We start from the raw sequence: 72,089 nt of genomic DNA on the forward strand, positions 1-72,089 counted from the left end.
GTATGTTTATCCTAAGCCAATACTACTCTGTCCAGACTACTGCAGCTTTGTAGTAAATTTTGAAATTCGGAAGTGGAAATACTCCAAATGTTTTATTCCTTTTCAAGACTTTTTTTTTTTTTTTTTACTATTTCAGTTTCTTGTATTTCTGTATGAATTTTGGATCAGCTTGTTAATTTCCGCAGCAAAGCAGCTAGATTTTGACAGGGATTTTGCTGAATCTGTAGATCAATTTGAAGATCGTTGCCTTATTGACAATATTAAGTTTTCCAATCCATGCACACGAAATGTCTTTTCATTTATTTAGGTCTTCCTTAATTTCTTTCAGTGGTGTTTTATAGTTTACAGTGTAGTGTTTCTTTTTGTTAAATTTAGCCCTAAGTATTTTTTTTATGCTAATACAAATGGAATTATTTAATCTTCCAGATGAGTCATTGAAAGTGTATAGAAATACATGGATTTTTGTATTCTACCTGATATTCTGAAACATTAAATTCATTTATTAGTTATAATATTGTAAAAAATCAGATTTTTATATACAAAATCATCACATTTTCAAAGAGAGATGGTTTTCCTTATTCCTTTCCAATCAGGATTCCTTCTCCCCCTTTTTCCTGAATAGGAGCTCTAAAAAATGTTTAATATAAGTGGCAAGAATGGATGCTTCATCTTGTGCTTGATCCCAGAAAAAAGCACTCAACTTTTTACCATTAACTATGATATTAGCTATGGCTTTGTCACTGATGATCATGTCAGGTTGAGGATGTTCTCTTTTATTCTTGAATTATTGAGTGTTTTTATCATGGAAGCATGCTAGACTTTGTCACATGATTTTTTGGAATCTATTGAGAAGTTCATGTGTTTTTTTCTTCTTTTATTTTATTAATGTGATGTATTACATTAATTGATTTCCATATGTTATATTATCCTTGGATTTCTAGGATAAATCTCACTTGATCATGATGTATAGTGCTTGTTATATAATGATGAATTTGATTTGATCATATTTATTTAGTTAAGGGTTTTGTACCTATATTCATAAGGAATGTTGTTCTATAATTTTTTTGTGATGTCTTTGTCTGGTTTTGGTGTCACAGTAAAACAATCATAGAATTATTGTGGTAGTGTTTCCTCTCAATCAGTTTTTTAGAATTTGTAAAAGCATGGTGTTCATTTTTCTTTAAATGCCTAATATAATTCAAGAGTGGAGTCATCTGGGCCTACGCTTTTCTTCATGGGAAGTTTTTCAATTAATAATTCAGTCTCTTGTTGTAGGTCTACCCAGTTTTCTTATTTTTTGTTGAGTCACTTTCCATAGTGTTTCTAGGAATTTGTTCATTTCATGTAGGTTATCTAACTTATTGACAAAATGATTATTCACCATATTGACTCAAAATCCTTTTTATATCTGTAAGATTGGTATTGATTTCTCCTTTTTCATTCCTGATTTTAATAATTTGATGCTTCTCTTTTATTTACTAGGTTAATCTGGACAACAGTTGGTCACTTAAAAAATATTGTTAATAAAAATAACTTTTGGTGTTGTTGAATTTCTTTACTTTTTAAATGTTCTATTTTATTTATTACTGCATAAATCAAAATTTTCTCTGCTTTCCTCTTGCTTTATTTATTTTTTTTAGTTTATTAAAGTGATAGTTTATATTGTTGGGTTGAGATCTTTCTTCTGTTTTAATAACAGACGACAGACATTTGCAGCTGTAAAATATAAGTGAATTTCCAAAATTTACTCCTTATATTGATTTATAATTTTTTTGTGTGATGAGATAACATGTTTTATATTATTTCAACCCTTCTACATTTTTTGGAAACCTCTGATATGGCCTAACATGATTTATCCCAGAAAATGCTCCATGTGCACTTGAATATCAAATGTATTCTACATAATTCCAAAACCTGTGTTGTTCAGAATGTTTGTCAGTGGTTCTCTATAAGGCACTACCACCCCTCAGACAGTACTTTGCAAATGTTTTGGTGAGCAGTTTTTCTTATCACGGGGGGCACTATTGATATTCAGAGCAGAAAATCACAGCACAGATGTCCTGTGCCATTGGAGTCACCAATACACCACACCCCTAGTAATTTGTAATTACAGACTCACTCATGATAATGCCAGTTGCAAGCATATGACTATTTTACTATGTTTTCTAGGGCAGTATCCTGGCCTAAACTACCACAACAAAATGCCATAGACTTGGTGGCTTAAACAAAGACATTTATTTTCTCATCATTCTGGAGGCTAGAAGTCCAAGATCTTGATCTTGGTGCCAGTATGGCCATTTTCTGGTGAGAACTCCCTTCCTGCCTTGTAGATGGCTGCCTTCTCACTGTGTCCTCATATGGCAGGGAGAGAGAGAGAGAGAGAGAGAGAGAGAGAGAGAGAGAGAGAGATCTCCTTCCTCTTCTTAGAAATTCATCAGTCCTATCAGATTAGGACACCACCTATATGATCTCATTAACCTCAGTTACCTCCTAAATGCCTATCTTCAAAAAAATAGCCACATTGAGGATTTGGGCTTCAACATTTTTGTTTGGGGAAGTGGTGTTTGGAGGACACAATGCAGTCCATAGCAGGTAGTCATAGATAAACATTTAAATATTAAAATACATATTTTATAATACAGTTATTTTATATTTCTTTTGCATTATAATTAGGGGCATCATTTTTTTAAAACTGGCAGCTCGACCAAAATTTAATGAGTCTAAACTTTGTACAGGTTTTAGTTTTAAGTAGCAGTGTTTCATATAAATATTCAGTAAATTTTACTTACGGTCTTAATTACTAAATAGTGTATCTCTAAGTTATTATTCCAGTTCCCTTTTGTTATAAATTTGTACTATTGACTGAATAATGGTAGATACTTAGCTGACTGATAGCACTACAAGTAGATTTAGGCAAATTAAGCATAAGGACTACTTTTCAAAGTTTCTTAAATAGTAATTTTGTGACTTGAAGAAGTTAAGTGTCTTGTTTAAGATACAAAAATAAGTCTGTTTGAGAACCGTAGTCACAACACAGTAAGTTACTTAATATAAGTGCTGGACTACATCTGACCTAAACTCCTCTCACCCAGTTATAAAATTCTTTGTTTCCAGATAGTTAGCAGGATGTTTTCCCTCACCTATACCAATCTTCAGTCTTAGCGTTATTGATGAACCGTTGTTATATAGTAAAACCTATGTTATGTTAAAACCTATGATTCACAGTCCAGTGCAGAAGCATTATCAAAGACTATTTGTTGAATATTTTCTATCACAAGCAGACCAATATTTCCCTGATAATTTTAATATCTGATTCAGGATATGATTTCTTTGTTGCTTTCCTCCTTAAAACATGTAGATTATTTTTTTCCGTTCTCTCAAAGTACAAGTGTTTTAATTAAAGTTTTCTGCCTTTGGCATTTGGAAATCCCACATATTTTAATATAAAATACATATTGCATTTATCGTTACTTTCTCCTTTATTTAAAAAACTGAAACTTTTGTCACTTGAGGCAAAAAACATTATGGAAAGTAACCATGCATTGGACTCCATACACAGTCAATCAAAATTGAGAGAGCATCATATTCTTCTTTATGAATATTCATGGGAATAAATATTAAAGTAAGATTGATTTGGGGTTTTCAATGTGAATTTTGAACGAATGTATATAAGGTCAAAACTCTATGAGGCAGTCACTTTGTGTTACACATACCTTCAATATGAAATAAAATATAGTATTATTTCTACAATGGATATACACTGAAGATGGTCTGCACATCATGTGTCACTCTTGACACTATTAAATATCCTTAACACACATTTTTGATTCTACATTACCTGAAACCTTTAGAAGGTGGAAAGCGAGAGGTATTTGAAAATGCTATGGAGGGAGAAATTTGAAATTGTGTAAATGATATCTAAGCCAAAAAAAAATTTGCCAAAATAATATAAGAAAGAAAAAAATCCAGTTTGAACATGAAGTGCAGATAGTGGTTCAGAACAAATATATTTTATTAATAAATATTATTTTATAGAGAGCAAAATGTAAGAGTGGTCACATAAATATGAATAAGTATGGTTAGACTGTTATCTCTATATAGCAGGAAACTAATTTTTATGTATCTGTGGCTTAGAAAGATTTAATTAGAAACTGATTTAAATTTAGTTATAAATTTCAATTTCTAACTAAATTCCTTACTCAATTGTTATTGAATACATCTTAAAAATCCACTTCTCTTTTCCCTGTGATTTATTTGTGTGGCACATGGCTAGCTGATATTCTTTAAAAGCTGATTAGAATCAAAACCCTGCAAAATATGCTCTTCAAATAAACTTTAATCAGTGAAATGAATAAATTTATCAATTATACACATACCTGAAGAGATAAAGAAACTCTCCTGTAAGGCAAAAAACAATAGTAAGCAGTTGACTAAGACAAAAGACTAGAATGTCTCATCTAAAATTTTCTAAGAAGATAAGAAAATAGGTATTACAGTTAAAATAATCATGTGTCTTCACTGGCTTACTTATGTTTGTTTTCAAAATGTATTGTTAACTCTTACTTCTTAGTCTGAGGAAGACTAAACAATTCTGAACAATCAATCCTCTGGAGGCTTAGATTTCATAGCATGAGAATGAATGTCCTATCTGTTGCATTACACCCTCTAAATAAAACCCTGATTACCTATGCAACAAGGACCACAGAGGGCACAGAATAACATTATGAAATCAGTTATGCAATATGAATTTAGAACAGAAGCAGCTCTGCCCAAATAACCCAGGAGGAAGGAAAGGACGTTCCCACAAGGGCAGGGACACACAATCACTGCAAAGCAACCAGGAACTCCAGGGCTCTCTATATTGGCCATTGTTATTTTAATGAGCTGGCTGTAATTTTTAAAAGCATTTGCTTTTGTAAGCAGATTCATAAGCTCTATTTTAATGGGGCCATTTATTAATTTGCCCAAAGATCTTTTCTTATGACAAATGACTAACAAATTTAACTGAATGCATTTTTAAGTAACAGAGTCTGAAATTATCCATTATTGTTTTAGTTTCCCAAACACTCCCATTGTGTATTGTGCCAAAATTTTCCCAATTAATAATCTTTTCTTATCTTTAGATTGTTAGAACTCTAAATCAAATAAGGTTTTCTATCACTATTGTTTCATTTACTGAAAACATAGTAGAGAGAGAGATATATATATAATATAAATATAAATATACACATTTATATCTATATTGCTTTCAATTTTGTTTTCTTTAGATCTGTGCTCTAATCTTATTCTCTCTGAAAGGCTTTGCCTGATCACCTCATTTAAAATGCCCCAGTCTTGGGGTGCCTGGGTGGCTTAGTTGGTTGATCACCTGACTTTGGCTCAGCTCATGATCTCATGGTCAGTGGATTCAAGCCCCGTGGTGGGTTCAGTGCTGACAGCTCAGAGCCTGGAGCCTGCTTTGGATTCTGTGTCTCCCTCTCTCTGCCCCTCCCTCACTTGTTCATTCTCTCTCTCTCTCCCCCCCCCACCCCCAAATATAAACATTAAAAATATTAAAAAAAAATAAAATGCCCTAGTCTCCAAGGCTATTTCTCTCTCCCTTACCTACTTCATTTTTCTTTGAGCAATTATTACCTTATTTGTTTTTTTTGGTCTTTTGTTTTTCAGTAGATATTAAACTTCTTAAGGACAGGGACTTTGTTCAATGTTGTCACCTTGGAGCTTAGAACGAAGTTTGGTATATTGTAGGTGCTCAGTAAGTATTTGTTGAGGGAATGAATAAAAAGATGAAAGCTGAACACACTGAATTCATTTCAATTCACCTTTAAAATGTTGGTCATATTTTATGACCTAACAATCAACTTTAGTGCAAGTCCATCTAGAGACCTATCCCCATGGCTGCTCTCTATAATCATTCAACACTGTTCTAGTTTGGACCTTTATTTTATCATATTTCAGACCCAGCAATAACTTCTTCCTGGTTCTTTTTTGGCTTTGGTCTGTTTCAATTTTGTTCTATCTCCTTGATGCTACTGGTCATCTTTTAAAAATGAAAAATAGACCATGTCACCATTCCAGCCTCAGTGTCCTCAAAAAGACACATGAGACTTTGAAAAGGGTGTGAATTCCTGCTATGATTTGGGGAAGATTAAATATTATCCCTTAAAATATAAAGCATGTATATGCCTTGTCTCAGCAATATAATTTCTAAAGATCACTTTTATTAAAGTAAGAGTGCCAGTGCTGTTACTTCTAGAGATACATAGGAATCACAGCTTGCTTATAATTGCAACAAATTGGAAACAAAATCTAAAGCTGAATGTCCATCAAAAGGCATGGTGAATCTGTGTTATGGATCATTATGCTTGTATCACAAAGAATGAGGTAGCTATTTAAGTGCTAAAAGGAAAGAATATCCATGCATACATAGTTAACTGGGAGGAAAAGTCAAGTTGCAGAATAATGTCTTTGGTATAATCTTATTTTGTTTAGAGGACAGAGAAAGAGAGAGAGAATGAAAAAGAGAGATGGAGACAGAGATAGAAACAGGGAGAAAGAATGTTATAAAGGTAAATTTGAGCTTCCTAAACATGACTTCCTAATTAAAGTAATAACAATATTAAAATATTTGTATTTTGCCAATATCTCTTAAGTTGAACCCATAACTTCTTGCTCTATTGTACTATATGTGCTTTTAAAATGTAAGAAATATAGAATCTTATGCACAGGGGCACTTGTACCCCAATGTTTATAGCAGCACTCTCAACAATAGCCAAATTATGGAAAGAGCCTAAATGTCCATCAACTGATGAATGGATAAAGAAATTGTGGTTTATATACACAATGGAGTACTACGTGGCAATGAGAAAGAATGAAATATGGTCCTTTGTAGCAACATGGATGGAACTGGAGAGTGTGATGCTAAGTGAAATAAGCCATACAGAGAAAGACAGATACCATATGGTTTCATTCTTATGTGGATCCTGAGAAACTTAACAGAAACCCATGGCGGAGGGGAAGGAAAAAAAAAAAAAAAGAGGTTAGAGTGGAAGAGAGCCAAAGCATAAGAGACTCTTAAAAACTGAGAACAAACTGAGGGTTGATGGGGGGTGGAAGGGAGGGGAGGGTGGGTGATGAGTATTGAGGAGGGCACCTTTTGGGATGAGCACTGGGTGTTGTATGGAAACCAATTTGACAATAAACTTCATATATTGAAAAAAAAAAAGAAATATAGAATCTTAGATGTAGAAAGGTCTTCAAGGTATAAGAATTTTTTCTTTGTATTGGTGAGAAAACTAAAGTTATAGAGAAATTAAGTTACTTAAGAAAGGTCACTTAATATGTTAAAAGTGGAATTAGGGATAAATTTACACCTCTTGACACTTAGACTGGTAATTTTTCCAGTGAGATTTATTGCCTCTCAAGGAGAATATTTCTGTATTGCTTGAGCTTGATTTTGCTTAATTATTATTGATTATCATGTCAGTTATATGCAGAACCAGAGAATACTCTGTCAAGAATAAAAATGTTACAAAAAACCAAAGTTATTAGATGTGTATTGATTTAATTGATTTAATATGAAGAAGGAACTACAGTTTTTTTCATAAAAGTGTGATTAAAAATTATAATTAGGTAGATAAGATAATAAATATTAATAAATGTTAACATATTAATCACACAGAAATATTTCAAAGTTATATAAGTTCACAGTGTAAAGACAAAAATGTGCCTAAGCTGATATTGCAAATTAAAGTGGGTATTGTTATGACTGCCATGGCAGGTAATTCAATATGCCAGCTGATCAATTATCACATGGTAATATAGCTGAGATTTCATATTCATTTATATTGCATACTGTCTAGACAAAGGCTCAACTTATAGTGTCATAAATAACTTTTATTTTGTTTTTGCATTTGGGGCATATGTGGATCTGGACAAAACACAAGCCAGATGAAATGCTTAAGTAGTTATATTTTACCTTGGACTATTCTCTGCCATGCATTAATGGCTGTATTTAGAATAGTTTCTGATTTATTTAGAGCTTTGCAACTGCATTTTTTATCAGGTAAAATATATGACTTCTCACATACCAGGAAGTCCTGGTGACAGAATATTGAAAAATAAAGCCATCACGATTGCCCTGCTAGAAAAAAGAAGGGTAAATAACAAGCCAAACTTTTGTGTCGAATCCTGATATAGACCACCATTGCTCAACATGTCTTCTCTAGAACACTAATTGTTCAGAATCTGTACAGGTGTTAATTTCAAAATTAAGATGGGGAAGGGAGATTTTAGTCAAATATGTTTACAACAGCCAGATTTCTCATAGCATTTAAAATTCATATTTTAACAGAATAGTTTACACAGTTGTTGCTAATATTATGCCATCTTTAGGTTGTTCTTTGTTTATCAGAGAATCCCATAAGACTAGCGTGTTCTGCAGGAAGAGCACAGGGAAAGGCCAGTCTAGATACATTAATTTGATCTACTGCATACAATGTAGAGGTTTGGGCAACAGGCGATGGTGGAAAACTATAACCAAGGGAAGGATTGGAAGAAGTAAAGGCCATAGACTTAGTACTCTACTTAAGTAAGTCCTTGGGGACTGCCCAAGTAAGGTCAACTCCACACAGAAATTTCATGGATACCAACATATAATTAGATCATAATATAGCAAGGAATATCACATACAGTACCTTCTGTGATGAACTCACACTTGGCTTTAAGATTACATCTGAAGCAGGCTGTTGTTTCTTTTATAATCATGAAGGGAAGAAAAAGAGATAAATGTAGAATAATTAAACTAAGAGTTGAATAGAACTCCTATCATTAAATGAGTGGATATTAGTAAAGTACTTTGAAAAGTGTCCGGCACATAGGAAGTGCTATATAAATGGTTGTTAAATAAGATAAATAACATGCTGGAAGGAGAAGAAAGAGATCAAAATAGCTTTGAATCGTGTATACACAGAGATGTGTTGCTGAATCCAGGTTGTGTGTATTAGTATCAAACTATTTAAATATGGCTTTTATTTGAAGTTTTAAATAGTTTATTATTGACTTTTCCACTATGATTTACTTTCTCTTTCAATTGATAATATTATATTCAAAAAGTCATCTAGACCTTCTCTCTTTTGAATAAACAATGGAGCTTAAATTGATACCTATTAACTCACATAATGTTTTAGGCACATTTGTTGCTTAGTGATAGGGTAGCTAGTTTATATTTCATAAAGGCTTATTATTACTATTGTTGATTTATTAAATAAGTGTACAGGTATATCTTTGTGTAAATGTTTAGTAGCTATCTATATAGTATCTGTTTTTGTCTCGCTCTGAATTCATCAGCCTGACCACAAACACAGAAATTTTTTTTTTCTTCTTAAGGTTAGTGAAGTAAACTCTGCAGCATATAAAGAAAAAAATGTCCATAACTTTCTAAACTACAGATAAAATGTTTCCTGGTACCAAATTTCTTATTAGTTTGCATATTTTTATACAGCATTTCTACAACTTAAGCATTGGCCAGCTATTCAATAATGCATTAATTTAGATTCTAAGTTTCCTTTTATCTATTCACTTTGTCGTGTGTATATAAAATTATTCCAAAGGAATAAACATTTTTACTGAGTCCTAAAAGTATGAACTAGTTATTTCTTGTACTATTATCTTATGTTTCCTCTTACAGTCACAGATACTGGCATGAAATATTAAATACGTCTATTCTCAGTTCAAAGAAACCTATTCTAATTAAAAATAAAAAGAATAATTATTAATCATTAGCATTTTTAAAATTCACAATTTTATGGGTGCTATGTAAACATTTTCAACTATGGAAAAAAAATGATACTTTATTCCTTCTTGCAAAGATATCTAACTTTCTTGGAGTGGGACGTTTCCCATTAATAGTACCTTTTGAAGGTCTAAAGATAATTTGCTCCCAAAGTACAAGATCATTTACATGAGAGAATCTTTTATTAGAAATATAAGGCCAGCATTGTTTTCTAAAGAAAAGGTCATTTTTCACACTTGAATTATAAAGTAACTCAGCTCTACTAATAAACCTATGACTATAAACAGTGTCCAATTAATTCACAATTGAAAATAGAATAATTTTCCTCTGCATCTCCAACTCGTGAAACCTGATTCCTCTCTGAAATCAGCATATGCCCCTCCATACCTATAACCTGCATGCAAGGGCCAGGCGGACATCTTTTGCTCCCTTGGGTAGTAAGACTCTCTGCTTAATTAATGTCTCCACCCCTACTCCCCCCGCAGTCCCCCAGCAACTGGGCTTTTGGTTTTAGACCTATTTCTCTATCTTACTCTCCCTTCTCCAGCTTCTTGTATGTGTATGTAGTATACACAAACATTAGATTTATTATGTGTTTATTCTTCCAAACTTATTACAATATATCTTAAAAGTTCTGTTTGTAATTACTTCTCCATAGTATTTTGACATGGACATTTTCAGTGATTATACTAAATTGAAGAAGGCTTTTAAAAAATGAGTTCAGGGGCGCCTGGGTGGCTCAGTCGGTTAAGCAGCCGATTTCGGCTCAGGTCATGATCTCACGGTCTGTGAGTTCGAGCCCCGCGTCAGGCTCTGTGCTGACAGCTCAGAGCCTGGAGCCTGTTTCAGATTCTGTGTCTCCCTCTCTCTGACCTTCCCCTGTTCATGTTCTGTCTCTCCCTGTCTCAAAAATAAATAAAAAAACCAAGTTAAATAAATAAATAAATACGAAATGAGTTCAGGAAGGATGTTATTCTCAAGAGAATCAAAGACTAATACTCAGAATATGAAGAATTTTTCCCCTAAAAATATATTGTCATTACCTACTGTTTTTTGCCAACCTGCCAGCTTGTTAAGAAGGAGAAAATAAACCTGGATTATGTAACTTAACAGTGAGAAGCTGTTTTTTGTTTTGATGCAGGTAGGGGGCTAGATATTATATGAGGCTGGATCCTGGTTCTTTTTAGGTGTTCTGTAAGTTAGAGTTTTATTAGGAAAACAGATAGCACTCTAACATATTTCAGGCAGGAAGGGACTTAAAATAGGGAATTTGAGACACAAAACTGTCAGAAGTTTCAGGGAGCTAGATCGGAAAAGCCAATAGTGATGTTTAGGAAATAATAAATTACTACCACAGCAATCAAACAACAAAAATAAATAAAAAGCAACCAGATTAGTAAGGAAGAAGTAAAGCTTTCACTATTTGCAAATACCATGGTACTATATATAGAAAAACCCTAAAGACACTGCCAAAAAACTACTAGAACTGCAATATGGATTTGGTAAAGTCACAGCTTACTAAATCAATGTACAGAAATAATGAATTACAAAGACATCAAGGAAATACCCCAATGATTTCAGTTGTCTTTAGCCCTGAAAGGAGTGATTTGCAGGTGGATGCAGAGAGGACCTGGCAAACCCCTTTCTTGTTTAACTGCCAAGTTCCTAGGCCTCCCCAAATCTCGCTGGAAATATAATAGTCCTGTTTCTCTTCCTCCTTCCGAATCTTGCATAGGGAAACTAAACCAGAATCCTTCTATTGAGTGAGTCTGGAAAACATGGTTTCCAGTCTTCCAGCCCCTGCAGTAAGGGACAAGCTGAGAAAGGAAGGGATAGTGCTTATTACCAACATATAATATGTATTAAAATTGATAGAACTGTATTGATGGCTACCGAAGTTGAAAAGACTAATTGTAAATCACTGAAATTAACCTACAGAAGTCACTCTGCAATGCATTAGTGTATATCAATGGTTGAAGAAGGGGGGCTGATTCTAATCTATGGCAGTATTTTCCTAATATAGATGATACTGTCAGAGTTTTATTATAAATATGACTATAAAGTTTCATTCTATCAGATATTTATATAGACAATAGAAATGTTCATTTCAAATAATTAGCCTGAAAAGTGACTTTCTTCTGTATCAGTGAAAACTCTTCCATGTTCTTAAAGCATTATTTTGTTTCTGAATATGTTTTGTTGTTTCTTAGCATGTTTTCCGCAGTTATTACTTTCTGGGAATGGATTAAATCATCAGACTAATAGTGTCAAAGGTCAATAGTGTCAAAGGTCAACAGTGTATAAATAGCTCGAGTATGAGAATATTGAAACATGACAAAGGTTCAACACGTGTTTAAGTATCAGTGGCCAGGAAAACACAGGCTTTTCTATTAGAATTTCCAAGAGTAAGATGGCTGTGTGACTTACTTCCAAGTGACTTAAGCCTAGTGGGGAGGTTTACAGATTAGTGAAAGAACCAGTGGACAAATAATGGTACTGACTATTAATATGGACATACCAGAGACCTTATTAAGAATAGTGTACAGAAAAAGCGTTTGTGAAAGTCAAGTGTTGAATATTTACTTCTGTGAATTAAGGATTAGTAATCCACGCCTTGCTCACGTAGCATTTATTGCATTCATGTGGCGAACCTGATAGAACTATCTGAATTTCTAAAAGTGCCCTACTTACAACAAGAAGTAGTTGTTTAGGAAATGGAAGAATATGGTTCAGCTATCTTCTCAATGATAATACAACCTACACATGAAATTGTTAAATGGGACTGGATATTATTAAACAGGAAAATCTTGATCATTGGCAGCTTGGGAGCTGGTAATGGTGTCACATAAGAACTGCCCTTATATCCATAACTCCATTAATGAGAGGCCTATTTTTAGCTTGGAATCCAATTAGGTAGCACTGTTAGCTAAGAGGAGAAGTGGAATATAACCCTTCTCAGGGCCATAGCCTAAACACCTGCATTTTTTGTGACGAAGGGCATGCGTTGGCAGAGCAGACAGGTCTTCGCAATCTGTGGAGATATTGGCAGGGCAAATCTCTATGGGAATCAGTTCCTAATGGCTTGGTATAAGTGAGAAGGCTCTGAGCAATCCATTAGCAAAATGTGAGACTAATCTACAAGTAATGGCTCCCAAACAAGTGAGTCAATCCCAGAGGAGATGATATAGGACATACTGACAATCAGCAAAACTTGAGCAATACAATAACAGAACAGGCAAAAAACACATTTGTCTTGGCCAACTTGTTTAGAGATTCTTATTGATGCTGTAGAAAAGAGTAAATGAACACTTATATTGGAACGCAGTGAACATCCTTTGTAGTTTGGGGCATACAGTCATGTTTAAGTTCATGGCTAGTAAAATATCATTACAGAATGTTGATTCAGTCGTCTTCACCTAACAAAGACCAGATTGCAGCCCAGTTATTGAGACACATGTCCAAAGTAGACTCTACCTCAGTTCTATTATCTTATGATTCTAGCCAGCAAAAACAATGAAACAGAGAATACCATAACAAAAGTATTCATTTACATTTGAGTGTGCTATATATATCATCCTTAGTAATATGTGTCCCAGCTTAATGGGGACAAAATCAAGAGTTTGCCGTAGGAGTTAAATTACTGATAAGTTTGTAGAAGGTTTTTGTTGTTAGAACAGAACTTCATCTTCCAAAGCTGAAAAAAGAGTGTTTGTAGTATTGTAATAAAGAATTTTGGATTTCCTTATTTGTTAAATTATTTTCTCATAAGGGAATCAACATTTTTGGAAAACACAATAATTTTTCATGGGAGGGCTCATGCTAAATAGAGATCTTCTGATTAATATTATTTTCAAATCTCCCATTTAACTGAATAAAAAAACCTATTCAGAATGAAATAGAATTTATTTTATGTGATTTCTCAGAGTGAAGCAATTTATATGTGATAATAGTATATAGATCATCTGAAAAAATTTGTCAAAAAGTCAAAGTTTATTATCTCTGATTTCTTCTGAACCTTCCTTTTGAGTTATGAGTTTTATAGGATGTAACAATAATTTAGATTATAATATAGAATATATAAGTAGATATTGTTTGCTTTTCTATAATATTACAAATAAATATTTAAAGTACAATATTCTATATTATAGTGGTTAAAAGAGCACCACATTTTCCAGGATAAGGAAAAGACATAAATAAATATATTTTACAATTGATTCTTGCAACTTGAAAACAGAGAACCCCTTCGTTTGGGAATATGGAGTAGTATAAATATTCAACCCTAATAAAAACTCTGTTCGAAGTATATTTGCTCAGAGATCAGATGGGGGATCATTTGGAGGAGTCTTTCTTACTGTGTGATAAGATCACCATTTCCCAAGTCAATTCCAGAGAATATTACTCTATCTATCATCTATCTATCTGTCTGTCTGTCTATCTATCTATCTATCTATCTATCTATCTATCTATCTATCTGTCTATCATCTATCATCACCAACTATTGTGTTTTTTAATGTGTTGGCCTTTAATAGGCTAGTCTGCATTATGAATCTCAGAGAACAGAATACTCTAGGCACAACTTTTTAATTTTTTTTTTTTTTTTACTTTTTGACCTCAGAGACCCCTTTTCTTGTTTTTTTCATTATAGATTTTCATTGGACTTATGCCTATCAAAACTATAAGTACTGAACTTAATCTAGGCCCTTGACAGAGATGATTGCTCCCCTTTGTACCACTTAGAACATTGCTTACATTTTCTATTGATAAAAACTAAAGATTCTACTTGGTTTAGTGGCATCAAGAAAGTACAGCCACAATTGGTAAGATGGATTTTCAACTGCAGCAAGATAAAAAAAAATAATGGGGGAGAATAATGACAGATTATATAATTTGTTCAGTTGTCTTTTGAATATATTTGGGTGGCCCAGCAACCTTCCCCACCTCCCCTAATTTGGCATAAATTATGTAATTGCTTCTTTAGAACTTTGTCAAATGCTAAGAGATAAAGCCAGATAGTCTAATGATACTGCCTTATACTTTATTACCCACTTTGGTTCAACTGCCATAAAAACACAGCCTTGATGAAATACCTTGGAAAACAGGAGACACATATAAATAATTTTTTTTCTCAAAGCTCTCAAATGCATATGAATTCTCCAAAACTGGTAAGTACTCTAAACACTGATGATTCTGATAGTGTCTTTTTAAATTTTATAACTTTCACTCTTGCAAAATAGGTCCTTCATAAAAATGATACACCTTATAGAATAAATCTTGTGGCCTTCTATACAGAGAGAAACGTTACTAAATATTTCAATAATATTACATGATAATGGGTTTCCTGACAGGTTGAATAAGGTCATTTTTAGGAAGCAAAACCCACAAGAAAAAAAAAGAATAAAATGATTCCTTGTTTTAAATTTGCTCTGTTCATTCAAGGGAAAAACATTTTGCCAAACAGACCATATATTTTTTTTCAAAAGTAGTACTTTCTTCATGCCACTGAACCTCCTCTATCCAGACAAGGTCAATTCAACCTCAGAAATGATGTTCTAGCTTTGACTGTGGCAAACTGTTGTCATCTAGATGTGGGAACAAGAAAAGAAATTCAGCCCATTATTTTGTTCAATTTCATGTTCTCACTGAGGCATAGAAAATAATGGCAGAGGAAGAATATAAGATTCTAGTTCCTAAATCTTGGCTATCCTTATTTTGCTTTCTTTATCTTTTTATTTTATTTTTTTTTAACTTTTTAAAATGTTTATTTATTTTTGAGACAGAGTGTGAGTGGCAGAGGGGGCAGAGAGAGAAGGAGACACAGAATCTGAAACAGGCTCCAGGCTCTGAGCTGTTAGCACAGAGCCCCATGCCGGGCTTGAGCTCATGAGCCGTGAGAACATGACCTGAGCCACCCAGGCACCCCTTTTTACTTTAAATCTGACTGGATTGAAGAAGTAATACTTATTCACAAAGCAAATCAAGGATTCAGCATTAATATCATTGGGAACACTCTGAATAATTTTCTATGGAAAGCAAACTGACTAGAACTCATTGCCACCAAATGCTCCAGGAAGCCAAAAGTTGTTAACAACCTCACGCAAGTCAACACTTAATTAAGCCAATACTTAACCTTTCTGGGGTGGTGTATGTTAGAGCCCATTCACATGAATTGTTTCCAAATCTAATGATTCATCAAATAAGAGGAAGAAACTATAAGTCCTCATGAGGTGATTAGAGAGCTAATATATACAAATGTTATAGTAACAGTATTTTGATGTCAAATCCAAAAATGAAACTTCATCATCAAATATAAAAATATTCTGCTGTTAAATGACTTAAAATGAACTTCTGTTTTGAGCTTTGAACATTTTGTAGGGGAAACTTTGTCAGGATGTTTGTTCTTACTGATATTTAAAGACAGTTTTAAGGGGAAAGATTTGATTGCTTCTGTTTGTTTGTTTCTCTGAAGGCTCTAAAATAGCACCCTCCCCTCTCTACTCTCAACAGCTCTTCTGGGATATCCTGCTGCTAGGAGGTCTTCACAGGCAGGTGCTGTTGTCATTTTCCCCAGATGCTGTGACTTCAGCCGTCTGATTTAAGTGATTTCTGCCTAATGAGTCACGCTTGTTTTTAATGCAGAGAAAAATATGTGGAGGAGTACAGGAATCACACTTTACACTGAGGATTTCACAGGCACTATATAACTGTAATATGTATCCACCCACTGTGCTTTTAGGACTATAGAGTATACCATATAATTAAGCCTGTGCCATTATAGTGGATTATACTTTACTAGCTCATTTAAGAGTAAAGAAAAAAAAAGGAGGAAAAACTTAGAACACATCACTGCCAGACAGTCATTTACCTTTTATAAACAATATATATTTACTATATATTATTAATGTGATATTTTCTTTAAAAATACACCCAAAATATACATTAAAAAGATAAAATATAAATTAAGTGACATTTTAAAAGAATTCTTAACTGCAATTATTGATCTAAAATATATGGTGACAATAGTATGATTATAATTGCTTTATGCTTTTGAAATTTTGATTTAATACTTTGTGGCAAGGTGGATTGGTAATTGTGATTCTAAGTTCTGTGCATTTCTGCACTTTATTTTTGTAGCTAACATATCTATAAAACTAACTTCTAAAAGATACATAGATCTGAAAGGCTGTAAACCTTGGATAAGATTTATTAAAGCAGGGCATCCATTTTTTCAATTATAAAAACTGTAACTTGGGGCGCCTGGGTGACTCAGTCGGTTAAGCGGCCGACTTCGGCTCAGGTCATGATCTCGCGGTCCGTGAGTTCAAGCCCCGCGTCGGGCTCTGTGCTGACAGCCCAGAGCCTGGAGCCTGTTTCAGATTCTGTGTCTCCCTCTCTCTGACCCTCCCCCATTCATGCTCTGTCTCTCTCTGTCTCAAAAATAAAACAAATGTTAAAAAAAAATTTTTTTTTTAAATAAAAACTGTAACTTTTAAAAATAATTGATTTTAACTTTTCAACTTTCCTCCTCTCAGTTTTTCTTACAAGTTCATTGTAATGCTAATGATTTTTTAATATATCTAAAGGAAGCTTTCAAAACTCCCCATTTTGATAGCTTAAAATTTCCATTTTTAGGTCCTTTAAGAATAGATTTGAGCAATTTGGAAATGGCTCACGTTCATTATTAAAACCCAAAATTATTTAAAATATTTTAAAGATAAACTCTTTAAAATATACCAAAAGTTTTCTTTTTCTTGTTCTTGTTTTTTGAACAATTTATCATTGAGAGATTGAATTTTTTATTATAATTCATTTTAAAGATCAAAAGAAATCACACCAAAAAGCTACAAATGGTATAATCTCAATTTTATGACATTCTAGAAATGGCAAGCTATAGGGTAGACTACAGATCAGAGATTGCAGGAGTTGGTGTGGGGAGAGTATTGATTATAAGAGTCACACATGGAAAATTTAGAGTGATGGGATTATGTTGTATAATATTTTAATTGGGATATGTGACCCTGCATTTGTTAAAACCAGAGTGTACTTACCTATAGGAAAATTTAAAAAATCAACCGTGATGTCAAGAATCTCATGATAGATGGCTTACTGCGAGAAATGTGTCACATGTGGATGACATTACCTTATTGAAAAGGCAGATGAACAGAGCTAACCTAAGAAACCTGGAAAGCCATTGCTTTGACTGACTGCTATAAGGCTAACGACAAAAAGAACTGTAGATAAACACTGTATATTATTTGGTAAATTCATTCTCCACTGAGATATGTGTTAACAGTTCTAAAACTACCTTACATGTATACTGAAGTTAAATAAATAAGTAAATAAAATGCAGACAATGGTAATCAAGTTTCTCACAGCCAGAAAAAGAAGTTATAAATAAATAAGTGAGGACTAGAACAAACTCTGTGGTGCTCGATTAGAGTTAGAAATAATGTGAACTCGTGTTTATTTAATACAGGTATATAGATTATAAGCACAGAAATTAATATGTATGTATGTATACATTGGATAGCATATGCATATATTTACTGGCTCTCTCCAAAGAAGTCCTAGAAGCAGTAGCAATGAACACACCTAATTCCTGGACTTACTTTGTAGATATCATTCTCCAATAATAGGAACCAGTTCTCCCTGAAGAAATAGCTGATTCTAGGGCTTGGGGCATAAAAGCACCAGATGAGTCTGATTGTGCATCTAAATGACACAGGAGACAATCTGTAAAAACTCCCAATGGCCAAAAGTGGACAAATTTGACCAATAAACTAAATCATGACAACATTGAATTCAAACCCAAAGTGTAAAATAAACATCAATAAGTCAACACAGATATAAATGATTGAATAAATAAATAAGTTGAGGAGAAGACAAAGTTTTCTTTGAGAAGAATTCCAAATAATAAATGTAGAAGGAATGAGGGAAGTAGTAATTCACCCTTAGAATATCACAGTAATAATTGCTGCTTGCAAAATCTATGGATGAATGTTCAAAATAGTGGGCAAAATGTTAAGGAGAATAAGAATGTTTGCATGACTCTCCCAAGTATTTATTATCTCCCCTCACAAATATTTATTAATTAGCATAGTAGTTTATATTCGTTGATACTCCTCCCTCTAGGAAGTGGAGCTTAATTCCCCATCCTTGAGTGATAGGCTGGACCCAGTGACTCACTTATAATGAATACAGTTAAGAAAATGAAGAAATAGTAACTTTGTAATGGAGAAATCTGGCAGACAGCACCTTAACCAAGTGATCAAGGTTAACATTACTGGTAATAAGTCATATTGATATCAGGTACTCTCTGATATAATTCAGTGAGAAGGGTGCTTCATGAAAATCCATAACTGCAGTCTAATCATGAGAAAATATTGGAGGGACATTTTAGAAATCACATGATGAGTGCTCCTCAAATGTGTCAAAGTCATGAATAAAGAAAAACTGAGGGGCGCCTGGGTGGCTCAGTTGGTTAAGCGTCTGACTTCAGCTCCGGTCATGATCTTGTGATTCGTGAGTTTGAGCCCCATATCAATCTGTGCTGACAGCTTAGAGCCTGGAGCCTACTTTGGATTCTTGTCGCTCTCCCCTGCTCACTCTCTCTCTCTCTCTCTCTCTCTCTCTCTCTCAAATATAAATAAACATTAAAAAAAGAAAGAAAGAAAGAAAAACTAAGAAACTGTCCCAGATTAGAGAGTTAGACTAAGGAGACTAAAGGCAACTTGATATCCTGGGTTCCATTCTGCAGTAGAAAAAGGGCAGTAGTGGAAGAAACTTGTGAAATCTAAACAAAGTCTGTATTTTAGTTATCAGTGTTGTGCTGATGTTAATTTATTCATTTTGATAAATATACTATGATTGTGTAAAAGATATAGGGCAATGCTCCAGATGATCTTTACAACTTTTCTGTGAATCTAAAATTATATTCAAAACAAAAGCTTTAAAATTACATCACCTAAATGTCAGCTGTTATTTTTATTGTTAATTTTATTTGACAGTTATATCTGTAAATAATAAAGCTAAAGTTATCCCCCATTTGGTTGAATATTTAAAACTTTTTTTAATGTTTATTTATTTTTACAGAGAGAGAGACAGAGCATGAGTGGGGAAGGGGCAGAGACAGAGAGAGGGAGACACAGAATTGGAAGCAGGCTCCAGGCTCCCAGCTGTCAGCACAGAGCCCGACGTGGGGCTCGAACTCACAGACTGCAAGATCATGACCTGAGCCGAAGTCGGACGCTCAACTGACTGAGCCACCCAGGCTCCCCCGATTGGTTGAATATTTTAATAACATCTTTCTTTAAATTGAAATACTTTGTGAAATACTAAAAGGTGCAAAGAGAAAAGTAAAAATTATTTTATTTGCACAATCTGGGCATATCCACTTAAGTTTGTGTTCTAAGGGCACCTGGGTGGCTCAGTTGGTTAAGCATCCGACTTCAGCTCAGATCATGATCTTGTTGTTTGTGAGTTTAAGCCCCATGTTGGGATCTGGGCTGACAGCTCAGAGCCTGGAGCCTACTTCAGATTCTTTGTCTCCCTCTCTCTGCTTCTGCCCCACTCATGCTCTCTCTCACTCTCTCTCTCTCTCTCTCTCTCTTAAAAATAAACGTTAAAAAAATTAAGTTCGTGTTCTATTCCCTGTCAGCATTTTCTGATATAATACTTATGCATATGTGTATTAAATATGGTCAAGAGAGTTTCTCACCAGGTCCTGTAATAAGGGTGTCTGCAAGAAGAGTGTTCATGGATACCTGCAGTAAAAGGGTCTTTCTTAGAGGGGATAGCAATACTGATCAATACTTAGCATGTAATATGTGCCATGTGGTCTTTCAAATACTTTGCATATATAATTTCATTTAATAATCACAACAGTTTCATAAAGAAAATATTTTAATTATGAACCCAACCTTGTAGAGGAAGAAATACCTTCACTACTAGTATAGGGGAGGCCATGGCTTGATCACGGGAGTCTGCTTAGATAGAGCCCATGCTATTAACTGTTATCCTATTCTGCCCCTGTAAGTTGCTTTTACAAGACATCCCAGGCACAAGCCTGAAAACTTTAAATCATGGCTTGAATTTTATAGGCTTGAACTTTATGTGAAATAATGCTACAAATTCCTAAGAGTTCTGGCTGGCATTTTACAACTTCTTAGTCTGTTCTGTTCAGCTCAATGCCAAGGAAATGTTCCCTGCATTTCACCTGGAAAAGTGATGAACTTGGTTCTACCCACCTTATCCTGTGGGTGCAATCCTCAGAGTCACAACTTAATGTCTGAGGCATTCCTCATGTTGAGTGAGCCTCTGGGTTCAGATGTTTGCCCATCTCCCTACTCCCACTCCTGACAGTGAATATTTGTAAAATTTTGAAACAATGAATGGTAATACTTACCATAGACTATTTGAGTCTTTTTCTCTGAGGAATAAAAGAATCCAAGAATATAATCTTAAAAGTTTCACAAAGAAGTTTATTTTGATGCCTTGGAAAGGTAACTGAGAAACTGAGTGATACCAGCAACAATGGACATGTATTTTGAAACAGAGTGGTGCCAACCCATGACCAATTCACTAGTTCCTTTTCATTTTTTTTTCAAAAGATCTGAACTACCAAAAACTGAAAGTACTATTTGAAAATTTGTGATGTCACTTTGGTCTCTCCTTTGCACTTAACGAGTCCCCTTTAATATTACTTACAGGGCTGGTTACGAACTCCTTTAGTTTTTGTTTGTCTGGGAAACTCTTTATCTCTCCTTCTATTGTAAATGATAGCCTTGCTGGATAGAGTATCCTTGTCTGAAGGTTTTTCCCATCAGAACTTTGAATATATCATGCCCCTCCCTTCTGGCTTGCCAAGTTTCTATTGAGAAATGTCTAGCTAGCCTTATGGGTTTTCCCTTGTATGTTAAGGACTACTTTTGCTTTGCTGTTTTTAAGATTTTTTCTTTATCACTATAGTTTGTAAATTGAATTAAAATATGTCTTGGTATTGCCTGCTTTTGTTGATTGTGATGGGAGTTCTCAATGCCTCCTGGATCTGGATGTCTGTTTCCTTCCCCAGATTAGGGAATTTTGTACTATTATTTCTTGAAATAAAGACAAGAAATGATCAGAGAAAATCTCCAGAAACAGCAACAAAACAAGGAATAAAATAGCAATAAACATATATCAATCAATAATTACTTTGAATGTAAATGGACTATATGCTCCAATCAAAAGACATTGGCTATCAGAATGGATAAAAAAACAAGACCCATCTATATGCTGCCTACAAGAGACTCATTTTAGACCTAAAGACACCTGTAATTGAAAGAGAGGAGGTGGGGAAACATTTATCACACAAATGGATGGCAAAGAAAGTCTGAGTAGCCATACTTATATTGAACAAACTATACCTTTTTATTCTTGTTTTGTTCTTATTCTGCTTTGGTATCAGAGTAGTACTGGCCTCATGAGATGATTTTAAATGTGTTCCCTCTGTTCAATTTGTAAGGTTTTGATAAAGGTTGTCATTAATTATTTTTTTAATGATTTGTAGAATTCAAAGTCCAAGGTCTTGGACTTTTCTGTGCTGGGAGATGTTTGGTTGCTAATTCAACTTTCATTCTTGTTATTTGGTGTAAGGAGTTTTCCTGTTTCTTGGAATGAGGATTCATGATTGTAGATTACTACTAAATTTCAGCTAAGTTTCTTATTTTTTTAGTTCCTTGAAGTATAATGTTGTTTATTTGAACTTTTTTTTCTTAATACAGCATTTATAGCATAAATTTTACTCTAACTTCTGCTTTTGCTGCATCTCATAGGTTTCGGAATATTGTGTTTTCTTTTTCTTTTGTTTTGAGACATATTTTGATTTGCCCTTGATTTCTTTTTTTTTTTTTAATTTTTTTTCAACGTTTTTTATTTATTTTTGGGACAGAGAGAGACAGAGCATGAATGGGGGAGGGGCAGAGAGAGAGGGAGACACAGAATCGGAAACAGGCTCCAGGCTCCGAGCCATCAGTCCAGAGCCTGACGCGGGGCTCGAACTCACGGACCGTGAGATCGTGACCTGGCTGAAGTCGGACGCTTAACCGACTGCGCCACCCAGGCGCCCCTGCCCTTGATTTCTTATTTGGTCCATTGTTTGTGCAGTAATTCGTTGTTTAATATTTACATATTAAATATTTGATATTTACGTTGTGGATTTTTTAGCTTTGTTTTATTGTGGATCTTTAAATTTGTACCATCGTGTTTGGAAAATACACTTGGTATGATTTCAGTCTTCTTAAATTTGTAATATTTGTTATGTCTCTTTTTATGTGAATTTTTTTCTTTTTATGTAATTTAACTAGGAGATCTCTCTGTATGTGCTTGAAGAAAATGCATATTCTATTTTTCTTGGATGGAATGTTTTATATATATATATCTTTCAGAACCATGTATTTGGAAGTATGCTTCAAGTAAAACATGTTCTTGTTGAAAAGAAGAATAACTTTAACTGAGAGTACTCCTTTAAAATAAAGCATATCAGAGGGAGGTTGGTGGGGGGATGAGTGAAATGGGTGAAGGGGATTTGTCATGATGAGCACTAAGTAATGATATATAGAATTGTTGAATCACTATATTGTACACCTAAAAATAATATAACATTGTACGTTTACTGGGATTAAAATAAAAAAAAGCAATACAAATTTCAAATAAATAAATAAAATTTGTGATGTGAGGCAGTGGCTGCAGAAATGAAGAGGTTGATTTGTAGTCCATTCAAAAACTCTTCTGAGCTGAAAATATCAGAGAGTAGGAACAGAGGGTGCAATAATTTACATATTTATAGGCAGAATTGGCAGTTATTGACCAGAACTTTTCTGAGTGGGTTATTCTTGATGAATAGTATCATGTGTTAAATTGAGTTTGAGTATTCATGGATGACTGAGCTGAATTTATTTTCAAGCTTGGAAGCATTCTAATTGTCTGTATAACCGAGTAGTGTAATTGAAACTGTATGTTAAAAATAACCAACTTGAACACATTTAGTGTTTTTTGCTCCAGTAGCATATGTATGTTCATTAGAGAGGTAACATCTATGTTTTTAGGCACAAATAATTCAGTCATTTTATCAGTTCCAAACAGTGCAATGTCTATTACAAAACTTGAAGTATTAGGATTTGTATGACTCGATCTTTTTTCACATGCAAATTCTTGGGTTTTGCCTGCAAACCCCACCCCTTATTATCTTCATGAGAAATAGAAATTCTTCTGATCCATGAGCACTATCCTTAATATAAAGTTTTCCTTAATATAACTCATTTTTCCTCTGAGTATCTTCAAGACTTATTGCGGCTCCACTCATATTACACATGCTATATACGGCTTATATCACAGCTGTATAAATAGTCATGTTCTACTGTTTGCACTTTTCAGATGAAGTGCACTTTTAGCAACACAATACTGATTAGAATTGTTAGAGCATATTAATTAGAATTAAAATCATAATTGTTTTTAACATTATGGGAAAAATGTTTTAAGTATCTTTGCATTCTGCAGCTATCCCAGGGCTCTGACCATATGAAGTGCTCACTGAGAATCTGTTGAATAAGCCAATTAATGAACTTGTACCCCTCTACTAATAAACTTGATCCTAAGAGAATAGAAGAGTAATGTACTTTTCTGACCTGACAGAACTGAGAGGCTTTCTTTAGGATGTTAAACCAAACCACTTATTTACTTAGCCTGCAAATTCAATGTAAAATGCAAACAGATGGAAAGGAGAGTTTGTATAGATGAATATTAAATTTATTAAATAGGTCTTCAGTAACTTATCACTTAATGAATGCTGAATAGCAGGATTGTGCCTCTTCCCGTGGCAGTCACAAAATTTAATTGTACAAATAACTCATGCTGTATGTGCTGTGTTATCTTTATTCACATTCTGTACATCAAGGGAAACATCCAACTTGGTTACTTGAAAGACAGAATACTGAAATAATATCAGAGCATAATTTTAATAGCTTTTGAAGTTCATTTTAGCGAAATTCTGGACAGCATGCTGCTCCAGTACTAAAAATGTATGCCAATAACACCTTTCTTCTTATTATTATTTTTTTTTCCATTTTTGGAAAATGACAGCATCACCTTGGGAGAGGTCAGAAAAACTGTTCACTATGCTTGTCATTCATTGGCTTTAGGTAGTTGAAGGTTAAGATGATCAGACATACAAAATTACATGGAGGAACTGTACAAGTTTCATTGCCACAAACACACTTTTCATTCTAAGAGTTTCTTGTATTTTAAAATGTGCTAGTGCACAACCAGTTGATTTATTCGTGTGTTATGGGGTATTCAAAACAACTAGAAATATAAGAAGCTTGTGGAAGGTAAGAAAAGACATGGTGCAAGGAAAAAGATTGAGCAGAGAAACTGTGATACAGACAGAGTACAAATATCAGCTAGACAGATGCTCAGCTTTCAAATTTGAAGACAACTGAAGGGCATTTCTATAGAATGGCACCCTTTTTGGTACACAGTGGCCCACTGTAAAGTAAAAATAAGAATGCCCAATTTAAAACTTTTATTAAGGCTTACTCCTCAGCATTTTTCCTAAAAACATGGCAGTTTTAACATTAATACACTCCTCTGGGGCTGATTCAAAGGTCCACATTGATTCTTTTCCAAAGATATAATCAGCTCTCATTTTCTTTGTGTCAAGGCCTACTATATTAATAGTTCATGCTCCCTTAATTTGTACTATCCAGGGCTTTGGATCAACTAATTAGTTTTCTTAAATCTAGACACAATTTACATTGTAGTTCTGAGTTGTGACAAATGATCTCTTCCAACATACACATGATTTAAGAACAAGGACTGAAACATTCCTATGTTTTACATTCTAAAACAAAAATAAAACTGGGGCATCAGGATGACTCAGTTGGTTAAGCATCCAACTCTTGATCTTGGCTCAGGTCGTGATCTCACAGTTCATGGGATCTAACCCCGCATCTGGCTTTGCTCTGACAGTGCAGAGCCTGCTTGGGATTCTCTCCCTCTCTCTCTCTCTCTCTCTCTCTCTGCCCTTACCTTGCTCTCTCTCCCTCTCACTCTCTCTCAAACAAATAAACATATCAAAAAATGAAATAAGGGGCGCCTGGGTGGCGCAGTCGGTTGGGCGTCCGACTTCAGCCAGGTCACGATCTCGCGGTCCGTGAGTTCGAGCCCCGCGTCGGGCTCTGGGCTGATGGCTCAGAGCCTGGAGCCTGTTTCCGATTCTGTGTCTCCCTCTCTCTGCCCCTCCCCCGTTCATGCTCTGTCTCTCTCTGTCCCAAAAATAAATAAACGTTGAAAAAAAAAAAAAAATTTTAAAAAATGAAATAAAATAAAAGTGTAGTTTATGGATAAGAATAGGTAAAAACTGAGTCTATTTGTGAAGCAGGGCTACAGATGTGATTCTCAGGGTCACACACGTAGCTCAAAAGCCATTCCAAAATTATTTGTGCCGTCTGCATGTGGTGGCAGAGCACAGAGAATGGAGCTAGATACAAGCAGGTATTTTGAGAATTCTGTTTTCACCAAAGCACTGCTGTGTCAGAAGAGGGCCCATAGGAACTTACTTCCTTTCTGTGCCTACGGAATATGTTGAAAAAAAAATAAACCGGGCTTGTTGCTCATCACCCTCTTCTTCAAGGAGATTTTGAACATGAAAGCTTGTGACCTTCTAAATTCCAAACATAGAAAGATTTATTGTATTTCATAGCAGGAAGATCTTTAAATGTTGTGACTCATTCAGAAAGACTTTTTCATTATGGAAAACAAATTTAAAGTCCTTGTGTAGTTGCTCTCTGGAGCAGTGTTATAACTTTTATAACTCTACTTTCTACTAAACTCAACAAGGGAGGATTCTCCTAGGGAATGGCACAGAGACATATCTCATGGCCTCATTTAGGAGGGTTTTGTTGTACCCGTGCCTAGAAATGAGAAGTGTTTGGAAGTGTTGAAAACGTACATTAGGATATTCAGCCGAAGAAGATACCACCATCAGCTGTTTACAAATCCAGTATTCCAGTATGGGTTCGTCATTCGTAAGCGGAACTGTCGATTGCTTCCGTTCTGCATAGAGTCAGCAAAGTTATTTGCTAAAGGTTGCAGAGCAAGTTTATAGCAAACGAAGATAATTCCATCTTTAGAATCATCAGCCATTTTCAGTGTTCCATAACAACTTCACCAATGTTGTGAAGCCACAACAGTTTAAAACCGCGGGCTCTCTGTGAAACTCTAATGAAAGAAAATAGTTGATAGCTTCTGGTAATATATTTCTTCGATTGTTTTCTCATTGCATCTATTGCCTGCATGATGTGCAGTAATACTGGTAGTAGTAGCAGCAGCCACAGCAGCAGCAGCAGCAGCAGCAGCAGGAGGAGGAGGAGAAGGAGGAGGAGGAGGAGGAGGAGTAACAGCAAGAGGAGCAGTAGCTCTAGTAATAAGAGCAGCAACAGAATAGCTATGGTAGTGGCAGCTACAATAGCATAGCTATAGTAGTAGTAGCCACAGCAGTAGTTACACAAGTAGTAATAGCAGTACCAGCAACAGCTTTAGTAAAATAGCAACAACACAAAGAGTAGCTATTGTAGCAAGTAGCAGCATCATAGCTAAGTAGCAGGAGCAGCAGCAGTAGCCATAGGAGGAGGAGGAGGAGTAGCTTTACTAGCAGCAGCAAAAGTAGGACCTGCGTTTTTTTTTAAGATTAAAAAGAATTTTTTAATGCTTATTTGTTTTTGAGAGAGAAGACAGAACATAGTGGGGAGAGGCAGAGAGTGAGAAGGAGACAGAGAATCTGAAGCAGGCTCCACGCTCTGAGCTGTCAGCACAGAGCCCAGCATGGGACTTGAACCCACAAGCCATGAGATCATGACCTGCGCTGAAACAGGACGCTTAACCAACTGAGCCACCCAGGCACCCCATGGACCCAGATTTAAAGGAGGAAAAAGAGTATGACCATGTACCAGGTACTCGGCTAATGTACAGGCATATATCAGAGACTATTGCAATAAACTGAATATCGCAATTAAGTGAGTCAAATGAATTTTCTGGTTTCCCAGTGCATATAATGATTATGTCTACACTATGCTATAGTCTATTAAATGTGCAATAGCATTATGTCTGATATATAATGTAGAACTGAAGAATACTTTATTGATTGAAGAATACTTTATTGCTCAAAAAAGCTAACCATCATCTGAGCTTTCGGTGAGTCATAATCACTGACCATAGATCATCATAACAAATATAATAACAATGTAAAGGTTTGAAATATTGTTAAGAATTACTAAATGTGATACAGATATACTAAGTAAGCAAAAACTGTTGGTAGAATGGCACCAATAGACGTGCTTTGATACAGGGTTGCCATAAACCTTCCATCTGTAAAATATGCAGTATCTTTGAAACCCAATAAAATGAGGTGTGCCTGTACTGAGCACTTTATGTGCATTAGCTCATTTAAATCCCAGTGTATGTTTATTGTTAGGCCTAGGAAGACATTTTAAGGTGTTAAGAGACTTGAATTTGAGAACCTCCAAAATACAGTGTTTATCTTACTTGCCATAGTTCTGAACCAGCTGTGAAATAAGACATATGGGGGCCAAAATATTTTCTTTATTATTGATAAAGGTCACATCGGAGAATGTTTCTTCTATGTCTGAGCAAGTAAGTTTCCCAATGGTGATCCCCTAAATTAGACACATTGATCTACCCTGGGGGAACACGAGAGTGTGTGCTTCTTAAGACATCTCACTCCCAGGGGAAGAAAACACAAGAGGGCTGAGCTCTGCAGGCAGAGCTTCTCCTTGCACTCATCAGTCAGGTCGGTAATTTCACTCTCTTGAGGCAGAGAGAATGTGGAACTGGAGCTAGGTCGGGAATGAAACACTAATGAGCATTAGGAGTGGGGAAGAAATGTCTTCTGTGTCCCCAAAGTTTTCAGATTTGTTGTTGCTTCCTGGCCTGCTAGCTCGACCCACCAGACTTAACCATTAAGTCAATGTTCAAGATGTGCTAAAAAGCTCCCTCAAAGCACAAGGCTAACAATCTATCAAGGAGTCCTGTTCTTCCTCCATAAGGTTATTCCCTCAATGAACGTCTCTAAGATTTGGAATATGCCCTTGAGACCACTGCTGACAGTAGAGAGCTTTTGCCACTAGAAGTCTTTTGCTCAGTAAGTTTGGGCCCATTCTCAGATCAGGCACTACAACACATAATATATTTTTAAAAACAAGCTTATTTCATTGTATTGTATTACCATAACATTATATTCCTCCAGGGAGGTAGGATTTACATTAGATTTTCCATTAGCCCCTGAATCCTGGTCTGTTTCCATCCATCATACCAGGTATTTCTAGAACAACTCTCCCTGTAGTTACTGGACAACTATTAACCTGGTAATGAAAAGAAAAACTATCTTTTGAGGATAAGCGAGAGCCTTCTCTGAAGTGGCTAATGGCATCTTGGGAAAAAGAAATGGGTAAGAAGTATCTGAAACTGGCTGTTGGCAGTAGCAGATGTTTTCTTATGGGAGAGTGCTTAGTGTGACATCAGTTCTGAATTCTAATGAACTGTCCTTAAGGGACAAGATCAGTTTTGTCATTAAAGTGTTAAAGGGCTTGACTACTATCACACTTTATCTGTTCTTTTATTTTGGAAAGTGGTAATTTGGGTTTTTTTCAAGACCACATTTTGTTTATGTGCCTTGTTCAAGATGTAGCAAGTAACATGTCATGCAAATCAGATTTAATTAATCTCTACTTGGCTTCCTTAATTAAAATAAAGAGAAGATGAATTCTCTTACATTGCCTATAAATACATCTTTCATAAACAGAGCATTTATAAAAGTGCTGAGTATGTGAAGTACATTCAAAATTGAAATCAGAAGATATTCATTCAATGACTCATCTAGCGACAATATCTTCAATGTCTAGTAATAACAAACCATTCCTATGAGATAACTTTATAATGAGTTTAATTTCCCCAGAAAGATATACAAAAAATGATTTTTGAGGGTGAAGGGGAAATCTTCTTTTAATACCTACTCTTTCAATTCCTTTTTTACTTATTCTAATGAAATCATTTGTAGTTTTACTGATGGGTCATTTCATACTCAGTAATCAAGGAAATAGTTCCAAAATGTTAACTTTAAATTCCTCTTATTTCCTTATTTTGGGACAGAATATGAATCATCAAGATTTGACCTTTTCCTTAACACCAAAAGTTTCTGAGGAAGGTAGAAAAATTAATTTGTTGAAATAGCACTGACCAGTTTTTAACTATGTACGTGGATATACTAAAGAACCTAACTTATTATTCCAAGATAGTAGAGCTAGTTATAATATATGATCTAAATTATATTTCAGGCAAATAATTTAAACAAAGCTAGGAAAGATAATGTGTAGACAAGGAAGAATTAGGAATTAAAGAGTCTAATATTTAAGGATTGAATGCATACATGTTGGAATGTTTCTGTAAATACATATATGGGTCATTTACATCACACTTACATCATTAAGTGAGTTAAAGCAGGGGCGCCTGGGTGGCTCAGTCAGTTAAGCGCCAGACTTCAGCCCAGGTCATGATCTCACGGTTTGTGGGTTCAAGCCCTACATCGAGCTCTGTGCTGACATCTTGGAGCCTGGAGCCTGCTTCAGATTCTGTGCCTCTCTCTCTCTCTCTGCCCCTCCCCTGTTTGCACTCTCTCTCTCTCTCTCTCTCTCGCTCTCTCTCAAAAATAAATAAACATTAAGTGAGTTGAAATAACAACAACTACAGCAACGACAACAAAAGAAAGACCTTGAGTGATGAGGTAAAGATACCGAGTTTATTTCTGGACACAATTTGAAATGCTGCTTGGACATCATTATGGAAATTACCAGTGAGCATTTGAAAGTCTGGATCCTATGCGCAGGATAGGACCAGACCACAAACATAGATTTGAGATACATTCATTTTGTCTGATATTTGAAGAGTAACTAGTGGAGTCACTATACTCATTGATGGAATATCACCCACAGAGAAAATAAGATGAAAGGCATGGAAATTGGTAAAAAAATGATAAAAAAAAGTTTTTAGAAGCAGTAGTCTTCAAAGAATTCTGAATAGAGAAGATCAGAGTAATAGTGGGGAGAACTATCAACCAATAGTTTCCATGTAATACTAGATATATTCCTATTAATGTTAACACTACATTCTATAAAGGTTTTTTCTTCTTTTATTAGTTTTAATTTTCCAGTTTTATTGAGGTATAATTGACAAATACAAACTATATATATTTAAGGTGCACAGTGTGATAATTTGATATGTATATATACATACACACACTTTATGGAATAATTACCACAATCAAGCTGATTAACACATCCATCCTTTTCACATGGTTACCAACTTTTTATATGTGCAACAAATATACTTGAGATCTCTTTTAGCAGATTTCAAGTATACAATACATTCTTATCAACTATAGTAACCGTGCTGTACATTACGTAAAGTTTTATATTACTACTGTGAAACAAAGGGGAAGAAGAAACCATGATGGATCTATTTTGTTAGGTATTGATGGTGACCTGGGCTACAGATGATATCTCAGAAGTGAAGGTTTCAACATAGTGTCCTCATAAGAGCTCATACATTCTTTCTTCTCTTTTTCAGGTTACATTTGGAAGGCTCTGATTATTATCATCCAGCAGGATGACTCAAACAGCTATCTATGTGTCAATGTGCTCTATATTTTGGTAGTTTTGTATCTTGTCTATAGATATGAATTATTTGATTCACAAGAGTCATATGATTTACTCTGTTTATTTTCAGTTTCCTATACACTTTTAACCATAAATCGATCTCTGAAGTCCCAACTGACAATCAAGTCAGTATTGGACAAATCTGGGACTATGAATTGACAATGAATTGAGAATATGTCATTTTCATCAGGCAAGGTAGGACCTCAGTTTCAATTCATAGTAGAAGCATGAATTGACATATTTCTGACTTCCTACATCAAACATATTTACCTACCTCTAGACAAAAATTAGCCAAGATGACTGCCTAACTCCTGTGAATATATGTAACCTGTATTTGAAGTTAAATTCCATGATACTACTAATAAATCAACTTTTTCCAATTGCACATGGTTAAGGACACAGATCAAGTCATTTTGTAGAATTTAAAATTTTGGAGAAGGAAGTTGTATGTTGAATGTGTGCGTACATGCTCGCTCGCATGTAGGTGAATATGTGCTTGCACGTGAGAATACATCTAATTTAATCACTTTTAATGTAGCCAAGATTACTAGCAACCTTATTACTAGGAAGAGGTAAAAAAAAAAAAATACCTCATATGACAGATTTGGAAACTGTGGGCTGAAAAGCTGAAGTAAGCTCTGATTACAGAGGAAGCTCCTTGTCTAATCTGACTTTGTATTGCACTTAGCATGGTGCCTGGCCATCAGCAAGTTTGCTGTGACTAAATGAGGGACTTATAAAGATTCACTCTAACTTGCTTAGTTACAAAATGAGAATTGGATTCAATTTACCTAATGCCATTTTTTTAGCATGCAGTAAAGAAAATAAAAGCAAGCTTGTTTTCCTTGAAGTGTATAAATTCTAGTTCCCGCATTTGCATGAATGATTTTATTCTACATGGATCATCACAGCTTAAACCATAAAGATCAGTGAGAACACTGTATTTTTGGTATGTAGTATGAAATTTAAGTGAGTCTATTAAATCGTGAATTTCTCCTACACATACATTAGAATAAGATGCATGTACATTTAAATGAATAAGTTGAAAATCGAAAGATTAATAAGTTCCAGTATGACAAAGAAACAGCTATTTAATTAATTATTGTAGTCATACATAATACCAACTCACATTTTAAGACATGAACTCTAAATTTTATGCTGTTATAAAAAAATTTGTTGTGGCATATAATTATTGTTCTGACATCTATTGGTTGGACATATTTTAATAGTGAGTTCTGTCAATTATCTGAATTTAAAAGTGACCTCAGACCTTTGACCTTTGAATCAGAGAGACTCAAAGAATTATCTTCTGGGTCTTGTTTGGTTTTAAATGCTCCCAAGAACAGGCTTTCACACACCAAGGTTTCTGGAATTCAATACAACAATGCATTTTTATTCTGCTAATAAAAATGCCAAAAACTTTCTTCAGTGTCATTTAAAAAATATTAATAATTCAATTATCATCTAATACATTCCTGTGAGAAAAGATGAGGGAATTATTTAAATATAAAATTTCATCTCAAGAGCTAGATATTTTATATATGTAATCAGTCCAACACAGCTGCATCACAAATTTTCATCTTTGCTTCAAACTTAGCTTTGAGAACTTTTTAAAATTGTTTTAAGAGGTATAAAATACCATAAGGTCAACACTTTGAACTAGCTGAGAAAATACAAAAGGGTGATCATTTCAGTCACAAAATCCAATTGTATGATACTAGCTTGTTGAAGAAAATGGCTGGATACCTGATTTCCTAGACTCATGCATTTTCACAAACATTTTAGTTTTTCATTAAAAATGGATTTGACTAAAATTTTCCATTTTTTGTGAAACAAAAAAGCCTATTATTCCTTGGTCAATTGTAACAACAAAAATTGTTCAGCTCCCAACTTTACTCTGAGGACAGAAGGTACTTTTATCCTTTCTCTGTTAGCAGTATACTTTGGTATTTTGACAATGGGAAGAATAGGAATTGCATTTTATTGTGACTAACATCAGTTCAGAAATTTTGTTCTTTTGGCATAATATATATATTTTCTCCTTAGAATATAAAAACCTCTCCATGATGTAAGTACATTGCTGGGACTTATTTGGAATTCTGAAGCAATGCCTAAGAGTCAACAGTGGAATCCTAGTTTACATGATATTCAGCTGAAAGAAATTCTCAAAGTACAGAGACATCGCCAGAATTATTCAGTGGTAAATTTTCTAGTACTAACCAATAATTATAGCATACTTCATTTGTGTAACTCAAATAATTCTTAGGGGTTCTCCTTTATTTTGAAACTCTTACCATATTTTTCTGCTTCTCAGACTCTCAAAAGTGTATGGAACTATGACAGATATATGCCTGAAACAATAAAAGGAAGTTGGTTAGTCTTCTGGGATCTCCTATTTGAATCATTTACTTGCAGGGAAAACCAGTTTTGTATTAAAACAAAGTGGCAATTTTAGATAAAAGAATCAAAAGATCATATTTTATTTTAAAGATAATAAAGGAATCTCCCAAAGAAATCACACTACTGCTTGCTTGTGCAAACTCATTTCCACTAATCCCCTAACAGGCACCCATGCTCCAGTCCTCCAAAAGGATGTCTCATGATCTAAATGTGCCTTCTTTCTTGTGAATCCAAGTCTTTACCCTGTATATCCTCAACATTGAATATCATTCCACATCTTTTCCTGGCCAATTTGTAGTCTTAAAAGACTATTAGCTTCGTCACTTCTCAAACCTTCTTCCTTGACCTGCTCAGATGCAGCCATAACTGCGTCTGGGTTACCATAGCATTTTGTACATATTTCCTTTCACAACTTTTCTTATGTGTATTGTTTAGTTATCTGCCATTCTTACTATGCTGTGTGCTCCTTGAAGACAAAGGTAGTATATTTAATTTTTGTATGTCTAGTTTTTTGAAAGAATTAATATCTTCTATCTACACCCCAATAAGGTATTCCATACCCAATAAGTCCCCAGCATATACTATCTAGCTGATGTCTGATTTATTCAAATCACTCCATTATAAAATACTGTACATATTAAATATTAAGATATGTATAATTTATGTCGCATGTATTTTCAAAAATTATGAGGCACCTTTCTAACATACCTAAGGAAATATATATCACAAACCCAAGATGAGGGAACCAAATTGAGTTTTATGAATCTCATTTAGTTGCTCTTTACTTTATCATCCTTGAATATGTGAAATTATAAACTGGACATTAAACCTTAATGTAAAAATTTTTTAAGCTATCCTTTATCTTACGTGAGATGGAAGATGAGACAGAGTGTGTTATCAATGTTTTGGAATTTAGTATCACAATGCCATATACCAAATGTATGGGGGCCAATTGAATAACATTATGACAACATTCTGTGAAATAATTCTTGTCAAAAGTATTTCCAGAGGTAATTCTTGATTTAGTTATTTTGCCTGATGGCTGTGTCAAGTTCTGTGTAAATGAACTTTGGTTCCCCTATGGAGGGAGGAAATTAACAAGTAAATCAGGTGTGAAGAATTCCTAAGAGGGGAGTCTTTAATGCTGCAAAATCTTTTAAAGTGACCCATTCCATATAAGAATATGTCTTAAACACTGATTTATAATGAAAAGTTCAACATATATTATGCTTGATCACTAAGAATCCTATGATAATTTCAGAGAGGAAAATTTGAAGTTAAGATATTTTGTAACACATGAAGATTATTAACAGTAAGATAGTGGTAGAACGTATGAGAAGAGAGAATATGATTTTTATGTTTTTTTTTCTGTAGCTTAGGACAATCTCTTTATTTACTTATTCATACCAGTGGAAATCTCTCCAGCCATTTCAGATAGATCAAACATAATTAAATTTGTTAAATATACATATGTAAAAGTTTGATATTACCCAATTTGTAAAACAGCTAATGTATCCATGGTGTTATCTGCAGCCTTATCTGGGTAATATTTCCTAGATTAATAATGTAAAACTTCTATTATTCCAACCACATTAACATTTTCCTTTTGTGTAGCCTCTATCAATATGTATCTATACCACACACTTTAGTACTTGGACCATAATTTCTTTTATTTCTCTCTCTCATCTACCCATACAACAACAGAAACCAAGATATAACAAAGGACATTCCTCACTCCTTCAACTGGGTCCAATGCCATAATCATACTCCTTGCCTCTTCTGCCAGCCATTTGAGATTCCATAATTGTTACTAGTTCAGGCATCACTTTTGGTGGGCTAGACTTCTTACTTAATGTGGAAATCACTGAGGGGTTTGAACACCTGATTACCATGTCCTTGTCAAGTGGTAATTGCTAACATTGTCTATTGATGGCTATTACAAGGCATGAAAGCACCAAGAGCTGCCCTGGTAACTTTCCTGTGTTCTAAACATACTCTTCCTTACCACCATTATATAGAGACTATTCTACTTCTGAAAAATAGGATCAATTACTACTGCCAGTATCATAATTTCCTTTTTAACTCAAGATCCAGCAGAAAGAACTATGAATGACTAGATGGCCATGGCATTGGGTTAGGTGGAAATCTTACTGTATCATCTGATAGAAGTTTCCCCAACTAAAAACCAGAATATTTAATCTGGCAGATCCCTAAAGTTGAACAAATAGGAATTAGAAGTTCCCTAAGTGGGCAACTGGGAGTAAGGATGAGAGAGTACGATGATGCAATTTATGTCTGACCTATAATCTCACCCTGAATACCCCAGTGCTTAGCCTGACTTCCAGCTTGTTTCTTTTACCTGAATTCCAGGATATTAATTAAAGCCTCTAGGAGAAGTCCTTGATAAGTTACTGACTGGAATTATCTGTGAAAATTCAACATCTCTTGACCCCTGAGGTTTAAGTGAGCTCATAGTTTTTCTATGAGATACAAGCCTAAGGTTCATAGTAAAAACCCCTCAATAGAGCAGCACTTATTGGCTCACTTCCTTCTCTATCACACTTCCTTACATGCTTACTACTGAGCCTTTTGCCTCTCCAATAAATTACTTGCATGGGATCCTTGCCTTGGTTTTAGTATCCGGAGGAATCCACATTAATTCAAAGAGGCCACTCGTATTTCTAGTCCTTGATCATTGGATCCAACTATTAGCTATTAGGGTCATGGCACTGCATAATTGTTACTACTTCAAAACATATATCATATCTTGAAAAAGTGTTCTGACTATAGTGTCACTTTTCTCAAACTGTTACTTATAGTTACAACTTTAAAAAGCCATTCAGCTTCCTATCATGCCAGTTGTTTTTGGAGGGTGCAGTATACTCAGAGAACCAATAGATTCTTTGGTTGCACATTGTTGCATGTCTTTCACTATAATGTAGGCCCTTTGGTCAAAGCAATGTTACATAGGATCCCATAATGGCAAGTTAAACACTCTGTGAGCACTTATGTAGTAATGCTGGCTGAGAGACTGTGAATAGGGATGGCAAACTCATATATGGAAGATTCTAATCTTGCTAAATATGAATGCTGCCTTCCTCCCCAGTTAGATGGAGAATTTCAATAAAAGCAATGTGTCACCCAGGGGCTGAATTTGCTCTTTGAGGAATGGTACCTTACCAAGACTTTGTATCGGTCTCTGTTGCTACTGAGAGGTCACAATTTAAAAGCAGTAGTAGCTAAATCAGCCTTGGTGAGAGGTAGCCCATACAGTTGGCCCACACATAGTCTTAACCCCTTCTACCATGGCTATTCCATTCCTGGATCCTTCGTGTAAGCACTGGAGTGGCCAAGTATGGAGGCTACGTAGCATCACCTTTTCCACCTAATTACTGAGAGCTTCTCCCAAGACTCTGGTGGTCATAGGAATCATCCAGGCAGAATCGTAGGTGCTAGCAGTTGAAAGTTGTTGAGTCACCACACATAGATATGTTGAGGGCCAAACAGATGTAGGTAGAATGACAACTGTGTCTGCCACAATAATGGACACCATTAAATACATTTTTCATTTAATTGCTCTCATAACCTTGGTGAAAGTTAACTATTAGTTTCTCTTTAATCTAATTGTGCCTTTAAATCAATTGGTTTATAAAGTCTAAACAACTTCAGTACTTTTGTTCCAATTATTATGCTCCTTTCACTAAACTCCAGCAACATTTAGAGTTCTCCAGTAGCAGATTTCCTCAAAGAATTCCTATCTTTGCTTTCAGAACAGTGAATAGAGGACGCCTGGGTGGCTCAGTCGGTTAAGCGTCCGACTACGGCTCAGGTCATGATCTCAGTTTGTGGGTTCAAGCCCCATGTCAGACTCTGTGCATAGCTCAGAGCCTGGAGCCTGCTTCAGATTCTGTGTCTCCCTCTCTCTCTCTGCTTCTCCCCTGCGCACACTCTGTCTCTCTCTCTCAAAAATGAATAAACTAAAAAAAAATTAGAATAGTGAATAGAATATTGATCATATCTGGCCTTTGTCCTTCCCAGAAAATGTAATTTAGATAGTATGATGACATTAAGAAATGTTATAGGTAATGTCAGAGCTTCCAATAAATCTCCAGAAAACAGCTGAAGCCATAATGTTTCCTGTTCAAGCTAAAGCAAATTACTTTCTGGTGAGAAATCAGGAAAAAAAAAGTTATTCTTTCAAAGTAAAAACCACTATCAAGAAGTTAGAAAGCTGTAGGCATAATGCTTGCCCAGATACATATTACAAAATGGTAATTTAGTGTCAGCTTGCTATATGGAATGCATAGTGAGCACAACTGTTTTGGTTGACATTCCCAATCCTTCTTTCAATGACTATTTGAGACTGAGGCCATGGGGATGGGAAAAAATATCAACCTATCCAAAAGCACAGAGAACATGGAAGCCTGAAATCAGATTCAAAAACAAACATACAGAACCTCATGCTGTGAAGAAACATACTGTCCCTACTGTTTGGTTGTTTCTATTGATTTGTTGGGTTAGAAGCAGGATACACATCCCAGAAAGAAGAAATTCTCAGCTTGGTACTTCATTACCAGAAATGTTGTCTCTGCCTGAAGGTCTGTGTAACCCACATAACTCAACCTGTGTGTGGTGGCAATTAAGAGAAATAGTCCCAGAAAAAAAATCTCTTTAATTCTTGGTTTGTTTTTCATTAAATAAAAGTATCTTAAAATTTTTATTTACTGTCTCAACACTCTCAACATCTTTCCTTCAAACTCTCTCTTTTTGTCATTTTCAGCTTCTTAACACAAATTCCAAGACATCACCCATCTGTCCTTTTGGATACTTGGTACCTGCCTGCCCTTTCTCACTCTATATTCTTTGTGCTCTTATTTTCTTTGTGAATAATTTCTCTTGTTTCAAATTTTTTTCCATTTTATTACACATTAATAATTGTACTCATGTCCTCATGAGACATTAATATTTGTCCTAGATCATTGTCCAAATGGATGGGGACTTCTTTGCTAACCGTTTGTATCTAATGTGGTTAGAAATAGCAAATGCTACTTATATCAAAATTACATACGTATATATGGAGGAGGAGTCAACATGGTAGAAAAGTAGAGCGACCTGAGGTTCTCTTGTTCTTCAAACACAACAGTATTGAGGTCAAAAGACTTGGAATTCCAGGAATCCAGGCTACAGAGTGAAAGAAACATTTCCAGGAGCCCACTGGGACAGCTTGGCAGACAGACAGTTACTTCGATGAACAAATCAAAAGCACACCTGGTGAAAGGTCCAAACCACCACTACAAGTAGGGAGATAAAGCAACCAGAGTCACAATGACAGAGAGCATGCAACACATTCCCTGAAGGGCCAGGGTCTGGATGGTGTATGACTGTCCTTTTTAATATACTAGTACTTGCAAGGTGCAGGACACATAGCAAGCTATTAAAGCACTTAAAAGGCACAAAACTAGACAAAATGATGAAATGGATGAATTCTCCTCAAAAGATATTCCATGAAGAAATGACAGCCAGAGAATTGCTCAAAACAGATATAAGCAATGTATCTGATCAGGAATTTAGAATAATAGTCATAAGACTAATAGCGGGGCTTGAAAAAAGCATAGAAGACAGCTGAGAACCTATTGCTGCAGAGATCAAGGACCTAAGAAATAGTCACGATGAATTAAATGCCATAAATGAGATACAAAACAAACTAGGTGTAATGACAGTAAGGATGGAGGAAGCAGAGGGGAGAGTAAGTAAAATAGAAGATAAAATTATGGAAAATGATGAAGCTGAAAAAAAAAAAGAGAGGAAAATACTAGACTATCAGAGACCTAAGTGATTCAATGAAATGTAATAATGTCCATATTATAGGAGTTCCAGAAAAGAAGAGAGAGAGAAAGGGGCAGAAGGTTTACTTGAACAAATTATAGTTGAGAACTTGCCTAATCTGAGGAAGGAAGCAGACATCCAAGTCCAGGAGGCATAGAGAACTCCCTTCAGAATCAACAAGAATAGGTCATTGCCATGGCACATCATAGTGAAAATGGCAAAATAAAAAGATAAAGAGAGAATTCTGAATGCAGCTAGGGACAAAAGGGCCTTAACCTACAAGGGTAGATACATAACCATGGTAGCAGACCTATCCACTGAAACTTGGAAGGACAGAAGGGAGTGGCAGGAAATATTCAATGTACTGAATAGGAAAAATATGCAGCCAAGGATACTTTATCCAGCAAGATTGTCATTCAGAATATGAGACATAAAGGCTTTCCAAGACAAACAAACACTGAAGGAGTTCATGACTACTAAACCAGACCTTCAGGAGATGCTAAGGGGGACTCTGTGAATGGAATGCTGCAAAGACTACCAAGGACAAGAGACATCATCACAAGCATAAAACATAGAGATAACACAATAACACTAAATCCATATCTTTCAGTAATTACTCTGAATGTAAATGCACTAAATTCCCCATTCAAAAGACATAGACTATCAGAATGGATAAAAAAACAAGATCCATATATAGGCTGTCTACAAGAGACTCATTTTAGACCTGAGGATACCTGCAGGTTGAAAGTGAGGGAATGGAGAACCGTCTATCATGCTATTGAAAGTCAAAAGAAAGCTGGAGTAAACTAGTTTACTAGTTTAAACTAGTTTAAACAAACTAGTTTTTAAACTAAAAACTGTAACAAGAAATGAAGAGGGGCATTATATCATGATTAAGGGGTCTATCCCTCAAGAAGAGCTAACAATTACAAATCTCTATGTCCCCAATTTGGTACAACCAAATATATAAATCAATTAATCACAAACATAAGCAATTCTTATTGATAATAATACAATAATTGTAGGTGACTTTAATCTTCCACTTACAAAAATGGACAGATCATCTAGGCAGAAAATCAATACAGAAACAATGGCCTTGAATGATACGCTGGACCATATGGACTTGACAGATATATTCAGAACTTTTCATCCAAAAGCAGCAGAATACACATTCTTCTCTAGCATAAATAGAAACTTCTCCAAAATAGATCACATACTGGGTCAAAAACAACCTTCAATAAATATAAAAGGATTGAGATAATAACATGTGTATTTTCAGATCACAATGCTATGAAACTGGAAATCAACCACAAGAAAAATTTTAGAAAACTTCCAAATGCATGTAGGTTAAAGAACATCCTGCTAAAGAATGAATGGGTCAACCAGGCAATTAAAGAAGATACTAAAAAATATATGGAAGCAAATGAAAATGAAAACACGACAGTCCAAACCCTTTGGGGTGCAGCAAAAGCAGTCTTAAGAGGAAAATACATTGTAATTCAGGGCTATCTCAAGAAACAGGAAAAAAATCCCAAATACAGAATGTAACCTCACATGTAATGTAACTAGAAGCAGAAGAGCAAAGAAACCCCAAAGCCAGCAGAAGAGAAATAATAAAGATTAGAGCAGAAATAAACAACGTATAATCCAAAAAACAGTAGAACAGATCAGTGAATCTAAGAGCTGGTTTTTTGAAAGAATAAACAAAATTGATAACCCCCTAGCCAGACTTCTCAAACAGAAAAGAGAGAGAACCCAAATAGATAAAATCACGAATGAAAGCGGAGAGACCACAGGGCACCTGGGTGGCTCAGTTGGTTAAGTGTCCAACCTTGGTTCAGGTCATGATCTCATGGTTTATGAGTTCAAGCCCCACATCAGGCTCTCTGCTGACAGTGCAAAGCCTGGGTCCTGCTTTGGCTTTTGTGTCTCCCTCTCTCTCTGCCCTCTCTCCTTTGCTTGCACTCTGTCTCTGTCTCTCTCTCTCTCAAAAATAAATAAACATTTAAAAATTTTTTAAAAAAGGAAAGAGGAGAGATCACAACCAACACCACATAAATACAAACAATTATTAGAGAATACTATGAAAAATTATATGCCAGAAAATTGAACAATCTGAAAGAAATGGAAAGATTCCTAAGCAACCACACACTACCAAAACTCAAATGGGAAGAAATAGAAAATTTGAACAGATCCATAACTAGTGAAGAAGGTGAAACAATTATCAAAAATCTCCCAACAAATAAGAGTCCTGGGCCAGATGTCTTTCCAGGGGAATTTTTACCAGACATTTAAAGCAGATTTAATACCTATTCTTCTCAGACTGTTCCAACACTAGAAATGGAAGGAAATCTTCCAGACTCACTCTATGAAGCCAGCATTACCCTGATTCCCAAACCAGACAGAGACTCCACTAAAAAGGAGAATTACAGGCCAATGTCCTTGATGAACATGTGGCAAAAATTCTCAACAAGACACTAGCAAATCAAATTCAATATTATATTAAAAGAATTATTCGCCATGATCAAGTGGGATTCATTCCTCGGCTGCAGGGCTGGTTCAATATTCGCAAATCAATGAACATCACATTGATACACCACAGTAATAGAAGAAAAGATAAGAACCATATGATTCTGTCAATAGACGCAGAAAAAAACATTTGACAAAATGCAACATACTTTCTTAATAAAAACTCTCAAGTAAGTCGGGATAGAAGGAACATAGTTTAACATCATAAAAGCCATATATGAAAGGCCCACAGCTAATATCATCCTCAATGGGGAAAAACTGAGAGCTTTCCCCCTGAGATCAGGAACACAACAGGGATGTCTACTCTCACCACTGTTGTTTAGCGTAGTGTTGGAATTCTTAGCTTCAGCAATCAGACATCAGAATGAAATAAAAGACATCCAAATTGGCAAAGAAGTCAAAGGTTTACTTTTGGCAGATGACATGATATTCTACATGGAAAACCCAAAAGACTCCACCAAAAAGCTGCTAGAACTGATGCATGAATTCAGCAAAGTTGCAGGATACAAAAATCAATGTATAGAAATCAGTTGCATTTCTGAATAATAATGAAATTGATGAAGCAATAGAAACAGATATAATGAAGCAACAGAAGATTGATTAAGGAATCGATCCCATTTATAATTGCACCAAGAACGATAAAATACCTAGGAATAAATCTAACCAAAGAGGTAAAAGATCTTTATGCTGAAAACTGTAGAAAACTTATGAAAGAAATTGAAGAAGACACCAAAAAAAGGAAAAACATTCCATGCTCATGGATTGAAAGAACAAATATTGTTAAAATGTCAATACTGACCAAAGCAATCTACACATTCAATGCAATTTGAATCAAAATTGCAGTAGCATTCTTCTCAGAGCTAAAACAAACAATCCTAAAATTTGTATGGAACCACAAAAGACCCCAAATAGCCAAAATAATGTTGAAAAAGAAAACCAAAGCTAAAGGCATCACAGTCCCAGACTTCAGCCTGTACTACAAAGCTGTAATCATCAAGTCAGTACAGTATTGGCACAAAAACAGACATACAGACCAATGGAATAGAATAGAGAACCCAGAATTGGACCCATAAATATATGGCCAGCTAATCTTTGACAAAGCAGGAAAGAGTATCCAATGGAATAAAGACAGTCTCTTTACCAAATGGTGCTGGGAGAACTGGACCACAACATACAGAAGAATGAAACCAGACCACTTTCTTACACTATACACAAAAATAAATTTAAAATGGATGAAAGACCTAAATGTGGACAGGAAACCATCAAAAGCCTAGAGGAGAAAATAGGTAACAACCTCTTTGACCTCAGCCACAGCAACTTCTTACTCAATAGGTCTCCAAAGGCAAGGGAAATAAAAGCAAAAATGAACTACTGGGACCTCATCATGATAAAAACCTTCTGCAAAGCAAAGGAAACAACCAACAAAACTAAAAGGCAACTTACAGAATGGGAGAAGATATTTGCAAATGACATATTACATAAAGGGTTAGTATCCAAAATCTATAAAGAACTTACCAAACTCAACACCTGAAAAACAAATAATCCAGTGAAGAAATGGGTAGAAGACATAGACACTTTCCAAAGACATCCAGATTGCCAAAAGATATATGAAAAGATGCTCAACATCACTCAACATCAGGGAACTACAAATCAAAACCACATTGAGATACCATCTCACACCAGTCAGAGTGGCTAAAATTAACAACTCAGGAAACAACAGATGTTGGTGAGGATGTAGAGAAATGGGAACTGTCTTGTAGTATTTGTGGGAATGCAAACTGGTGCAGCCACTCTGGAAAACAGTATGGAGTTTCCTCAAAAAATTAAAAATAGAATTACCCTACAGACCCAGCAATAGCACTCCTAGGAATTTATCCTAAGGATGCAGGAATGCTGATTCATAGGGGCACATGTACCCCAATGTTTATAGCAGCTCTTTCAACAATAGCCAAATTATGGAAAGAGCCTAAGTGTCCATCAACTGATGAATGGATAAAGAAGATATGGTATATACATACAATGGAATACTCCTTGGAAATGAGAAAGAATGAAATCTTGACATTTGCAACAACATGGATGGAACTGGAGGGTATTATGCTAAGTGAAATAAGTCAGTCAGAGAAAGACAGATATCATATGTTTTCACTCATATGTGGAATCTGAGAAACTTAACAGAAGGCCATAGGGGAAGGGAAGGAGTAAACAATAGTTTCAAACAGAGAGGGAGGCAAACCATAAGAGACTTTTAAATACAGAGAACAAACTGACAGTTGAAGGAGGAGGTGGGGGGTGGGGAATGACTGATGAGCATGGAGGAGGGCACTTGGGATGAGCGCTGGGTGTTGCATGTTAAGTGATGAATCATGGGAATCTACTCCTGAAGCCAAGAGCACACTTTATACACTGTGTGTTAGCTAACTTGACAATAAATTATATTTTAAAAAATTACATATATATAATACACGTTAACATGTGTCAGTAAGTGCTAATATGAACATATATTCATATATATTCATATATATGAGTAAATATAATTAGTATTATGGAGAGATTTGCTAAGCACTATTGAAAATAATTTACATAAGTCATGTAATAACATATAGGAACTCTAAAAAGTAGAGTTGGCCTCACAGTTGAGAAAGACTGAGGCTCAGTGAATTTATACAAATTGACCCAAGTCAACACATTGCTAGTGAGCAGCAGAGGGGGAATTTGAAACCAGGGAATTAGGTCCTAACTCTTAAATCACACTCTGAACTGTCTTTCTCAGAAGAGCTTTGAGATCTTAGACTCTTGAATTCAGAGATCAGAAGGTTCCATTAAAGGGTAGCTGAATACAGTGTAGCCGAAGCCAGTTATGAGATGGTAGAGGAAGTTTTAGTCAGAAAATTGCTCTTATTCGTCTGCTGCCCAGAATATGACTATTGACTTTCATTTATGTTTTATAAACCTCATCCCTGGTAATTGGTAGTCAGGGTGAGATTGTCGTCAGCTAATAACATTGCCTACCAGAGCAGTTGCTTCCGGTCTCTAAGAGGGTGAGGTGCTTGAATAGTCTAGGTGTTACACTCACTAAATCAACTTGGAATCTGCTTTATGGAGGCATTATGGAAGGAGAGTAAAGTCTTTCATTGTCATTCCTAAAAATACCTAGATTCATAATGGTTATCTTCTGAATTAAACATGAGTTGGTTTTTATTTTTCACTGCATATATAATACATGTTCCCTAGAAGAAAGGTCAGTAAATAAAGATAGGCAAAATGGAAATACATAAAATACATTAATGTATCTGATTCTCTTCCTTTTCTATGCTCACAAATATTTTCAATCTTAATGAAGTCAAATTATATCCTATATCATGCTATATACTCTTCTTTTCTTGTTTAATATATAATATATACCACTCCAGACCTACAAACTTAATTCTACATCATAAAATAACATCTACATTTTATTCTATTAATGAAAATATTCATTAAGCATATACTACATTGATACAATACCATTAGGTGTTCTTGATACAATTATGAATTTTTAAAAGTCCCTATCCTCATGAAGCTTACCTTCTAGTGGGAAGAGGCTACCATAAGTAAAGCAGTGAGTAAACTATGTCACATAAACCATGTGTGTCAGATGTAGACAAGTGCTGTGCAGAAAGTTTTAAAAGACTAGCTAAGGAGGATGAGAGTTTCCATTTTAAATAGTCTGATATGAAAAAGCCCTGAGAGGAAGATATTATTTTAGCAAAGATTTGATTTGACCAATCTTCTGTAGTGGATTCTTAAGCTATGGTTGCAATCATAAACAACAATGACTGTCTTTGACTTTTGCATAGCTGTCCATTTATTCTCCTAGGTCAAGAGATAAAAGCAAAGTTTCTGCAATTCAGAAAAGTGCATATCATGGATTCCTGAGATACTTTGTTACGTTGTCTTCCAGAACATTTCATATCCTCACCAGCCTTTCCCCATGTCCTCATCACATCTTGACATTCTTCATTCACTCTTCTTTTTAAACTTTGATAATCTGTTGAGGGAGAAATATTTTTCTTTTTTCTTCATTTATTATGAGATTATTATCAGTTTTAAGCATTTTATATTTAATTATATTATGGCATATTAAACCCTTAAAATTATTTTTATGAAAAATTTTTTCCCAAAGGAATACATGAACATAGTTTAATAATTCAAATGTTACCAAAACACCTATATCATCGTTATCTGCAAGAACTTTCCCTACTTCATCCTTCATCCATCCAAGGAACAATCACCTTCAAGCCTAAACTCCATATTCTGGCACTTATACATTACTCTATTTTTAAAGTTTTTTTTTAAGTATATTTATTTATTTTGAGAGAGGGAGAGAGAGATTGAGAGAAAGAGAGAGGAAGGGGCAGAGAGAGGGAGAGACAGAATCACAAACAGGCTCCGTGCTGCCAGTGCAGAGCCTGATGCAGGGCTTGAACTCACAAACTGGGAGATCATGACCTGAGCTGAGATCCAGTTGGATGCTTAACCGACTGAGTCACCCAGGCCTCCTATATCACTGTATTTTTAAATATTAATATATTTATACTTTTGATTTATTGATTTTAGATATTCATGTTTTCTCATTACAGTGTGATGATTTAGTCCGCTCAACCACCTCCTATCTTGTGCTCCTCTGCCATCCCTGAAAATTGTAGTATATTGATACCTGATGTTACAGTTTATACTCATGAAAATGTTGTTCCCAGATGAGGGTTGTAATGTATTGTGATTATGTGTAATGTATTGTGATTATGCTGTTTTTCTTAGGATTTAATATTTGCTTTGTTTTCCTCTTTGCTTAATTTCCTGGTACCTGTTTCTAATTCTTTCTACACCAATCAAGAACTTTCAGTACTATTTTCCCCAAAGCTGATCATATAAGATGAGTTCCTAGTTCAATTTTCTTTTCTTGGAGACATCCATCTTGGAGATCTTTTATCTAGGATAATTGCCTCTCACATGTGATCCACTGTTAACAATTCTGTGATTTTCCTTTATCATTATCTTCTCTGTACCTGCATCAGTACTTCTGCTTTCTGTACTCAGAGTCTTGCTATTCATTTATGGATTTACCCCCATTGATTTGCTGGAGAACACTCTTCAGTAGCTTACCAAGAAAGGATTTATGGGAGATAAGTAAGTGGGAGACCCTGCATTGTTCGATTTACCCTCACACTTGATTGATAGTTTGGCTACACATAGAGTTTTAGGTTGCAAATCATCTTCCAGATTGTAAAGGCATTACTCCATTTACCTTTTACCTCCTAGAGTTGTTGAGAAGTCACAAAGCACTCTGATTCTTCACCTTTTGTATGTGAGCTGCTTTTCCCCCAGCCTTCTGGAAGCTTGCATATTCCTCTCATTACCTCAGTGATCTAAAATGTTAAAATTATGGACCTTAAGCCAAGATGTTTTTATCTAGCTGGTCTCTGGGCCTTTTAGTCTGGAAACCCATGGCTTTCAGTGATGGGAAGTTGTTTTTGAATTATTTCATTAATGATTTCCTCCCTTCCATTTCCAATATGGTTAAAGAGGTGGCATAACATAATACATGTGTGTGAGGGGCACTTGACATATATATTTTTAAAAACTTTTTCTATGTATATTTATTTTTGAGAGAGAGACAGAGAGTGTGCAAGGAGGGAAGGGACAGAGAGAGAGAAGCAGACAGAGAATCTGAAGCAGACTCTGCTGTCAGCACAAAGCCTGACATGGGGCTCAGATTCATGAACTGTGAGATCATGACTTGAGGGGAAGTCAGACACTCAACCGACTGAACCACTCAGGTGCTCTAGGGATACTTGATATTTTTAAATTGTTTTTTAATGTTTATTTATTTTTGAGAGAGAGAGAGAGAGAGAGAGAGAGAGAGAGAGAGAGAGAGAATGTGAGCAGGAGAGGGGCAGAGAGAGAGGGAGACAGAATCTGAAGCAGGCTCCAGGCTCTGAGCTGTCAGCACAGAGCCCAACATAGGGCCCAAACCCATGAACTGTGTGATCAGGACCTGAGCCCAAGTCAGATGCTTAACCAACTGAGTCACTCAGGCTCTCTGGGGTACTTGATATTTTAATTGTACTAAGGATTAATAGTGGGGATCCTATATTCTTTATATTAACTTAATAAATAAATTTGATTAAGTATAGTCATAGACTTTAATAAAGCGTCACATACTCTTCCTTTTTTGAAAGTAAAATCCCAAAAGTTGTAGAAATTTTTACTGGACTTTTAATCTGTGTTGGAAGTTTAAGGTACCAGTCCTTCATCCGTCACATCCTGGGCTCTGACCAAGTTGCAAGGTGGCAAATAAAAGTAACAACTTTACTACCTGTGATACAAAAATTTCTGATAAACCTGGATTAGATGTGGCATTGACTCATCTCTGTCTCTAAAGTGAATTTAACCACCCTTTCACCAGATTGCAAACTTTTCCATGGAGAAAGAGGTCCTAATGCAATGAGTTTATCATGTGAATGCTGAAGAGGAGAGAAGTTGTTCTGCTTAAGATAGTGATAGTTCAAGAGAAAGGAAAATGAGAGAGCCATTTTTATGTCTGTTTGATTTTAATGCAGTCATTCTGCCTTTTGTCAATGGACTCTAAGAATGTCAGACTTACCTTAATTTCACCAGATAGATCTCCAGTAGAAGGGAGAAAGTAAAGGTCATGGAGAATTCTTGAGTGCTTATTCCAGCTTTCTTCAAGTGACAAAGAAAGCAGAAATCTTTTCTTTACTGATCTTGGCAGGGACATGGGAAAAGTCACAGGCACACCCTTGCATCTACATTTGTGATTCTCAAAAATTTAGCATGCATAAATACAATCAGGTATGTTAAAGTGCAAATGTATGAGTTTCACTTCAGAGATTCTCTTTCAGCATGTGTGAATAAGACATCAGGAAGTCCAGGAATAAGCATTTTAATAAGCTTCTCTGTTGATTGTTTTTCATATGGTCCTGGGATTCCACTTTGAGAAACACTCAACATAACATCAAGTATCTGTATATACATTTTTTAAATTGAAACAAATAATAAACCCAGAAATAGCTTCCTGAGTTTATGGATTTTTGTTTTGTTTTGTTTTCATCAGAGTGAATGAGACATGAAACCAATCCAAAACTTAATATTGTATAGGTTTGTTTTGTTTCACATTCACTAATTGATCATCTCCTATGGGTAGTCACCTTACTAATGTGAGTTCCGAAATAGCAGGTAACATTTATTATTATTATTATTATTATTATTATTATTATTATTATTATTTCTCCATTAAACCAATGCACCAGAATTTTTCTCCACTCATAGCCTCTCCATCACTGCCAACAACACTCTCTTTTCTTTCTTTCTATCTTTGTTTTATTGCCTGTGTAACTCCTAATAATAAATATTTAAGATTTTATTTTAGATGTCATTCTGGACTTCAAGCTTGAGTCACAGCACTATGTTATTTATTCTGAAAGAGCATTGTACATGTCCATTTGCCATTTTCACAATGGTGATAGAAATGTTTGAATAGTTTACCAATGCCTTTCTCCACCATTCAACTGTAAACTCCAATAGAACACATCCATATTAGTTTTTTTAGCCTTCGCTGAAAACTACCTCCTAAGTATTTCCAGTTCTTGGTAGAGTTCCTGCTTTGGTATAGCTACTAATTCAATGAGCAAAGTATGTAAGATTCTGATTATAAGGTACAATAAACCTGTATCATGAAATGAAGTCAGAAATGTTAATAGACCTGTTTTGTTAGAGGATTTAGTATTATAAACATTGTATCAATATTTTGTTTTCTAACTTTATTCTTATTTTCTTATTACATCAGTAACACACATTTTGTATTTTTCTCTACATTCCAAGCAGTATTAAATAATCCCTCTTTAGTAGCAAGATTAATAACAATAATATTCATTGATTACTTCATTTTATTATTATAACAGTCCTTTGAAACAGGTAACACAATCATTGAATTATATTATTTTGGTTAGGATTTTACATATAATTGATTCCTTTTAGATTTTATTATTATTATTTAAATGATACTGAAAAGTAAGCACTTTAATTGTGGGATTTATATGGAACACAAATTTTAGAGATAATTATTTGAGTTTCATCATGGCAATTAAGATTGATTATTATTATTATTATTATTATTATTATTATGGCAACTGGGACATTATAGTTTTTTCATTATAATTAATTCCTTTCTATAATAAGGAATTCACTTTTGTATTCTATGCTGAGGGACACAATTAGAATCATATTTATAAAAGTTATCTTTATGATATTAGTCACAGTTTATATTATATTGCTACTTAATGGTTTTATAAGCTAAATAAAAATGACTTCCATTTTAATATAAGAAGCTAATTTCTAGGAAAAATACTAATATCCCATTTATGTCTAATTTATTTCAAATTAAGTTTAAACAGAAAGCAAACTTAATATTTTCTAATTATCTGTATAGGAAAAAATAATTTTAGAGAACCTATTTAATCTTTAATACAGTGTTAACGGTTCAATTTAACTATGCAGATTTAAAGAAAAAGGAATCAGAAGACAGGTCTAAATGGAAGATGTCTAATAACTAAATTTTGAAACAAAACACCTCAAACTCAGCCTTGAAAAACATAGTCTTTTGCATAAGTACCTATATTATACAATAATTTGCTTATAAATTATATTTTTGTAGTTCCAAAAAATTGATATTTTGTTCAGTGCCTTTTTATTTAAGTTTATTTATTGATTTTGAGAGAGGGAGAGAGAGAGAGAGTAAGCATGGGCAGGGGAGGGGCTGAGAGAGAGAGAGGCCCAGAGAAAATCCCAAGCAGGTTCCATACTGCTTGTCAGTGCAGAGCCCAATGCAGGGCTTGAACTCATGAACCGTGAGGTCATGACCTGAGCTGAAATCAAGTCAGATGCTTAACTGACTGAGCCACCCAGGCGCCCCTCAATGCCTCTTTTAACTGATGAATTAGTAGAAATTTTCTTCAGATGATATTCAACTTGTATTTTTAAGTATTCACAAGTTAAAAGATAAAAATGAAATTTATAGATATTCAAGCTGGATAGCAATATTCAGAAATAATTTTTAAATTAGTATTAGTGAGTGACTACATTTTACTGCAATTAATATTAATTATTATATCCTTGTATTTACTAAACATTCAAATTTCACTAGAATCTACTCACTTTCTATTTGAGGTTTGAGCTTTTCTTTGCACAAGTAAGCAAATGTTACTTGGGTGAACAAATGCCGTGTGAATGATCCCCAGCATGGTGCACCCATGTGACCCAGCATGTCTGCTGTCATCTTCACATGGTTCTCATTTTTCCTACACATGTCCTTTGTAGCCAGGGCGGGAAGCCTAGAAATTACATTTGATTGACTCTCTTGCCATCTCTAGCTTAGGTTTCACCACTGAGAGGTATACATAGCTTAAAAGGTGAAAGGAAGTAGATGTCACTATTCCCTTGACAGTGGTGGGCACTCTTTCAGTTGAGAGCAGATAGGTGATATGTCAGCAGAGTCCAGGTATTCTGCAAATCACCTGCTTGAGTGCTGCAAGCAGTGAGCTCATCTGTAGTGGTTTCTTGAAACTCCTGCAACTGGTTGGATTTCCTGGAAGCCGGAAAAGGGTTTGTCTCACCTCTGACCATACAAACTTTGCTGTGATTTGTAAACAACTAACATCCACATCAGATACCATCCTATTTGGTGTATTTAGAGTGTTCTCTTTTTTTCCCTGAACTGAAAACTGACTGATACACCACTTATGGATTGAGCCAAATGTAGCCAACTAGGCATAACTTCCTGGTCACAGGTTTCTCAAATTCATTAGTATGGCTTATAAAGAAAGCACCAAAAAAAGAAAAAACAAAACAAAAAAAAAAAACAAGCAGATAAAACAAAACAAACAAAACCCACCAAATTTTATTTTCACATGGCTGATTTTTTTCCCAGAAAACCTATGTCTAGGGGCGCCTGGGTGGCGCAGTCGGTTAAGCGTCCGACTTCAGCCAGGTCACGATCTCGCGGTCCGTGAGTTCGAGCCCCGCATCAGGCTCTGGGCTGATGGCTCGGAGCCTGGAGCCTGTTTCCAATTCTGTGTCTCCCTCTCTCTCTGCCCCTCCCCCGTTCATGCTCTGTCTCTGTCTGTCCCAAAAATAAATAAAAAACATTAAAAAAAAAAAAAAAAAAAAAAAAAAAAAAAGAAAACCTATGTCTAAATTGAAACACACACACACACGTGCACACACACACACACACACACAACATTATACTGAAGAAGCAGAGATAACACCTCAAAAAATGACAAATGAGATCTCAGTGGTGTGTGTGTGTGTGTGTGTGTGTGTGTGTGTGTGTGTGTAAGTCTAAGAAAAAAGAAAAAAACTCTAAAGTTTTGTTTTTCTTAAATACATGGTAACCACCAGCTGGAGATAATTATGTAGTTTTAAAAAGTGTTTAGGTTATGGCTCTTTTTATCTACCTACCTACACATAAATTATTTGTGTTCCTTTTCACGTTTTGGGGGGTGGGCAGGAAGGAATGGAAACACTCAGAGGACAGTGATGCTGTGATTTTGCCCCAGCACAGAGGTGAACCTACATTTATTAGTACTATTCAATTAGTAGCAGGTCCTCCCAGCCTCCAGTGTTGGCACCTCTATAGTCTTCCTCTGCTTTTTCAAAGTAGGTCATGACGTGTCTCCACTTTAAATTCCTCTGTGTCTTTCCACGATTCATTAGATTACGTTCAGGCTCCACCCCTGGCTCGCAAGGTTGCCCACTTTACACGTCCTGCACTTGCCCCACTTCACTTCCATCTACTTTCTCCATTTACAAGACACTCCAACCTTGGAAAACACTGGCTGCAGTCTCTACCTGTAATATCGCTTGCATCTGAGAGTCTCCCATGCTCCCCCATCACCCCGCATCCACGGCACACCTTGCCTCTCCTCCAAACCTCTAGTCATCAGTTTGAGCATCAGCTCAGCACTGGCTCATCTGTTGTGTCTCTGATTTCCACTCCACAATAAAGAAGAAAATTTTATCTTTTCTCCTGCTCCTTCATAGTCTGTTGTACTTCTCTATATTGGTAGTTGTGACAGTTCACTGAAATTTTCTGTTTGAATATCCATCTTCCCCGTGGACTCTAAGATACCCAAGAACAAAGAGTACACCTTTCTGTCCTCTCCTTAATATGTGCCACTGCACATGCCTGGTGCTCATAAGTGCTATAAATGCTTGTTGAATGAATAAATATATGTATATTTATTGGCTTATATATTTATGAACTACAGTTTATCACTATTAATTTGATTCCTAGAACTGCATCTATGACTGGTAATTGTGATGAAAGTATAGAGAAATTCATCCTGTTTTATAATACATGTTTTAAAAAAGTAATCAATCTGGCTTCTGTTCATATCCTGGATATAGACAAAATTGATTATTTTAGCTAAGCCATTCTCTGTGGCTATGAAGACAGGCTATTGTCTGCTTGCGTTTCATATTTTAATTGTCAGTTTCAATGAACCTAGTAACTACATATATCTCAACTACCACATGTCCAGCTTTGTACCAGATTTTACTGGGGGACCCATAGTCCATTCAGTCTCTACTGTGCCTTGTATATAGCAAAAGTAAATAAATATTTGTAGCATGAATGAAGCCACTAATGTACAGTTGGAGGCAAAAAGATTAACACAGCTAAGCTAAGCATGGTCAGACAACACAAGACAGAAAACAAATTTTATGTGCATAACAGTGCCTGAAAAACACCTATGCTATTGACAGAGAAACATCTTCATAAGAAGCATGGAGTTTTAAATGTATGCCAGCAGCATCTGATAGGAGAATATATGCAATGAATAAGCAATACTAACTAAAAAAGATAAGGGGGAAAGGCAAAATAAAGCTGGGTCCCAAGACTAAATAAACTGGGTACAAGAGAGCAATGGTTTCTATATTCTTCCATAGGATTAACAAACATTACATCTGATTCTGGAGGGGACAATTCTTGTTACATTTGGAAAGCTCTAATAAGCCTTCTTTCTTAGGAGAATGTAGAAAAGCATGGCTGAATATTGTTTTTATTTCTAAATATTGACCTTACAAGTTTTGTTGGGCTTATCCTGTGGTAAGGGTGGGAGAAGCGATGAGAAAGGAAGTACAAAATTAATGACAAGAATAACCTTGAAAGGGGAAAGCAAACACAGAATGTGAATTTAAATTTTTTTTTAATGTTTATGCATTTTTGAGAGAAAGAGAAAGAACAGGGGAGGGGCAGAGAGAGTACAGAGGATCCGAAGCACGCTCTGAACTAACAGCAGCAAGCCAGATGTGGGGCTCGAACTCATAAACCATGAGATCATGATGTGAGTCAAAGTTGGAAGCTTAACTGACTGAGCCCCCCAGGTGCCCCTAAAATGTGAATTTAAAGGACAGAATGCTGATGGTGTTTGTAGTTTTGAAGGGATCTCTGGATTCTGGTTATCCAGACCATCATTTTTGCACAAATAGATGAAAGCATTATAATAATTCTATAAATTCAGCTCTGAAGAACATATTACATATATTTAGAATGCAAAATTTTGACAATTACAAATTCTTTTTATTTACTTACAGCTCATGGCACTCTGAAAAAACAGTTTTACTGTTTGCAAAGGCCTTATTGTTATTTGAATGATGGTTTCCATGCTTTTTCTTTCATTGAATTCTCTATTCTGAGTCACCAGAATGTTTTGAATTGTCTTAATGATGTCTGCTCAGATATATTACTTTGAGCTATAGAAAGATCATAAACTTTAGCTGAATAGAGAAGTATGATGTTTGGGGAGATGACTTATCATTTCCAATTTCATTGTCCTCATCTGTAACATGAGGGGGTAATGCATTTACCCATCATTGGGAATATGAAATGAGACAGTGTTTATCCAGCCCCAAATGCAGAGTAGGCACAACTGAGCTATTATCTCCCTCTTCTCCTCTGTTTAATCCCAAACCTAAATGAGACAACTTTCTGTTTCAAAATAGAATACGTCCTTTTGTTTGTCCAAGGGCATTGACTCATGAAGTACTTCCCAAAAATTAAGCTGACCTAGCCTAACAGTCCAAAGAAATATTCTCCTATTTCCCAAAAGATTTGCAGCTGAGATAGCAGATTACTGTCACATAAACAAGGAAGATCCCTCAAGGTAGTTGACTTCAGCTACTGATAATCATCAGTTAAAAATTAGTTTAAACATTATGAAGGTCATCCAGCAGCTAGCAGGAAGAAAGAGAGCAGGTGACAAGGCAAAAAGTGAAGGAAGAGAGCAGGTGACAAGGAAAAAAGAAATAAGACTATTAAGATCAATACTAATAGCTGATGCTATTTACTCTGTGCCCGGCTCTATGCTAAACATTACTGGGGGGGGGGGGGGGGGGCGGCGCTTGGATGGCTCAGTCAGTTAAGCATCTGACTTCAGCTCAGGTCATGATCTCACAGTCTGTAAGTTCGAGCCCCACGTCAGGCTCTGTGCTGACAGCTCAGAGCCTGGAGCCTGCTCCTGATTCTGTCTCCTCTTCTCTACCCCTCCCCCACTTGCTTGCTCTCTCTCTCTCTCTCTCTCTCTCTCTTAAAAATAAATAAACATTAAAAATATTTTTTTAATTACACATGCTTGGAATATTGCACTGATCCCCTAGCAATGTGGTTGTAGATACCAGTACTGTTACCATTTTACAAAGAAAGAAATTGATTTTAGCTTGGATTTGAGCCTACCAACCTTACTCCTGCAAAACCACCTGCAAAACCACTAAACTGGGAAGAGGCCAGGAGGGGGCAAATCTGATCAGATCAGAGAAGATCAGAGTCTGTAGCTGCTTTAGTTCAGAAAAGGAGCACAGAGAATAGGAAAAGTGACAGGAAAAGTGCTACTAGTATTTATGAAATCCATCCTGTCCTTGGATCTCTTTAGTTTAGTCCCCATAATGAGTTAGATTTTGGTGGTCTCTCTGAACACTCCTGACCACTTATTTCTTCTCCTCCATCCTACGAACTTTGCCATGAGTATTTATGAAATGGCCCTGTAAGGTGAAAGTTCCTCAGTATGATTGATTTTCTACTTCAAATCCAGATCCGTAAGGTAAATTCTGTAGGCCAACAAGTCACTCAATAGCTTTTAAGCATTTGTTCTGGAGCCAGATGGCTGGCCCAGAATATTTCCTTCCTGCATTATTTCCTTGCCCTATGACCTTGGGCAAATTGCTTAATCTCTGGGCACCTCAGTGAGTTTGTGTATACATTTTAGATTAAAAAACTAAACCAAAAAAGACTACTGATAACGTTGATGTGAAGATTAAATCAGTTTATCCATTTACTGTGTTTAGAACAATGCCTGGCACATTGTAAATTCTTACAAAATGTTCAGGCAAATATTCTTGGTTTGACATAGTGATATTTGAATAAAAGTGTGAAGTGCTTCCTGCAAAACTGACATTAATGAATTCCAATGATAAAAACTAGAGACAAAACTTAAGAAAAATCTAAAGTTCATGAAATTTTACTAATTATATCACAGGTAAACAGATTGTGATGTACAATGATGAGTCTGCCCCATTCTTCACACTCTGAAAAGAACAAAGTGCTCGTATTTTATGCATCCAGTTCTGCCATGAGGTGGTCACACTGACCAGGGGCAGGAAACAATGCTCATTTATCTTCGAGGGATTTATCTTCAGAATCGGCTACTCAGCTTTGCCTCCCTCCTTACTTTCTGTCCCTTCTCCATCAGCTGCTTCCTTATTTAGTTCTTTGAGAAACGTGACCACCATGGTGCCACATGAGAAATAGAAGAGGAAGGGTAAGGAAAAGTTTCAGAAACTGGAAAAAAATCACTAGGGTCAGTTCCTCTCTGGGCCAAAAAATGCTATTCCTTTGTTACTCCTATTTTTCAAAGAAAATTTCAAATCTCAAGTTTTTCAAACTTCAGGTATTTTAAAGAAGGACTTAGAACTTCAAAAAACACTAAGAGATATGGAGAAATAAAGACAAAGAGCACTGTTTATTTGATCTTTTCAACTAAAATGGCATTTACAGTACTGATGGGCAGAACTAGTTTAAGTGTCCTTTTCACATTTGACTCCCATCAAGGTGATCATTGACTGTCAACCACTTAAAATATATAAGAGCCAACTTCCATGCATTTACATGGATATATACCTTAATATATCGTTCCTTATATTTGAAAATGGTCTTCGACAGTAGCATTTGAGATACAATATCATGAGCAACAAACACGTATATATGAGTAACAGGAGTTGATAAACAGCCCACTTCAGCGAATTTTACCCTTTTTATACTCCACACTGCATAGATTTTGCTCATCCATTTTTATAGTTTCTGGTTTTTTGTGACTTACAGTTTGCACTATTGTTTGCATGTTGTAAACATAAATCTGATTTTTATTAAAATGGTTTGGGTTGGGTAGGTATGAGTGTCTTTGGCTAATCCTTGAATCTTTAATGTTGGAAAACTAAGCATCTGAAGTACTAAGAGTATGATTCGTTCTATAAGGTTAGAGAGAGAATTGAGGGTTCAGTGTGTTTTAAATGTGAAATGATACATGTGTGGAAGTGAATTTCATAATGGCTTTGTGAATCTTTAGGCAGAATAATATTAATAAATTAGATGCTTAATGTAGGTTTGTTGAATAAAAGATTTTGAGCATCCTAAGGCAATGGAGGTGATGTAGGAGAATTATTTTTAAAATAGAAATCCTAAGGCTTGGGGGCAGAATGTAAAAAGAGTGGCCAAAGCCTTCATGGTCCCATGTCTCAGAGAGTGCCATAAATTGAAATGTGGTTTGGTGACATTCATTAAGTGATGAGAAGATAGGAAGAAATGCAGATTTCAGAGGGAAGTTTGGGAAAAACAGAAAGTTTTAAAAAAATATAGATTTTATTAGACACCTTTTTTTCACCTCTTAATATAACCATTTTTCAAATTTTTATTGAAATACAACTGACACACAATGTTACAATAGTTTCAGATGCACAACATAGCAATTCAACAAATCTATACATTAACTATGTTCAACACCCATGTGGCTACCGTCTGTCACCACACAATGCTATCATGATACTGTTAACTTTATTCCCTGTGCTGTACTTTTACCCCTATGACTTATTCATTCTCTAATTGAAAGCCTGTAAAGTAGACACCTTTTTAAATCTTCCTTTCCATTTAATCCCTGCAACATGGCATATCGTAAATACAAAATAAAAGGAAATAAAAATATAATAAAGAAAATAAACAATATGTTGAATAAATAAAGGAATGGCTGAATGAGCATCCTGATTGGAATGTTCAGGGGCAGTTAGGAATATGAATCAAGAGTTCAGGATTAGTTGGTAAAATTGGGATCGTGGGAGTGAATACAATTGCCAGATTAGAGTGTGTAGAACAAGGAAGAGTCTAAAATGGGTCAAGTTTGATAAATGTAGAGCTGAAAAAAAGGTGTAGTAATCAGTCCCACAGGCATGAAAGGTTAGAACTAGAAAGAGATCAGAACATTTTTTAGTAATGTTGCTCCATCAGATACACACATGCGCACACACACACACACACACACGCGTGCACACACACACACACACACACACACACACTGATATCACAGCTGAGAAAACAAGTCTGTATGTGTTAAGTACCTTGCCCATTGTCAGGTGGCTGATTCAAAACTCATTCTCTATTCAAGGTTCTAGGATAACGTGAAAACAGAATAATTGTTTTCAAGGGTTATGTACATCACTCTATGTGGCACTGTTTACACTTCCAATGGCTAAGTATAATATTTGCTTATTCAAAAGTCTTGGTCCTTTTTCTCCTCAAAGTCATGACTAGCAATAGCAGAAAATAGGCTAAATGTTCAAGTGCATATCGAGTGGTTTTTTGAGTGTTTTAGTATTTCCAGAGAACTATTGTTTTGGAGCTATTAACTTCTTTCGTATCTCAATAAATTACAGTTTGTATTAGCTTCATAAAAAGGACATCTTTCATGTGTATGCAAATAGCTCTCCTTTGTGAATATTTATTTGTTTTAGACATTACATATAAAACATAAATATAAATGTTGTGAATAATTGGATTCAAACTTGCTTAATATCAGAGATTCAAAAAATACTATAAGACTAATTTGCAGTATCCAGAGATAACAATAACAAGAAAATAAGAGGAAATAGGGCAATGTGAGTGTATTCTGTTAGGTTACAAACTGTATGATTGGTGAATATTCTTTTCTCTGTAACTCTTAATAGGATAGTATTTCAGCATTGTATAAATATCTATGACTTGAACTTGTAAGCACACCACGATTTAATAATTATACTTTACACAAAAAGTAATAATTCCTTTAACAAAAAGTCTAAATAAAATGACCCATGTGTTCCTGTCCAAGGCTTTGGTAAGAAGCATTTTTCTCTCTTCTGATAATTTTCAGCGTAGAGATTGTTCATTTTAGAAAGCTCGGCCTTAATTCATCATCTATCTTTATCCTGCCAGGTAAGAGGCCCTAACTACTGTTTTTTTAATCCTTACATATAACCATTAAAAACATGGTTTAATCAAACACTTTGATCAATAGCATTTGATGTCCTACTTCAAATGAATAATTCATATTCTCTCAAAAAAACTTTCCAAGTATGTAATAACCAAGGGATAATAATAAAATTTCATAGCCAGATCAAATAATAACTTCCAGATTTTCTTCTTCCAACGTGGCAGCTTGCACAGTGTATATTGAAGAGTCAGGGAGGGGAGATTTGTTTTCATCTTTTCCACTGCAAATTACCTTGTGAGGTTGCACAGCTTAAGAAAACCATTGCTGTTGTATGCAGTCGATTTATGTCATGCTTAGAGAGATGTGTGGTCAGCAGGGGACCCCAGTCACTGTGTACCTTAACTTGTTCCCAGGGAGAGGCCTGATTTTTTTTTTTTTCATTTGACTACTCCTGTAGACGGAAACATAAGACAGCCTTCACTAGTTTGTTGTCGATGTAGAGAATTAAGCTCAATAATTCAACACGTTGTAGTTTTAAATTTTTAAGTGTTTGCAAAACATGCATAATTAGAGTAAATTTACAATGTTTAGAATGCAAAATACATCTGAATCCTTATCTTCTCCTTAGTAGGGTCATTTGTGCAGTATGAGATAATGATTCTGCATGCTCAGAGCCCTTTGTGAGGTTATTTCTGACTGACCTAAAGAAGCTTGTATGAGTTATTTTGATACAGGCTTTAGTGTTGTAGAAGACAACTGAGTGAGTGTTGGCATAAGATCCAGACAGTGATGCCTTTTATTCCAAAGACATTTTATTTTAAGTTGGACATCAAATTCTCTAATTATTACTATGTTGAAATTTTATCAAATTATAACACTGAACAAAAAGATCACTTCTACTGGAATTTCTGTCTCAGGAAGTAAGATAGAATAACCAATTGTTTGGATTGGAAAGCATTAATCTAATATGAAAAGATTCCATCAGGCAAAAATAAGATAATCATAAAAAACAGGAGTATGTGCTCCAACTTTAATGTGCTTTTTTCTCCTAATTGATGGCAATTAGAATTTCTTTTTTTTTTTTTTTTTTTTTAAATTTTTTTTTCAACGTTTTTAATTTATTTTGGGGACAGAGAGAGACAGAGCATGAACGGGGGAGGGGCAGAGAGAGAGGGAGACACAGAATCGGAAACAGGCTCCAGGCTCCGAGCCATCAGCCCAGAGCCTGACGAGGGGCTCGAACTCACGGACCGCGAGATCGTGACCTGGCTGAGGTCAGACGCTTAACCGACTGCGCCACCCAGGCGCCCCTAGAATTTCTTTTAAAAAATAAGTTTATTTTGAAGTCAGAAACAAAACAAAGATGAATACTACTAGCATTTTATCTAATATTTTCCTGGAAAATTTCAATTCAAATTGATAAGAGAAATGCATAAGAAGTTTAGAGACTATAAAAGAGGAAGCAAAAATTGTCATTATTTTCAGCTGAGGATGATACTTAGAAAGCCAAAGAAAACTGACCAAAAAATATTAGAAACTATAATTCAATAAGATGATAAACTCAATTAAAAATAATCATTTAGAAAATATTAGAAAGTAAGGCATTGGACTGAAGATTAACAAATAGGTAAAATATCCAGAAATCAATCTATAATATGCAGAGGCTACAAAAAGAAAAAATGGAATTAACATAATTTATTGGCTAAAATCAGAAACTCTGACACCAGATCACACTTATTTGAAACATGGATGGTTTTTGGATGTATAACTTTGAAAATTATGATGATTATAATTGCAATTTCACCATGACATATAAATGTCTGTCAGTGAGTTTGTCAATACAAAACCAATCAGCAAAAAGATACCATAGACACCGATATGAACAGACCTGACATTTCAAACATGAGACACAGACTCATGTGTAATGCATGCTGCCATTTATGTCAGAAGAAAAAAATATGTTCATATTCACGTGGGAAACTTGTTGGAATATACATAGCAAATTCTTTTGGGAGATAGAAAAGCATTTGCTTCCAGGGATGAAGACTAGAAAAATTTGAAATATATTATGAAAAAAATGCATTGCTTTTAAGTAAAAACTCAATAAAACTATGAAATATAACAGCTCACATTTGTATTCTCTATACTATGGCATTATATGTATGACATGTGATACATATGTATCATTTTACATACATATGTATGTATGTATACATACATACATATATTTTATATACATATGTAAAATAAGAACCTATGGAGAGTTATATAACAAAATATTAATAGTGGCCATCTCTAGTACATTTTAAAATTCCCTTTTGCTTTTCTGTGTTGTCTCAATATTTGCTAACAGACATTTACATTACAATCAGAAAAAATAATTTTCATGATACTTGATAGAGCCAGTTAATCAAATTTCATGTGTTCAAGTTCTTAATGGATTTAAAAATGACCCAAAGTTCAACTTGACTTACCCTATTCCATTTTGGTCCTCAGAAGAATATATAATGAGGCAAATTGCAATAGTGTTCTCATCTCTAAAAACACAAACAGACCAAGCTAATCTGAGTATGGGATGAGAGTAAAGTGTACTAGGAAGTAACACATGAAGCACATAGTTCAGTACCTGGCACATAGTTCAAGTCAGTAAATGTTAATCTCCTTCCCCTTCTCCTGACCCTTTTCTGCAAGGACAGAAAGAAAGCAATAGCCCCAACATCTCTGGAGAAGCTGGGGATGTGGCATCATGGGGACAAGCCTTGCTTGCTTTGGCCTGTCACTGGCCATGTGAAACAAAGAATTAAAATAACTCTCTAGTAAGTTGAATTCCTAAAACCCTTCTTTTTAAAGAAAAATTTTTAATGTTTATTTATTTTTGAGAGAGAGAGAGAGAACGTGAGCAGGAGAGGGGCAGAGAGGGAGACACAGAATCTGAAGCAGGCTCCAGGCCCTGAGCTGTCAGCACAGAGCCTGACACGGGGCTCAATCTCATGAACTGTGAGATCATGACCTGAGCTGAAGTCGGACGTCCAACCAAATGAGCCACCCAGGCATCCCCTAAAACCCTTCTAAATCAGAGACAATGAATGTGAACAAATGCCTACTAAACATCATGTGAGAAAAAGCTAAAATCAAAATCTCATGCTGGGAAAACCCAGTATGAATGGTTTAATTTGTTTTATTTGTCAGAGTGGACAGCAGTGTGGCTTTAAAGTCAGTCTGCTTGTATCCATGGGTCTTTCTGGTGTGGAATACCTTCCATCCACTGCTCTAGGGAAATTCCCCCAGTGGAGGCATCTAAAACACCTTGGTTCCTGGAATCCAGGTGGAGACTATCACACTGTTCAAAGTTGGACATAGGGGATGAGGAGAAATTCTTGAAAATGCTGTCATGTCAAAACCAACTTCTTGCAGAATGCTACAGTCAAGAGAGGATTGCTGAGAGTGGGTTGCTGAATGGTAAAACAATTTCCAAAATGCTCTAGAAATTCTAAATTCCTTTGATCATTTGATATTTTTTAACACCTATTCAAAAGAAGTAAAAACTTTTTTTAAAAAAAAGTTTAATTATTTTGAGAAAAGGAGAGAGAAAAAGACGGAGGGACAGAATGCAAGTTGAGGGGGGGGGGCGGGCAGAGAGCAAGGGAGAGAGAGAATCCCAAGCAGGCTCCGTGCTGCCAGTGTAGAGCCCAATGTGGGCTTGAACCCACGAACCACAAGATCATGACCTAAGCCAAAATCAAAAGTTGGACGCTTAACCAACTGAGCCACCCAGGCGGCCCAAAAATATTTTATTTAAGTATGTTAAATATTCAGTCAAGACTGAGAAGGAAACTCAATTTGTTGAGTGCTCCCTACACATCAGTCATTATGTGATGATATGTATTTCATATAAACTCTCACCACAGCACAGATGGAACAGACAACTCAGAGGTCTGAGTGAATAGACCAAGGTCAACACTGCTGGAAATAGTCAGAGCCTACCTTCCAGTTTCCCTCCATCTGTGAAAGAAATCCTGTATTCTTCATTGTAGCATTATGTCTCAATCCTTTGAACTATATGTAACTTCCTCATACATCTTCTTTTGGATACTATGATAACAGAATTTTATTTCTGTACACACAACCCAACAGTAAATTTGTCAACACCCATAAGAGCCAGTTCTGCCTACAAACATCTGTGCAGCTGTAATAATCAATACGGAGATAATCATTTACAAACCACTATTGTAAGAAGGGTAGTGAATACATTGCTCTAAGTCTCAACTCTTCCAGAAAATTCTGGCACCTTTATTTTCAGGGTTTGCCTCTGATGATGATTACAACTATCAGAAAAGCAGGGTACCCAATCGTTAGATTTGTGTTGGAAAGCAAAATGCTGTTGGTAGCGGAAAGAATACATTTCTATGGGCTAAGTGGAAAAGCAGTGATATGAAAGGAACAATCCAAATGACAGCCCTGCCTTAGTTTAAAGCTAGGTTCTCTTTTCTGCTTATTATGGATCTTTGATAAGAAATACAATTGCTGAGAAGTCTGTTTTTCTTGCTGTTTGCTACGAGCATTGTGAGGCCTTTCCTGAATGTAACCCGCTGTGTAGTAGAATGGGTTGTAAAACTTCCTAAATGTAGTCTGATATGTAATGGAATGAGTGATTGTACATAAACTAACCGGCATTTCTCGCTTCTGTAAACCTGCTTGCTCAACACATTCCTCCCCTTCCCCCTTCCCCCTTCCCCCTTTCCCCCTTTTTCCTCCCGCCACAAGTAACGGACAAAGCCTTCCTGCCAAAGGACAGACAAAGGACGCCCAATCAGAGAACAACAAATGTCCTTACTTTAAAATCAACTAATCAGGCCCCTCATAATTTGAAACCTCCCCTGTGCTATTTGTCTCTGTCTATAAAAACGCTGTACCAACCCTGATCGTGGCCTCTTGCGTCACCGGCGACGAGTACGCAGAGGACCAGGTTCGAACCTGCAATAAACGACCCTTGCCGCTTGGCTTTGACTTACGACTCTGGTGGTCTTTTGTGGGAGGTTTTGGAACTTCAGGCATTACAGATATATGCAATATTTTTGTCTTTGTTCCTGACAACCAGTATTTTTATAAGAGTTAATTAGATGACATGTTTTGAATTGAGATGGCAGGATAGAGCATGACATTAAGTTCTTTGAGGAGAGGAATTACAGAAATTTGAGGTTTGGGCTTTACTGTGCCAAATACTTATGTATTGCACATATACACATTTTGAGGCAGAGTACATTATTTACAAATAATAAATATTTTGGGATGAGAAAAATGCATAAATAATGCCTAAAGATTAATATAACATCTATATATTGGATTATATATTAGATTATAATGCTAAAATCTAAACTAACATAGTAACTAGAATTTACGCAATAATCCTTTCATGAAGTAACCAACAAAAGACAACAAATCCCACAAAGGCCTTGTTTTTTTTTTCACTGTACACCAAATATTCATTCAAGAATTAGTACTTAGGCCCAAATAGCATAGCATTAAAAGTTACAGATCACACTGATCTAAGAAATTAGTCATTTGACTAGGATTTTGTCAGGAATACACAATGATTTTGAAGGAGTAGAAACAATTTACCTTAGGTATCATTTGAATGCATAGCAACAGAGATAATTGACAATTTAAAGTCGTTTTCATCTCTGCCTCATCAAGTTCTTTTCTCACAGAACACTGTCTATCTATACATTTTTTTAATTTTAAAGTGTAATTATGGTTTGTTTTTTTTTTTTTGAAAATCCCGCTGCTGAGTCTTCTCTAAGGCTATTCAAGAAGTTTATTTATTTATTTATTTATTTATTTATTTAAAATATTTGTTTATTTTTGACAGAGAGAGAGACAGAGCATGAGCGGGGGAGGGGCAGAGAGAGAGGGAGACACAGAATCTGAAGCAGGCTCCAGGCTCTGAGCTGTCAGCACAGAGCCCAACACGGGACTCGAACCCACGAACTGTGAGATCATGACCTGAGCTGAAGTCGGACGCTCAACCAACTGAGCCACCCAGGCGCCCCTCAAGAAGTATATTTAGGGGAAAAAATAAACAAGCCAACCTCACACATTATACAACATGAGAAAGAGCAGGACTTTCCTCAAAGGAAAATTGAAATGCCCCTCTGATTCTTCTGGCCTTTTCTTAAACCAAATGGCTGGATCATATAAACCACAGGAAAATAGTTAGGGTTCCAGGATTTGTGGTCACTTTACTTTTTTTTTTTTTTTACAATCTTGTTTTCACCCCATTGTTGATCACTCTTCACTTATTTCTTATTATTTCTAAGACCTTTTAATAATATATTTCACAAACATTTTGAATTATTAACATCCAAACTACTCAGCAAAAACCCAGAAGATAGAGTGCCTTTGTACTCTTTTTAAAAATTTAAAATCAACAGAAGGTAAATACGAGTATTTTAATACCGAGTTTAAGGCAGTATCTGAGTACAGGCATAAAAAGAGACACACAAAAAATGTATTTGAGGGAGGAAAATGGAAGAAAACATCACTTGCAATTCAGAGGATCAGATAAAATTGCGTGAAGTAAAGTATATTTAAATTAACCAGACTTAAACTGCAGGTGGGGGGTGGTTAGGGAAGGAGTTACAGATGGTTCAGTGACTAACACAGATGCAGAAGTCAGAAAGAAATGGGATGAGATTGAAATAAGATGTTCTTCTGGACCTCAAAGTGCACAAAAAGGAGAAGAAAATGAGATCAGTTTTATTTTAGTTTTAGCTCCTAAATGATGTGATTGGACTCTAATCAGAGAAATTGCTGTACCCACCATACAGGACCTGTGTTCACCAGCCAAAGGATGTGGGGCGGGGTGCGTGTGGGGCGTGGCCTCCAGCAGGGGAAAGGCAATCTCACAAGGGGGTGGTGCCTAACAGCATTGCCATGACTGGGGACTTAAGGCAGCACACCTCCTTGTCCACCACAGAACACTCATTCTGCCTCTCACATCAGCTTTGTTCATAGGTGTTATGAGAGCATTCCCTCCAGACCCAGACTGGGTCTTTCTTCCTGGGGAAGATGTACAAGAAGAAGGTTATTGGGATGATCTACAATTCACTCCCAGCCTCTGCAGCTGGTCTCAGGGCCAAATTGATCAGCTCTTTCTACCACCATCCCCTCAAGGTCACTCTCACCCTCAGCTAGCAAGCATCTCTGCTGGTATTGGCAGTTTAGCTGGTAGCATGACAGAGGTTCACATCCTGAAGGGGTCTGAGCCCCTGGTCTCCATGCTTTCCTTAGGCCAAATTTGTTGCACTTGTGTGCCATCTGAATTAAGCACAAAGATACACAAAGAGATGCGCCAATGGATGGCCTTGGCACTAAATACAGTCCTCTGGTTCAGCAATGCTAGATGACATGGGGAAATATGAACTAAATGGGAGAGCAATCCAAATAATCATGCAAATAAGATGACCGCCCCCCCCCCCCCCCATCCTACAGAACCTTAGCCTATCTGACATCTTACGGGAGTATATACAACTTTGACTAACATTGGCCTGAGAATCCTATACAAGAGTCAAAACTGTTTTTGTAAGCAAAAAACAAAACAAAATACTATGTTGCACTAAATTCAATTCTTAGGCATGAAGACATGAAATATTAGCATGTCAGAAACCCATGCCATGCATACAGGAAGTGATCTGTGTTCTCACAGATTTAGAGAATATGGATATATCATGAGTCCAAGTGTAAGTGAAACTGATTTTTCAAAAAGAGTAAAAGTAGAACAAGTCACTGTTCTGAACTCAACCCCAGAAGACATGATATGAGTGAAATGTAAATTTTTCTAAGGTACAAGTTTATGAAATTATTCTGATGAGCTGTTTATAAAGTGATGCTTTAATTACAATAAAATTATTACAGAGGTGATGAAAATTGATGTGATAACAATCAATACAATCATGCTACTAGAACTCATATTAAGAAATTGTCTGATTGGTTTAGCATCAATTTGCCTATATTTCAGGATGAAAAATAGCAAACCCCTGAATTTCTAATTATAAAAGAATAATATAAAAAGTCTGCCTATGTATATGAATGCAAGTAGATATATTCATAAGTGCTGATCATTCCAGTAAATCACTCATAGCAGGGGTACTGATTTATCATGGTGGGAGGGAAAAACTAGGTTTTGTAGTTGGCAGACTGTTTGAAAACTTTTTCTTTAGAGTCATTTAAAAAAGTCACCTGAAACCACTCTGCTTCAGTTTTCTCATCAATATGATAGGGTTAAGAAGGTCAGATTAGGGACGCCTGGATGGCTCAGTCAGTTAAGTGTCCAACTTTGGCTCAGGTCATGATCTCACGGCTCGTGAGTTCAAGCCCCACACTGAAAGCTCAGAGCCTAGCATCTGCTTCAGATTCTGTGTCTCCCTCTCTCTCTCTGCCTCTCTTCTGCTTGCTCTCTCTCTCTCTCTTTCAAAAACAAATATTAAAAAATTAAAATTAAAAATTAAAATTAAAAAAAAAACCGCTCAGATGGAACAGGGCATATGAAGGACCATGACATTGCTTTTCACAGAGAGGTTGCTCAGAATTGGCTGATTCTCCTCTCTGCCATTAAGAACACAGCAGAACACGGATTATGGTAAAAATCTAGTGGCAATTATTTTCTCTCAAACTCAGTAATTTCAGTACCATAAAAATATATTCAATATCAATCGAGGTTAGAGAATAAAGCCAGAGTTAGATGGCAAGAAGCCTGGAAATGCTGGAAAGATCTGAAAACTGCAATGGAGTAGAAATGGGTCAAGTTTCAGGTTTTCACTTTTTTTAAAGATTTTATTTTTAAGTAATCTCTATACCCAACGTGAGGCTTGAACTCATGACCCCAAGATCAAGAGTTGCATGTTCTTCTGACTGAGCCAGCCAGGCGGCCTCAGGTGTTCACTTTTAAAACAATATTTGGGGCGCCTGGGTGGCTCAGTCGGTTAAGCCGCCGACTTCGGCTCAGGTCATGATCTCGCAGTCCGTGAGTTCAAGCCCCGCGTCGGGCTCTGTGCTGACAGCTCAGAGCCTGGAGCCTGTTTCAGATTCTGTGTCTCCCTCTCTCTGACCCTCCCCCGTTCATGCTCTGTCTCTCTCTGTCTCAAAAATAAATAAACGTTAAAAAAAAATTTTATTAAAACAATATTTACTGAGCTTATCAAGTTGTGTCACAGTATATATTGTTCTATATTGCTTAGGCTGTGGTTGTTCTGTGTGTATTTTGTTTTGTTTGATATTTGTTTTTGTTTTTCCTTCGGAGAGCTTAGGAGACAAGCTTTTTTCAGGTTCACATGACTTGGTTTGGAAGTCAGCCTGTAATTTTAATTAAAGTTTGCAAAGCGTGAAGTAAAGCTACATCTAATTTAGCAAGATTGTGATTCCTTCTCCCTCCATTCCTGGCCTACCACCTTCTCCCTCCTTATTCCACTTCCTTCCCCCAGGGATAGGCTGCACCAGCCTGGAAAAATGACATCTTTTTGTTTTGTTTAGTGGGCCAAGCCACTCTCCCCTTCACTGTGACTCCTTTTCCGGAGGCTGGACCATTTTATATTTAAGATTATGCTGGGCCTTTCAATGATAGTGTACCTAGTTTGTGTGACGAACCTGTGGAGAGGACAAATGTGATCTTTATCTCCCCCTCCCCCACTGGATTAGGAACACAGAAACAAGATGTATTCACTATATCATGACCTTGTTTTTAATTCCCTGTCATTCTTTAATTGGTCAGCATGGTATAATGGAATGAAGCTAGTCTCAGAATCATAAGGTACAGTTCCAGTCTTCCATATAGTCATTACGACTTCATAAAAATGTCACCTCAGTTCTGTGAGTTTGCTTCCTTCATGAATAAAATGTGGGGGTAAGACAGGGTGTTCCCTGCGGGACTATCTCAGCTCTAAACTTGTATCACTCCATTTTAGATTGTTCCAAACTGCTTCTACTACCCTCAGCGTGTAATTTATTTGTCAGGAAAACACGGTTTTGTCAAGTGGATAATCGCTTCCCCTCAACTCTCCCTGCCTCTCTCTGAAAAAGCTCTAAGTACAAGTCCCCATTCAGACAAGCTTTGAAAGATGTTGAGCAAAAGTAACTTTAAAATCTTTTGCAAGTCTAAGATTCCAAGACCTTAATGTTACAAAAATTTTAAATTATGCCCTGAAATATTGAGGAAGAGAAGCAGCTTTGTTGAATTCCGTGAAGGCTGACTCTTAATTTCATTGTCATTTAACGGACAAATGTTCAACCTAACACATGTGCATTCCTGCCCACCCTTTGTAAATGTGTGCAGTGAATTGCCACTCTTAGGGCATTTTGTTTTACCTTTTCAGTCTTCCCTAGCTCTCTTTTCTTTGTGAATCTCAAGGAAAAGGAAAGTTTGGAAAATTTCACAAAATGTGTATGAGTGCAAGTATATACTTAACAAGTTAAAATTTATATCTCTTTTCCTAGGGAAGATTTTGAAAATGATGGGCGTTTATTGAAGAGGAAATACCACTGTGCTTTTAGTACAATGGAGCTCTTATATGAAGGTCCTTTTCAATTCTTGCTACAACTTTTCCCTCCCAGTGATGAGAGGGTCTTGGTAGCAGCATTTAAATACAGAACAGGATTTTTATCAGTATGGAAAGAAACAGTGTTATTACTTGCATATTTACAGGATGCTTGAATTTTTTTTGTAGAAGTTAGTAATTCTTAAAGACTTTTTGTGCTATTTACCTGGATAATAATAAACTGTGTGTAATTTTGGGCACAGGGATCAAATAAATACATCAAAGGATGGCAAGACTCTTCCCTCCTTTAGGCTCTCTTACTATCCCCTATGAAAGGTAGAAGGGATATATCTTGTTTCTGAGATTTCTTTTAAACCTTTGATGTCCCTTCTATTGTGTTATGCAGGGACATGACATCACTTTTCCATGTTGCTCTCCATTTACTGATATGCAAATCTTTTCCTAATACCAATATTGCTCAGGGTGGCAATAGCAATCATAACAACTACCAAATATTAAGCACTTTTGTAGTGCCAGGCACTAAACTGTTCTATATGGCTTATATTATAACCCTCCGGAAACCCAGTGAAACATTGCTAACATCCACATCTCGCAGATAAGGAAACTACAGTTGGGGAACATGAGTGGCTCAGTTGGTCAAGCGTCCAACTCTTGACTTCAGTTCAGGTCATGATCTCACAGTTGGTGGGTTCAAGCCCTGAGTCGGGTCCTGTGCTGATAGTGCAGAATCTTTTTGGGATTCCCTCCCTCTCCCATTCCACCCCCACTTCAAAATAAATAAATACACTTAAAAAAAAAAGGTAACTGCAGTTTAGGAAGGGTAAGCACTTTGTCCAAAGACACCATGGAAGAAGAAATGAGGGTTGAACATAGGAATTCTAACTCCAGACCCCAGATTTGCATGGCACACTCAATGTCTCCAGTTAAGTGTTCTGCATGCACTTTACATTTACCACATCAAAACACAGACATCATATACCTCTAATCTCCATCTGTCAAAGCATAATTTCTTTTTTAAAGTCCAGGGAACTTGCTCTCTCTCTCTCTCCTATGTTTCTTCTTTGAGTTAAAGGCCTCGCCATATTCCAAGTCTCCTTGGAAAGAATACTGATGTCAACTTCAACACTTCCTTCTGCTTATCTTATTTTCATATTCAGTTTGTCACTCCTGTTGACTTGCAGTTTCAACATCATTTATCCTTTTTCTCAGTATCCCCTGTAATTAGGTTTGGTTCCCTTTATTGCTTGCTTCAACTATGGCAACATGTTATCACTGGTGACTCTAGGCTGAATTGCTTCCTCCTCAAAGTTCTATGTTGAAATCTTCATCCCTGGTAACTCAGAACGTGAGCTTATTGGGTGATGGTTTCTTTCCAGAGGCATTCCAGGTAAAATTACAACACGAGGTTGGGCCCTGACCCAGTAGGATCATTGTTCTTATAAAAAGGAGAAATTTGGACACATATACACACAGAGGTGTGTGTATATATCTATGATGCCATGGGAAAATGAAGACAGAGATTGGGGTGATGTCTCTACAAGCCAAAGAACACCAGAGATTGCCAGCAGAACACTTGGAGATAGGGACAGGGAATGGTTTTCCTCACAGCTCTCAGAAGGAACCAGCCCTAATGACACCTTGACCTTAGACTTCTAACTTTCAG

Source organism: Neofelis nebulosa, chromosome 1 (assembly GCF_028018385.1).
Source record: "Neofelis nebulosa isolate mNeoNeb1 chromosome 1, mNeoNeb1.pri, whole genome shotgun sequence".
In the NCBI taxonomy this organism is placed as follows: Eukaryota; Metazoa; Chordata; class Mammalia; order Carnivora; family Felidae; genus Neofelis; species Neofelis nebulosa.